Source organism: Mus caroli, unplaced genomic scaffold (assembly GCF_978045245.1).
Source record: "Mus caroli unplaced genomic scaffold, Mus_caroli_1 scaffold_5, whole genome shotgun sequence".
Classification (NCBI taxonomy): domain Eukaryota; kingdom Metazoa; phylum Chordata; class Mammalia; order Rodentia; family Muridae; genus Mus; species Mus caroli.
Genome location: NW_028227260.1, coordinates 112,845,201 through 112,916,936, shown reverse-complemented (window position 1 = coordinate 112,916,936; position 71,736 = coordinate 112,845,201). Strand labels below are relative to the sequence as shown.

At 39.5% G+C, this 71,736-nt stretch overlaps 4 protein-coding genes and 2 pseudogenes across 4 annotated transcripts; 2 read left to right on the top strand and 4 right to left on the bottom strand.

Moving 5' to 3' along the window:
* Positions 1-4,590: 4,590 nt before the first annotated feature.
* Positions 4,591-11,997, top strand: LOC147004745 (cancer/testis antigen 55-like). The gene is made up of 5 exons (XM_085837737.1): positions 4,591-4,672; positions 6,111-6,295; positions 10,637-10,781; positions 11,049-11,161; positions 11,803-11,997. The coding sequence occupies exons 1-5, from the start codon at positions 4,591-4,593 to the stop codon at positions 11,995-11,997; spliced, it is 720 nt and encodes a 239-aa protein (XP_085693863.1).
* A 3,096-nt stretch (positions 11,998-15,093) lies between these two features.
* On the bottom strand, positions 15,094-27,926 carry LOC147004744 (synaptonemal complex protein 3-like). The gene is made up of 7 exons (XM_085837736.1): positions 27,851-27,926; positions 27,184-27,253; positions 26,757-26,791; positions 22,758-22,875; positions 21,820-21,919; positions 18,894-18,992; positions 15,094-15,373 (listed from the first exon to the last, which is right to left on the bottom strand). Exons 1-7 carry the CDS (start codon positions 27,924-27,926, stop codon positions 15,269-15,271), a joined length of 603 nt encoding a protein of 200 aa, XP_085693862.1. The 3' UTR covers positions 15,094-15,268.
* A 6,798-nt stretch (positions 27,927-34,724) lies between these two features.
* LOC110287438 (large ribosomal subunit protein eL6 pseudogene) lies at positions 34,725-35,580 on the top strand (annotated as a pseudogene).
* Positions 35,581-42,907: 7,327 nt separating this feature from the next.
* Positions 42,908-51,053, bottom strand: LOC147004742 (cancer/testis antigen 55-like). Its single transcript, XM_085837735.1, has 5 exons — positions 50,972-51,053; positions 49,348-49,532; positions 44,138-44,282; positions 43,759-43,871; positions 42,908-43,102 (listed from the first exon to the last, which is right to left on the bottom strand). The coding sequence occupies exons 1-5, from the start codon at positions 51,051-51,053 to the stop codon at positions 42,908-42,910; spliced, it is 720 nt and encodes a 239-aa protein (XP_085693861.1).
* LOC147004743 (apoptosis regulatory protein Siva pseudogene) lies at positions 44,443-45,104 on the bottom strand (annotated as a pseudogene).
* A 16,289-nt stretch (positions 51,054-67,342) lies between the features above and the next one.
* Positions 67,343-71,451, bottom strand: LOC147004741 (synaptonemal complex protein 3-like). The gene is made up of 5 exons (XM_085837829.1): positions 71,360-71,451; positions 70,892-70,957; positions 69,003-69,025; positions 68,361-68,478; positions 67,343-67,481 (listed from the first exon to the last, which is right to left on the bottom strand). The coding sequence occupies exons 1-5, from the start codon at positions 71,449-71,451 to the stop codon at positions 67,343-67,345; spliced, it is 438 nt and encodes a 145-aa protein (XP_085693955.1).
* Between the last annotated feature and the right edge of the window lie 285 nt (positions 71,452-71,736).

The window sequence follows — 71,736 nt, the reverse complement described above, 5'->3', positions numbered from 1 at the left end:
ATGATTATAATGTAGAAATAGAGAAATAAAACTCTTCATCCAGAACATCTTCAAAAAGGCTAGCTAAGATGCTCCAGCCTCACAGACTGTTCCAGCCAAGATTCAGTTAAGATTTCATAGCACACAGAGACTGGACTGCAAATAATACAGCTAGCTTTCCTGGGTTTTGGCCATTATTCCAATTTTCATTGGATCCCCATAAGATGTCATTGCCCTCAGACATTACTAAGCATTTTTTCCTTTCCCAAGAGGTGTGCTGGGGTGGTTTTTGATTGTTTGGTGGGTGATAGATATTTGTTGTCATTTAAGGGAAATTTGTTCCAAATTTATTGGTCTTGATCACAGGGGAAACAATATAAAGGAAGTTGGATTAAGGGATCTCTTTCACATTCTTTTTGTTCCTCTATCACTATTTATCTCTTATCTAGTGTTAGGGGAAAGAGTGGGATGAAAGAAAATAGAAGGCATATAGGAATGATAGGATAAAGGGATAGCAACTGCTAGTCTCAAATGTTTTGCATTTGTATGGATTTTTGTTTTGATAGAAATTAAAGTTACTTTTGTTACAGAATATTTTAATATGATTAAACTACTGTTTAAATTATTGTACCTATATAACTCATTTGTAAATGTAATTTAAATTCTAGTCCTTTCATAAGCTACTACTAGGAATTGTTTAGGATAATTTAGAAATGTAAGTTAATAGTCAATCAGACTTATGGTCCTGTTAGGTACCAGTTTAGGTAATTACAGAAATAAGCTTTCTTAAGCCTCCTGTAGATGTTCTCAAAGTTAAATAGATAATCAATAGCTAGGAACAAGCAATGTTTGTCTATTCAGATATAATTTCACTAGATAGATGGTCGTCAAACACTTTAGAGATCTACAAATCATGACATTTAAGATGTATTAATACCACAAGGATTTTCATAACAGTGAGACACATTAGCTTCTGGCAGCACCCCCATACTACTTCAGACACATGAATTTTGCTTGTTTCTGGAAAAGCTGCCAGTGGGCAAAAAGCTGTCCTTGCCTCTACAGCTGACAGCATTTAGTCCAAACTATGAACAAGCAGGACACTGATGAACTTTCCAAAACCAAGATAGTCCAGTCCTTCAATAATTTCTTCTTCACAGATTTGCCAGATATTCTGGGCCCAGATGACACCACCTTTCTGTCTGTCTGTCTGCCTGCCTGTCCCAATACTGTAGAGAATTCCTGGGTGACTGTTCAGGTGTTCAGTAGACTCTACAATGTCTATAGTTTTGGAAGCTTCTTGCAACACACTTCATGCTTATTCAGGTAATATTTAACCTTCTCACGTCTGTGGTGGAGTTGAAGACTACATAGTTATAGTCACATTTAGCTTAAGCTCTTTAGTATTTAAGAAAAAGAATACATTTTAGGTTGACAAATGCAAGTTGCAATAGCAAGTGTTTTAGGTACAGAACTTGGAATTCAACAAGATAGGATAGATAATGGAGTCCGATCTCCAAGATTACCAAATATATATATGAACTGGGCATTGTGAATGTAATTCTTACCTGATGGTTTTCACATTTGTTCTTAATGTATATAATTTATTGTTGATAGCGAAAGTACAGTTTATTGGACTAAAATGGAGAGATGTTTGTAGCACATTTTTTTGCAAAATGTGTCAAGTTGTATCTCTGTCATTCCTCACCTGCCTTAGGCATTCTCTGACTGGCTTTAATAAAGAGCTGATAACCTATAAATAGGCAGGAAGGGAAAGGCAGGACTTCTGGGAAGAGATAGGAATTGGGGGAGATAGGCACAGGAGATTCACCAGATAGACATGGAGGAAGGAACAGATGTCAGGACTGAAGGAGAGATAATGGACCATGTGGCAAAAGTGGATTGGTATAAAAAGAGTTATTGAGTTCTACAGGCTAGTTGTGAAAAAGACCAAGCATTCATAAATAAATATGTCTATGTCATTGTTGGAAACCAGTTTGGGGAAACAGTCCAGCAATACCATCTTATTGCAGGGACATTAATGAGACAGACTTTTACATATGTCAATGGGAAAATGAGAAAAGGTTCCCAGATAAAATATCTCAATGTAACAAAGAGAAGGAATATTTCTGTTCTCTGTGTGTGTGTGTGTGTGTTGTGTGTTGTGTGTGTTTGTGTGTGTGTGTGTGTGTGTGTGTGTGTGTGTGTGTGTGTGTGTGTGTGTGTGTGTGTGAAGATATTCATTGGACTCAGATGACACCACCTTTCTGTCTATGCAAAGGATAATTATGGGGAATTACTTCAACCTGTAACAATAACCTATATTTTCTTTTGGTTGTTGGATCCATCTGGGAAATAAGATTATATGCAACATGGCATGATGCAAAGAGCAGACTCTATCAAACATATCTATAACCTATTGGCCTAATAGCCCAGGTGGATAACCTTGTGGTTGTTTTTATGAGTTCCTAAAGGGTTATACTTGAGTCAAAAAATACCTTAGTGTAGTCCTAGCTATCTGAAATAAAATCTTTCAATTGGCTATAAATAGTTTCTAATTGGTCATCTTTGGTGGATTCACAGGAATTGTTGGCCATATGGGCTTTTCCAGAAGTGTAATCCTTTCTCTGATCTCTGGCCTCTACTATGAGCCGGAAGAAACACAAATTGGAAAAAAAAAAAAAAAAAAAAAAAAAGCAGGATGACTTTAATACACAAGAGTAGGTATTTGGAAGTTCCAGGGGTAAAAGTATTTTGTTTCCCGTGCTTTACAGATATTTTTGGGGGGTGGGGTGGGTGTAATCAAACTTGGGGGTTACAATCTGAGCTTCAAGTCAGGTCCAGCTAACCATCCTCAAATAAGTCAATTAAAAGAACCAACTTAAATATAGAACACCAAAAAAAAAAAAAAAAAAAAGATTTATTTAGTGGAGCCACATGGAAAGTGGGAAAAAGATATCCAAAGATATCTCCCAGGTCCAGTATCAGGAAATGGAAATGAGATCCATGTTTAGATACAAGTATCAAGATATGTATATCTAAGCAGTCCCAGTCAAGATTTTTTCCTGCATACTACTGACCCATCACTGTCTGGCTTTCAGCTTTATCCTGTGAGGTGGGTTGCCAAACTGTTGGAACTGTGAAATCACTTACTTGCAGATAACATCACACTCTGGATGGGAGCATTTTCCTCTCTCAGAATGAGATTCCAGGTAAAATTACCATTATGGGGGTGTCCATTGTTTCAACAGTCTCATAGTCAGACCAAGAGACACAAGTATCCTTTTAGAATATCTACACTTCTGCCCGGTCAGTTATAGATGATATTTTGGTCTCAATACAATGGTAATCTAGATCTCTCCTTAAGCCACATAATAAATAATTTAAGCATATATCCCAAAATGATTTTTACCTCAACTAGGGAAAATACCCTAATTTAGATGTTGTACCTACTGTATATGAATTCTGGGATCTGTACTCAAGCACTGGGAAAAAAAAAACTCAACTGGAAATTATGAAGTGTATCTTAATTACAAAATAGAAATGTTATCTCTAAAATGTTTTATTCTCTCTCTCTCTCTCTCTCTCTCTCTCTCTCTCTCTCTCTCTCTCTCTCACACACACACACACACACACACACACACACACACACACACACACAAATGCTCACACACACACACACAAATTTATCTGAATGTAACAACAAGTAATTAGTGCTTTTTAAAATTACTTTATATGTATAGATAAGTTTTTCTTTGTGTTTTGTTTTGTTTTGCTGTGATAGGGTCTTACTATGAAGTTTTGTCTTCCCTAGAAGTTGCTATGAATACCAGATAGACACCACTTGCCCCTGTCTTCAGAGAGCCTGAATTAACAGCATTGATGGCATGAGGCACCATTTCCAGTTTGTATATGCATGTTTTGTTTGTAGATGTGTGCATCACTTGAATTCCTGGTGTGGGATTGGCCAGGAGAGGGCATTGGGACACCTATAAATGGAATTTTAGACAGTTGTGAGCTGCCTTGTGGGTGGTTAGAACTGAACATAGGTCCTCACTAAAGGCAGCAAGTACCTTAAGTAGCAAGCCTCGCGACTGTTGCTTATGACCTTCACCAAGCATGGCTTTTACTGACCTAGGCAGGTACTAGGGTTTCTTCCACATCTTCTAAAACAAACTCCCAACTATCTCATGAAAATGTACATTAAGTGGTAGCCCCTTAAAACTGAACCTCAAGAGTTCAATTGCAAGCAGCTTTTCCAGAGACTTTCCTGTGGGTGCCCTCATAGTGGGTGGGCAGGACTAAGTGTCTCTGCCAGTTGCCTCTCATTGGCTATAGCCAATGACATAAGCAGTGATGTATGCATACCATTGACTCTCATTGGCTGACCAGTGGAAGATGTGGGCTCTCCCTGGAGAGGGAGCTTTAAGAGGGGCTGGCAGTAGCCTGCCAGGTACCCTGTCTCTGGCTTTCCTGAGATCCTCTCTTTAGCCATTCACTGTCATCTCACAGAGGCTGGGGAACGGGGTCATATTTTATGAGTGAGACAAAGGATGCCTGCTAAGTCATATGGTAACCTTGGGCATTGTTCAGGCTGGTGGTGATACAACCATGATGAACCTTCTACGGTGGATATCTTCATTCTTTCATGGGACGAACACATCTGAAGAAACATCACAGGAACCCCCTCTAGGTAATCTCTGTTACACCTCAACACACACACCCGCACACACCAGAAGACTCCTCAAAAAGGCTTTCCTCCACTTTAAGGCCAAGTGGGGCACAAATAGCTGAGATGGACCTGCTGCTGTCTTGGGTGGCCATTGAGCAGGAGGATGCCCCTAGGTTTCCAAGTTAGGACAGTACTGAACAGTGTCCCAAGCTCCTCTGGTATGCCAAAGCTGAGTGTGTTTAGACCAACTCACAGGACATGTGACACAAGTCTCTGTGGCTGTACTGTACCTAAGCAGGGGGTTGGGGGGGTTAGACGAAGTCAAAGAACACATGACACAAGTCTCTGTGGGCTGTATCGTGTCAAATCAGGGGAGTGTGTAGACCAAGTCACAGAACATGTGACACAAGTCTCTGTGGGATGTGCTGTCTCTGCCTTCGCATCTTGTCCTTGAAAGGTGCCTTTGTCTATCCCCCAGAGAAGGGGAACACCGCACTTTGAGAGTGAACTTAGTCTTGTTTTCCATGCACAAGTGTATCTGAAGCCAGGAGGCAGGGTTGTAAGGAGGGCATCATAAAGGGTGATGACCAGTTGTCCCAGCAGGATACTGGAGCCAGACCCCAGACATTGCTTACACATTATGCTCATGAAAAACAAAAGAAAACTTGGCAATGTGTCCTTACATCTGCCCATGTCTTTTAGTGCTTTGTCAGAAGGGATGTTGGAGAATCTAGAGCTATGGCTATGCATGTGCTGCTGCTGATGAGTCAGGTGTATACTAGTAATAGTATATTAGTTTAAAGGGTCTTCCTGAGCAGGTAGATAAACACAGCCCTTACATTCTCATTGGGACAGGTCACTGACAGCTGAAATAGATTCCATACAGGTGCCATTCAGTAGTCACAACCTTGGGATACAGAGATGGCTGTTGTCTTATGGCCAGAGAAGTGATGCTATGTGCTCCTATCTACAATGGTGTGTTGGTATTATTATTGCTGTGATACAACACTCTGACCAAAGCAACCTGGGAAGGAAAGGGTTTATTTGGCTTGTGGTTCCACATCTCAGTCATACACTGAAGGAAGTCAGAGCTGGAACTCAAACAGGGCAGTAGCCTTGAGGCAAGAGCTGATGCAGAGGCCAGAGATCAGCTTTCCTGGTTGATCCCCATGCCTTGCTCAGCATGCTTTCTTACAGAAGCCAGGAACACCTCCCAGGGGAGATCAACCTACAGTGGTTTGTGTTCCACTCCATCAATCACTCATTAAGAAATGCACTACAGGCACCTACAACCTGATCTTATGCCACTTTCACCCCTGAGGTTCCCTCCATTCAATGACTCTAGATTGTTTTAAGCTACATAAAAAGAGCCAGTACAAATGGTCATAATAGAACCTTTGTGTAATGGCTGCTTGCATTTGACATGAACCGGTGTGACCTTTGTTTACCTGTGTTGTAGATAATTCCAGGCTTATGTTTATTCAGGGATTTGTGTCCTCTATGTGCAATGACTATGGTTGGATTAATGAATCCATATTCTTCAATAAGGATGTAATAAGTGACAACATGCCTCTGAACATTGGGACTAATGTCCTTGCACTTGTGGAAAAAGATAAAATAACTCATATCCGGAGAGCAATCAAGGTATGGCTGAGTTTATCCAAAGTCTCTAAACCTAGGGGGATTTTGATTTCTCTCTTGGATTAAGACAAACACTAATGTTGGTATGGGCGGAGTTTAATGGACTTCTTCTACTATGTGTCTGCATTATCATATTTTTTCTGTTCCTAAAGATTTGTTTTAGCTCTCTTTCTTATTTAAATATGTTTGAATGATGAAAATATTGGATCTCATATCCATATTACTTCCATTTATAGCATGAAGTTATTACTCTTTTATGAATTAAAGCAAATAAAATTAATATTATGAACATCATTTATTTTAATGTTTAATAAAATCTTAAAGGTCCATTTAATACACAACAAGGATTTGCTATGGACTTATGAAAGACTTAGTTCTATAAACATAATTAGCTAAGATATTTGCATATCAATGGCAATTCTACATTTTTGTCTATACTTCTCAAATTCATCACTTCAACCATAGGCTACAGAAAAGCCTTGTATCAGTATGAATAAGCACTGGAACATTAGTAGTTGTGGTGGTGTTGGGGTGGTGGTGGTTATGGTAGTAATAGTATTAGTGGTAGTAGTAGTGTTTGTTATTTGTTGTTCCCTTGTTCTGTGTGGTGGTGTTATAGAAAAAAGTATTATTATTATTATTATTATTATAAATTATTGAAAAACTATTGACAATTGGAGAACTGAAAAGCATATTCCAGTTTTTTTGTTTTTGAGTTTTTTTGTTTTTTGTTTGTTTGTTTGTTTTTGTTTTTGTTTTTTTGACTCCTGAAAACATGAACTACAAAATAAGCATATTAGCACATTTCATTCATTGAGCCCAACAGATCATTCTGTGTTAGGGAAAAAGATCTTTATTACAGAAAGAGTATAAGTAATCTAGTACTTTAACCAATACTGTCTTTTTCTTGTTTTTAAATACAATCTTCCTATACTATAAGCCCATCTTTCTATCTTTTGGGTGTAACCACAATTGTTAAGTCAAGTTATAATTAGCATTGTGGTATATGCATTTGGGAGGAAGCAGCATATAGAATCTTAGTGAGTTCAGGGCCAGACTGCTGTACATAATAAGTTCAGGTGAGCCAAGTCTACAATATGTGGCTTAGTTTTAAATAAAAAAAAACACTGATAAATTTTCTTTTTTAGATTTTTTTAATTTCATGTGATGAATTCTCACACTCTACATTACATAGCCATAAATAGACTGAACTCTTGGCTAGCCTCCAACTCGCAGCCATCGTCCTAGTTTCTGGGACCTAAGTGTTGGAATCGAAGACCTCATACACAGTGTCTAATTTTACTCATATTTCTTCCAGAAAGGTATATAGAGGCTGGGACAAAAAGTGTCAGCCTACATTTGATATATGGGTGCTAATATAAGGATATACATGTTACTTTCCAACTTGCTCCCAGTGATGCTATCCTGTGAATTGAATCACCCTCTCTACTTCATTTGGTTTGTGGAGACAGTGTCTTAGGGGCTTTCTTGGTCATTGAATCAATCTGTATGCTTGGCTCTGCTTGGTGATGGTCTTTCTGTGTTGAAAAAAATGAGAACTGGGAGGTGCCACACACTCTTTTCAAGTCAGCTTGACAGGCTGTGTAGCCTAAAAGCCACTCACGAGGCAGAGAGTTTCAAGGAAGTTCACCTCCTAGAGTTTATCCATATACTCATACTCTATTCCCACATTGGTCTGATGTATGCATCTAAGAGCTCTCATTTAATATTTTATTATAAATGACTCTTAAGATTAAATTCTGTTATAGTTAGTCTCCCCAGTGCTCCAAGATCCCAAAAGCTGCCAAGCTTAAAATCCTGTGAGAAGGCAGTAAGAAAGTTAACCTATTCAGTAACTGATTAAGCATTACAATAGACAGAGCCAGGCTCAACTGGTCTACAGAAAGAGCCAGGGAATCTCACTGAGATAGAAATCTTCAGAACAGGCTACATTACATATTAAAAGCAAGTTGGTATATTCTCCTGACAAATGGAGATTCTCCAGATACTTAAAATTTACACTCATATAAGAATTTAGCAAGGCCTATTTAATTAGGGGGGGTTGTGATATTGCATTATTCTTGAGGCCTTCCAAGAGCAGAACCCCCTGGTGCTAGCTTTCACAAGGTTCAAAGGTATAACAATGGAGTGTAAAATCCTTGCCTGTCACTAAGCTGATCCTAGGCAGGACTGCTTTATCTTTACTGTAAACATTTACCTGGTTCCTGTAAATCCTTTGAAAGTCATTCCTTTGTTTTGTACCTGGTAACTTCAATGTACCTTGCCTGCTGTGACTCCCAACCCCTTATATTCTCTGTACTATAAGAAGTTCAATGCTCGACCTGACAAATACATTCAGATCCTATACAACCTCTCCGGTGTGCATCTGGCTGTCATTTCATCCAACGCTTAGCCCACCTGTGACTAGAGACCCATTCCACACAGACAAAGGGACCCAGAAGGTCTGCAGCAGGGAGGATGCAAGTTTGCCACAAAAACTGAGACATTATTTAGGGTACAGTATGACTTTGGGTGAGTGTCGAGTCAAAATGCAGAATGGTGAGATTCTGTGATGCTCACCTGACAGCATGCTGACAGTAGTAGTCAGATGGGATCCAAGCTATTCACTACCAAGTGCAAGGGATACTAGGGAATCAGTACCATCCCATCTGCACTGATAAGAAGCCATACACTGAGTGACAGGTGGCAACAGCAATTGTTTAATGTTGAAAACACCCTTTGGTATCAATGACTTCAGATTCCATGATGATCTTAGAACATCAACTATCTTCAGTCTCTTCCCTCTATGCATAATGAGAGCATCCAAACTAAATAGCACAGGATGAGGAAGGCAGCTCCTAATTATCATGCATACAGCTATTGTGATTCCAGATGTTCCTTTTTGCTACCTTTTGTGAGTCTTCCTGTAATATTTTACTAGCATGCACAATACTCAGTTTTGATGTTTCAAATGGGTAGCTAGTCACTGTTTCTGGATAATAGAATCATCCAGCATGGTTTGTGGGAGATAGTTTTCTGCTTTGTGATTATGTGGCTATTCTGTTCTCCTGTAAAGAATATTCATCTTTTCTTTATGTAAGAAAGTTTCAAAGGAAAACTATTTCCAAAAAGGTTCACTATCTTTGAAAAATCAGAATAATACTATTCCCCCAGACCATGGAGCCAGATATGCATGACTTGTTTTTGACAAAACTTCTAATGGTTGTTACTTCTCCCACTTCATGATGAACTCCTGCACCCAGGTCCTGATAGAGGGAGAACATTTTCCTTCCTTCCTTCCTTCTACAAAACTGTGCTGCTCATTCTTGTCCAGTTGACTTAATTCTGCTCCAACCACATCTCCCAGGCAACCAAATTTTCTTCCATCAAGTGTACCACAAAACTATCCTCAGTTTACCCTACCCAGAGTGTTTCCCTCGGTGTGAATGCAACATTTTTCTCTAATTTGAATTAAAGCCATGATGGCAAATTGTGTAGAAGTGTACTTTTTACACTAATGAATTTTGAGTTTCTAGAAAGTAATAGCACTACATTTCTAAAGAAAGAAGCTAAGTTTGTGAGTACATAAAACATAGGTGTAGAACTCCCATTTGCATGACACTTAGCAATCCACAGAGCAAGGACAGACACAATTTATGCCATCATTCCAGGTTCATAATTTATATCTTTAATGGGAAATGTATTTTCTAGATTTGAGAACAGTTGTTTAAACAATTTCTGCATCAGGAGAACTGTTTTGACATGCATAATAAAATACATTGTCTCTGACATAGGACTGTGTCCTAAAAGTATACTTAAAACGTCTTAAATAAACTTCTCAAGACCAATGGGCCTCTCTTTCCAATGGTGGCCGACTAGGCCATCTTCTGCTACATATGCAGCTAGAGAAACGAGCTCTGGGGATACTGATTACTCATGTTGTTGTTCCACCTATATGGTTGTAGACCCCTTCAGCTATTGGGGTAATTTCTCTAACTCCTCCATTGGGGGCCTGAGTTCCATCCTATAGATGACTGTGAGCATCAACTTCTGTATTTGCCAGGCACTGGCATAGCCTCAGGAGAGACAACAAATGGGAGTGAGTGGGTAAGGGAGCAGAGCAGGGGGAGGGTATAAGGGATTTTGGAATAGCATTTGAAATGTAAATGAGAAAATATCTAATAATTTTTTAATTAATAAATAAATAAAAGTGAAAAAATAACTATTAAAAAATGTCTTAAATACTCTCTACAGTACTGTTGTTTTGATGTGAAATCCTTGGTAGGGGAACATGTTCCTGCATCTAATTTTTATTTCACCTGCAGTCACTGTCTTCCCTTATAGGTGAAAGCTATAAATGAGCTTCCTGCCGGTAGTGAGGCATCAAACTTTGGTAGAAGACTTTCTATTAGATGTGTCAGCTCAGTAACTGAAGAAGATGTCTATATAAACAAAGACACGTTTTTCCCATTATACATGTTTTCTGGAGGTAGGAGTTATAGCCTTAAAAACAGAGCAAGAAATGTAAGTATAGGGCTTGGGTTATAAGCTCTCCAGAGTGTGGGGGAGTGTCCTTGCTCACAGGGCTTTCGCCTTTCCTTCCTGGAGGAAGATATTTAAGTTGATTAAGTACTGGGAAAATTAATTTACATGCAGGAACAGTTGGTTGGCATGTGGCAGTGAGGAAGGACCTAGGAAATGTTGTGGGACCTGACTGCATTAATACTACAGAATTGTCACTTTATGGCTGTTTCAGCATTCAGGCCTTTCAAGGGGGACTTGCTGCTGGTTGAGTATTCCACGAACCCGGACACTTCAAACATCAATATCCACTCTGTGAGCCCGCTCAACTCTGAGGATATGGATGAGGTAATTGATAACCATGTTGTCTTGTCATGGGTAGGCAGCTGCCTCTCCTTTTTACTGATCCCTTTCTTGAATAGGATTTTCTATATTATGTTTGGCAGTATATGCCTTGCCAGAGTGGACAAATGTGTTCACTGATGAAAAGTTAGTAAGGAGAGAATAATGGACAGGAGAGAGAGAAAGAGAGAGAGAGAGAGAGAGAGAGAGAGAGAGAGAGAGAGAGAGAGAGAGAGAGAGAGAGAGAGAGAGAGAGAGAATGTGTGTGTGTGTGTGAGAGAGAGAGAGAGAGAGAGAGAGAGAGAGAGAGAGAGAGAGAGAGAGAGAGAGAGAGATTATTTCCTTAGTTGTGTTTTCCTTGATGTTATGCTGTGCTGTGGACAAAAGTTGGAAAATCATCTTGGCTGTGAGGAAATTGTGGAGAAAGTTTGAGTGCACTGGGTTTGAGGTATTCAGCCTGTTGATGAAGGCAGGACAGAACTTGGCTAGGACAGCCTGAGAATGAGTTGTAAATTCAGAGATGTAGAGTGTGAGGTCATGATGGGTGATGGTCCTGCTTATTGGAGCTGGGAGTCTGGGGGTGTGGAGGGTCATCTGTGGTGGGTAACATGCTTCCCCAAACTTTTTGTCATCATTTCTCATCATAGGTCTGTGTTACTGGCATTGATGGAAGAAATGGTGTGGTGGAAGCCAGCATCTTTTTCACCCTCGATTCTTTCCTTACTCTCCCTAGATATACACCTAGATTGTATGACATTATGAATGTTACTGTGGTAGACAGCATCCAGTCCCACTACTCTCGCAGAGTGGTGTCTATGACTCCAGTAGATATGCTGTATTAACCCACACTTTTCAATCTTTTTAAACATTACTTCTGGAGTCTAATGCCTGGTTAAATAACATAGTATGAGTAAACAACATAAATGTGTTTGAAGTCAAGAATTTATCATTTGAGCACTCTCTTTGTTTTGTTGTTGTTGGTGGTGATAGTAATATCTCTTTATTTTTGGAAGATGACCTGTCAATTCAAAAATGTGCCCAGTTGGGTCTTGACTATAGAGCAAACAAACACCCCATGCCCACGTCAAGTTCACCATTGTCCATATACAAGAATGTATTCTCCGCTGCCAGGAGAACCTCTTTTCTATGCTAACATGTCACTTCCATAGAAAGGAGTGTTGAGTTATGTGTTTCTCCATCAGCCAGCAGTTAGGTTATTTCTTGGTAAATATCAGGAGCATATTTCTAAAGACCTTAGTAAGTAAATTCATGGAGCAGTAGTATTGCTTTGCTATAATTTCAACATTAAGGATTAAATTGCTCAACATCCTACTAGGAACTCATTTACTCACTTAGATGAGAATGTTAGCATGTGTTAAAATATGTTCTGTGACTGAGTTTTTGGGATAAGCGTACCTTTTTTTGTAGACATGAATCTGTTGGAAACATTCCAGCTTGTTGCTTGAAATTCAGACAGGTTTTCCTATGGTAAAGGGCACTTGGATGTCTCACATTCGTACTCAATTCAATTTCTTGCTTCTCTTTGATGAAATATAAATGTGTCCCTGGATCAGTGGCATTTGAGGGCTTAAATAACACTGTCCATATTCATCCTTCTTCCTCCAATACCTGAACCCTCTGTTCCATCCCATCCCACTCTTACCCCCATTCTACATTATTCCACTTCCCCATATGTATCTATAACCCTTTTTCCAATCCCCCCTCCCTCCCATGATTATCAATATCCCTCCTGGAGATATGCAGTTTTACCCACCTTCTTCCATTTCTTCACTGCCCTTGGCTTCCTGCTTAAGAGCCCATTCGCTGGACCTGACTCAGGTTCAAGCCTGTGTTTTTCCACATTGGCACTACCCACTACTTCCTTGGAAGGGCAGTGACTTAGACTATGGTGTTGCCCTTTCCTGATCTATGGTCCTTTTTCTACTTGTGATCTGTCTAACTGTTATACCCCTTTTTCTGATAAGCCCTGAACCCCGAGCCTGCTCCTGTCATCTGCCCTCCGTCCTCACTCTTCCACCTGGGGTGGTTCCCAGAATCTACTTTTGATTAATTTACTTCAGAGGAAAGGGCCCACATTGAAGCAGAGGCAAGGAAGGCTTTTTCTAGCCTCATCAATTGGTATGGATGCTGAAAATCTACTTGCTTTTAAGGCAAATTTCCCATCTAAACACCCTGATTGTGACCCCAATATGTATGCTGGTTCCCAGGCCCTGGACATTTTCTACTGGTACATTATGAGTGGAATTCATGGTGCAGCTTAAAAACTCACAATTTTTCCTAAGACTACTATGGTTCTTCAGGGCCCATAAGAGTTTCCAGGAGCACATCTCAAGGAGTTACAGGAAGCTTTCCAAATTTACACACTTTCGACCCACTGAACCCAGAAAATGCAGGACATTCACTTTGGCTTTTATCCACAGTCTTTCCTGGATATATGTGGAAAAGCTCCAAAAGCTTGAAGATTTTGCAGGGATGAATAGCTCCCAGCTCATCAAATGTCCCAGAAGTTTGTGTCTGTTTTTTTTTTTTCCCCAGTAATGAAGTCACTAAAAACAAAAACAAACTGCCTCCCAGCAAGGTCTGCCTTACTTCATTGCCTGCATTCCTAGTGTTGTCTCCTGACCATCTTTTGATATTTTGTGTCCAATCATGGAGGCCTGGGCCTGTCACTCACACATCTAAAGCATCTAAACTTCCACTGTCCATCTTACTTTCTGCTCAGGGACAGAACAGGAGTGGTGCTTGCATTAAGTCAACTGAAATCCATTTTTGACATGGATTGTCTCTGAGTTTCTAGATGGAAGCTAGGACTGAGGCTAGTCTTATTAGACTTCAACCCTGTCAGCCAGATGTAGTTGTCAGGGGTGGGGTCAGGTTGAGTTATCAACACTCTACATGTACCCGTTTCCCTAATCCTATACACAACAAGAGCAGGGACTGTGCCAACACCCAAAGCCATATGCTTGGAGCCTGGACTTGTGAGCTTTGGGCTTCATCACGTGGAATAAACCATTGCATATGTTTGATTACAGTCTACACATTATTTCTGCTGTGTGCCCACAGAATTTTACTCCCAGAACAACATTCCAGAAAATTCTAGAGAAAGTAGAATGTTGTATGTCACTATCCTACAAACAGAACAATTGCCATTTTATTAAGGCCAGTTGTACCAACTTAAGAACAAAATATTGATGCTGGGTTTGTTGACTGTACATTCACTCCTTCATAGGAGAGGACAGGGAGATTTCTTGGGCCTTCACCACTCCTCTTAGCTACAGAGTGGTCTGAGTATATAGGTTGGGGTATACTATGTAAAAGGGACTCCATCTATGAATTTATAGGGAAGCCATTATCTTTACTGGGTGAAGACTTTCTAGTGCGACTTCTTTGGGGTCACCAACATTTCTCTCAGTAATGCCTCATTCATGTTCCATAAGTCTAAATGAGCTCAGTTTCCCCCAGGGGGAATTGGACTTTTGAACTGGGGTTAGACACTGCCTAGTCCACCACTGCCTTATCTTTTGTGACGTGTGATTGATAAATGTATTTATTCTAAAGCCAAAACCTACATTTTTTTTGAGACAAGGTTTCACTGTATAGCTTTATATGTCCTGGAACATACTAATATGAATTATGATGTCCTGGAACATACTAATATGAATTATGATGTAAACATCTGTGTTTCCCAATGGTCTCAGACGACTGCAGCTCCATAGACTAGGCTGGCCATGAACTCAGAGATCCACTGGCCTCTGCCTCCCAAGTGCTGGGATTAAAGGCACCTGCTACCATATCGTGCTTCTAAACCTATATATTTTCTCATAAAAGTTAATTAACATTATAAAAAATTCACTACCACAGATTAACAGCTGTTTATTTAGAACTCAACAGGAATAGAGGTGCCACAGTTTAAATGTTACTTATTACTGATAATAAACTACAGTGAAACTGGAAAGACGTGTGTCTGAGGTAACATGAATTACATCAGCTCGGCTTCACGATTTCCTCAAGACTCATCAGAATAATTTTTATAGTTAAAGAAAACAGAGCATTTTGGTGCCTCTTCTCTTCCATGTTGTTAGAAATCAGTATTTAACCATCTGTAAAGTTTCCTTCCAGGAAAGCCATTTGCTTTTTAAACTCACTGTGAATACTAGAAAGTACACTGCTATTGTCTTTGTCCAAGTTCTCCATACCCTAAATCACAAAAGAATGGTTTAATTACAAAACATTTTTACCACAGGTTGTAAAGTTTAAAATCAATTTTCACAATTAAGAATCTTTTCTTATTCAAATAATATATTTTATCTATTCCATCTTCATAAAATCATTGTAATATATAAACACCCAAAGTCATACCATAAAGAATGTATATGTATTATATATATCAACAAGTGAATGAAAGGTAATTACAGTATTGCTAAAATAGTATACTTGGTGTGAATTAATAGTTTAATGAGAGGTTAAGGTTAGACAGAGCAGAAAACGTGCAGCTCCCAGTCATCTCGAAGCTCAGTTGGGGATAAAGAACTGGACACTAACTTAGACAATATACTAAGACTCAGTCTGAAAATCAGGGTGGGGTCAGGGATTTACATTAGTTGGTACCATGCCTGCCTAGCATGAATGAATCCTAGATTTGATCCTTAGGGTAGCATAAACCAAGTAGTGGGACATGCTAGTATTCTTAGCACTCAAGAGGTGAAGGCAGTAGGATTAGGGCTTCATGGCTAATCTCAGGTATATAGGAAGACAGAGGCCAGTCTGAGCCACATTAAGACCATACCTTTAAACAGAAAGGAAGGACAAAATGTGTAGAATTAGAAATTCCAGAAAAGCTGGCTCCTGCTCTCACAGCCATTGCAGTACATTGTGCTCCATAGAGACAGGGCTGGGGCAAGCAAGAGCCAGATGGGCACTGGGCAACTCTGTGCCTCACGGAGGAAAATCAACTAAACATGGGCAAAAGAGATCTTAAGAAGCCAAGAGGCAAAATGTCCTCATAGGCATTCTTTGTGCAAACCTGCTGGGAGGAGCACAAGAACCCGGATGCTTCTGTCAACTTCTCAGAGTTCTCCAAGAAGTGCTCAGAGAGATGCTAGACCATGTCTGCTAAAGAAAAGAGGAAATTTGAAGATATGGCAAAGGCTGTCAAGGCTCGTTATGAAAGAGAAATGAAAACCTACAACCCCCAAAGGGGAGAACAAAAAGAAGTTCAAGGGCCCCAATGCACCCAAGAGGCCTCCTTCGGCCTTCTTCTTCTGAGTACTTCCCCAAAATCAAAGGCAAGCATCCTGGCTTATCCATTGGTGATGTTGCAAAGAAACTAGGAGAGATGTGGAACACTGCAACAGACGACAAGCAGCCCTATGAGAAGGCCGCCAAGCTGAAGGAGAAGTACGAGAAGGATATTGCTGCCTACACAGATAAAGGGAATCCTGATGCAGCAAAAAAAGGGGGTGGTCAAGGCTGAAAAAAGCAAGAAAAGGAAGAGGAAGATGATGAGGAAGATGAAGAAGATAAGGAAGATGAAGAAGAAGAAGATGAATAAGTTGATTCTAGCGCATTTTTTTCTTGTGTATAAAGCATTTAAGCCCCCAGTACAGAACTCACTCCTTTTAAAGAAAAAAAAAAAGAAATGTAAGGCTGTATAAGATTTGATTTTAAACTGTACAGTGTCTTTTTTTGTATAGTTAACACAGTACTGAATGTGTCTTTAGATAGCCCTGTCCTGGTGGTATTTTCAATGACCAGTAACCTTGCCTGGTACAGTCTGGGGGTTGTAAATTGGCATGGAAATTTAAAGCAGGTTCTAATTGGTGCACAGCTTAATTTAGTTTTATATGGGGACAGTAGTTTGGTTTTTGTTTTTGTCTTTTTCCTTTGGTTTTATTTTTGTTTTGTTTTTTTGTTTGTTTATTTGTTTTTTTCATCTTCAGTTGTCTCTGATGCAGCTTATATGAAGATAATTGTTGTTCTGTTAACTGAATGCCACTCTGTAATTGCAATAAAAAGTTGCAGCTGTTTTGTAGACACTCTGAATGCTTCTAAGTAAATAGATATTTTTATTAAAAAAAAAAAACTAGACAATTCAAAAGTCCAACCAGTAAATTTGATCATTTTGAAAATTTCTAATAAGGTTCTCAAATATCAGGTGATAGTTTATTTATTATGACTAACAGTGTGAATAAAAATAATCAAATTCTCTGTATTATGAGATTGTTTTCAATTTATATAAGACAAAACCCACATTTCATTCCTTTTTTATTACAGGATCATGCTGTGTAGCCCATCAAGTCTGCAACTTCCCATCTTTTACTCTCAAGGCTCCCCAGAACTGATAGTATTTGCCTATGCTACTGTATCCATTGAAAAATTAAGTAAATTTAACTAACACGTCATTTTTTGTCTAGTATTCAAGGTGTGCTCTTATGTGTGGAGAGACTTTTAAAAAATAGCACAGGAGAGCTCACCCATTTCAAAGGAAAAAATGTAAACAAAATAGTTCAAACACTCCATAACTGGAATGGAAATAAATCTAGTTTTAGTTATAGAGTAGAAAATGGAGTAATTCCAACTAGGTTGGCAAAATAATAATGTTTAAAAAATGGAGGAATTAAAAATCTTCTAGGGAACAAATATAACCAAAGAATGGATGGAAGGAAGTACATAGCCTGTGGTATAAAGCAACTATATACAGAGAGGATGTTAGTGAGCAGCTACAGTAAGTGGAAGGGATCTTGTAGAATAGGGAGTTATACATTATTTTTTTTTAACAAGTTACTCTTTTGTTCACTTTAGATATAGGACTGATAGGACCCAAGTTGGATCTGACCGAAAGGCTCCTCCCTAGGAACTAGCTTTCATGGTGGCAGGGATGTTGCCAAAAGAGGGAGGCAAACAATAGTCTTATTCAACTACTGTGAATATGAACCACAACAACTGCTAGCACGGCAAATAACCCTAAAGCTGCAGCAGTGGCATGAACACCTTGGCAGTAAACCAAAACTTCTCTAATTGGACTTCAGACCTGCTCTTTGATGTTTTTGGAAATAGTTTTTGAAAGTGTCTTATAGGTAGTCCTATAAATGTGTAACAGTTAAGAACGTTTTTATCATTTATTTATATGGGCATGTATATGTGCTCACACATGCATATGGGTGTTCATGAAGGCCAGCAGGTGTCCTATCTCCTGAAGCTGGAGTCATGAGCCAATTGAAATGTGTGCTAGGAAGCAAGTTCCAGTTCTCTGAAAGGGCAGCAAGCAATCTTAACTGCTGAGCCACCTCTGCAGCCCCTGCGTGAATCTACACATTTTAACCCTCACCTTTTGTGTTCTGGACTCACTTTTAAAATGATAAAATCATTTTGGCTGTGGTAGTTATTCTAAAATCTATCATGTCAGAAAACATTTCTATAATACGTTTGGAAACCAAAGTATTGGAGAATCTCAACAAAGCACTGCTTTATTTAATAAATTCTAGGCATACAAGTTCAAGTAAGTATGCTAAAATGTTAATATACTATACATTTGATGCATATGCACGTTTCTGACAGAAAGTCTCTTTTCCCATTTTGAATAATTCCTCACCAAAATTGCTAAGAGATCTGCCTATTTGCTTATTACTTCAGTCACAATCAATTAATGCAGAATAGAAAGTAGTTAAAATGTTGCAATGTATGAAGAGAATGCATTGCATTACAATATACTACATACCTTTAATAACGTGTCATTTGCCTGCTTAAGTGCTTTCAGGCTGTGGACCTGCCGTGATGTGGTTTGTTGAAAAGTCTTCTGTAGCTGACAAAAGGCACTCTGGAAATATAAACGGATAGCTCTGTAATAGCAAGTAAGTATGAAGTTTGTTGCTCTTGATGCTGTTCTGGGCCTCACTCATGCTGGGTAAAGTGTACAACTCTGCTGATAAGATGGACTGAAATACACAGTTCAGAAAAAAAACAATTATAAATTAATCTTAAAGAATTCCTTAAAATGATTTGCTTTCATAATGTGTCATCAATATTTTTATACATTTTTATCACTTAATTTAGGCAATTTTTGTTTTTGCCACTAAACAGGAAAAAGCAGCCTCACAGTCCTGGCACAGGAATTTTTAAAGACATATTCTGCACTATATAGAATTCATCATCTTCCTGCCTCAATATTTCCAGTAGGTGGTATTACATGCATGCAGCTTGTGCCAATGAGCAGGATTTCTTCATATTCAAGACATAACTTATTCTTGCAACCCCTACATAGATGATTTTTCAGTAACAACGCCCTTTCATCTTCTTAACCTATCCTCCACCAAGGTCTTTGCCCTCTAACCTACTTTATCTAATTATTCAAATCCTTGTCCACTAGATTTTGCCACTGGTGATAACACACCTCTCTATAGTACTGGTAATTGCCAATATGTATTATTAGTTCCATGGCAGATGTTGTTTTGAACCTTATTGTGTAGATTAATTCTGTACAAACTCATTTAATACTTTGAACAACTACAGGAAATAGATTCTCACCATTCAATCTCAAAGATGAGGAAAGTGAGCTGCAGTGGTACACTGTCTGCTGTTCAGAACTACCTATTACTACAATTAGTTCTAAATCATTATGCTCCAGAATCTACACTATACTCATTATAGAAAATCTCTCTCCACATATTATGGGCTTATATACACTTTCCACTGTAGCTTACTCTTCTTAGTATTTTAGCTGATCCATCATTCACGCCCAAAAATCCATTAACTCATCTTCTTGTCATTGTTGTCCCTATTCCTGGTATCTTCAGTTTTCTCGCTCTAGCCTTAAATTCCATAATCGGTTATTAAAACTACTCTTTGTATACAAACCTTCCCCAGTACTTACTCTTTCACACTTACTTGGTTAAATCCTAAATTTGGAAACCTCAGCTCTAGCTAATCTGTCTGATAGCAGCACTTTTAGAATCTGATGACCTTATTTCATGGAGTACACAGAGTGTACACATGTACACAGGTACCCAAGTGATGGTTCAGTCTCTCATCATCTCATCTCCCACCTACATATGGCTATATGCCATGTGCTTTCCTTTCCAGTTTTAAAGCTGTCTAAGCTTCCCTTTGACTAATTTTCAGTCTCTTCACATACCACATTATTGCAAACTCAGCAGCTGTCTTTGTTTTCCTCTTTTTAAATATATGCCTTTTTTCTTAAAACAAACCATAGAAACTATTATATTACTCCTTAGCCTATGGTAGGTTTTCCTATCATGTCTTATATTTATTTCTATGAAATTTCTGCTCACTTTTACAATCTAATCATGAGGATTCAGGATACCAAAGATGAACTCTATATTGTCAAATCTACCTTAATTCACCTGTAAATAGCATACTGCAAAAGTAACAGTCTTTTATTCTTTCAGAAGACTTCCTTTACTTTGAGGAATTTAATTTCTACCTTTGTTCTCAATCTGTTTTACTGGCTCACTCTCACCCTCAAGAATCAATACACTGAAAGACTCCAAGGATCCATCTGCCCTTACACTTCTCATTTACAGCTTCAGTCAGCTCTTGATGGTTTCATCTGATCTTCATGGTTTAAAAGTTACCTAAAATTAACAATTCTCATCTCTGTATCCTTGACAAATTGCTTTCTCCTCAACTCCATTCTCACATACTAGTGGCTTACTCAACTGCTCCACTGAATGTTACAACTGTTTCAAATGGAACATTCTGCAACTGGATTGACCATCCAACCCCAGAACTGTTTAGATATTATCAAGACCCCAAATGTAATATCAAAATGGTTTCCTAAATACAAGAAGGTGAAAAAATGAATGGAAAGTGCATTTAATGCCATAAAATATATGCATGGGATTACTTTCATAGGAATAGATAAGTAACACGGTTTTGACTGCTGAGGGTAAATAATGTTGTGAACTGGTACGGTAGCTTTACAAGAGTGTGCTTGCCTGACTTGCAAACCTGCCCTGGGTTAAGTCAAGAAGTCAGAAGGAGAAAGAGGATGAGAAAAAGGGAAGGAAAGGGGGTGTGAGGCAAGAGAGAGGGAAAGAAGGAGAGGAGCATGAAGACAAGAGGAAGAAACCATTGTAAAACATATTGTGACAACAGTGATGGGTTCAGGAATGGGAAGATGATCAAACCTAATTCAGTGATATTTCCTCACAGGAATATTATGCCAGGGCTATCAAAAAGACTTTCTCAGTTCACTACAGCTAATAAATTTGTTATTACATCTAAAAGTGGAAGATTAATCATATGGCATTTTGTAAGTTAAGTAAGACCTAGAAACAGCTCAGATAATACTACATAATACAACCTTCACACCATTCAACTATGTATGAAACAAACCTAACTACAATTTCTTTTATAGAAACTTGGAATCTTTAATTTATTCCTCCACAAGTTTTTGTTGCTTGAAATTGCAAGAATCCTAACTGATATCAAAAGTCAAATGGCTTTTATGAGCAGGGAAAGTGTCTATGTTACTGTGCTTTATGGTTCAGCAGGAACAGAACACAAAACTAATAACAGATAACAAAACCTGACTCATTTCCCTTTGCCTTATGCAAGCTTAGTTTCTATTTTTATTTGAGACTTAGTTATAATAGATTAAGTATAACGCCATTTGTGATACCAACAGTTAGGTTATCTTCAAGGTCGTCAACATTCTTCATATCAAAATCCCACTGCTGAAACAGAGTTATAATCTGCTCAGTATATTCAATTTTAAACTCCCGTCTGTAAAACATAATGATGAATATTGTATTACATATCAAAATGAAGGGAATGTACAAAGAAAAATTTATTTCCCATATTATGTACTATAAAAGGACATAGTAGCAATGTAAATATTCTTGTGGGAAAGTAAAAAATAAAATTAAATTTATATCGATTCCACAAGTATTGTTCCTAACTAAAAATCTGCCCTCCCATGACTGTCTTATTAAATAATAATAGTATTTGATCATCCATCTACCTGTACATGTTAATACATGTGTGTATATATATATATATATATATATATATATATATATATATGCAACATCATATACATAAGGATGTTTGAATTTTAGAAAAATCATTTCATCTTCAGTTTTGTTTCATTTTTTTCTACTGAAAACATGTTCTAATATCAACACTACATAAGTTCCAAATAGACATATTTCACTTAAGTTTTCTTTATCTATTTGACACAGCCAAGATCACAAGGGAATGATTAAATCTCATAAAATACATAAATTGCTTACAATTTGAAATTAACATTTTTCTACCTTGTCAAACATAGCTATAAAACTGAATAGCTTCTATGACATCTGCCTTTTACTGTACTTTCAGAATGAACAGAAATGTCTTTTTTAGAATGTCAATTCTCTTCAATTATTATTTAAAAGGAGAAAACAGTGATATTCACAGGCTTCCCAGAAACGTACTTCAGTCCAGGAAGCTATTACAACTATTATTAACATGGAGAAAAACAGAGCCAAAATTTTGCAGTAGACTCCATTTAGTGGAGTAATTAGCACCAACTGATACTATGAAACCATCGAAATATGACTACAGAGTAATGAAGTCTTACACTTCATCTTGATGAACTTTCCAATGTTGTTTGATATGCCTGTCACAGTCTTTGACAACATCTTTAATATATGACTTCATCCTCTTTTTCTTTTCAATAACAGCACTGCTAAGGTGAGCTACATAGAAAAAAAAATCATTAAAATTTAATGTTAGCTGGGTGTGGTGGTGCACGCCTTTAACCCCAGAACTCCGGAGGCAGAGGCAGGTGGATTTCTGAGTTCGAGGCCAGCATGGTCTACAAAGTGAGTTCCAGGAGCAGCCAGGGTTATACAGAGAAACCCTGTCTCGAAAAACAAAACAAAACAAAAAATTAATGTTGTAGAAAACAATATTGCTCCCACATATGCAAATAAACACAGATAAAGGTAAAACTCATTGAATAATACCAAAGATATACCAGCAGTCTCAACTAACCCTGACCCCTGAGATATCTCCAACACTGAGCCGCCACCAGGCAGCATACACGAGCTGGTTCTAGGCTCCTGACATACATACAGCAGGGGACTGCCTGGTCTGGCCTCAGTGGGAGACAAAGCACCTAACCCTCAAGAGACTAGAGGTCCCAAGGAGTGGGAATGGGATGAGGAACTGTGGGACGGCTGACAGGGGCAGAAGGCAACTGGACAGTAAAAAAGTAAAAGCAATAATAAAAACAATTAAACATTAAAATTTTCAATTAAAAATAACATCAAGAAAATGCTTATATCATATTATATTTTATAATACTTTTAATTTTTAGACTAGATATATTCAAGTAGTAATGTTTATAGGAATATTCCAAAGTCAAATAAAATTCTAAATATATGAAACATCTCTGTTCCTAAGCATTGTGAATGAGAGCTACCTAACATTACTATAATTCTGATGTTCCTACTGAAGATAATCTTTTAAATTCGGAGATCATAAAAAATCTAATAAACAAAATGCCAGAACAAAACAGTGTAACGGGAAATACTAACAAATGGCCCAGCAAGCTTCCTTAGCTAATGCTAGCAACTGGTAGTCCACATGGTTCCAGCCAGGTGATCTCAATTCGGCTGCCTCTGGCAGGGCTGGGCTATTCTTTCAGCTGGCCAATTCTCCTGCATGGCTGGAGCTACTGAGTTCCCTTCTGTACCACAGAAGCACCATGCAATGACCATCCACCCCATGGTTAGCTGCCATACCACACATCAACCAAGTAAATCAAAACTCTTGAAGCTTATAATTAACCAGATTTATCTATCAATAAGTTCTCAATTTACAAGATGCCAATACAATAATTTCGGAATAATGATAAAAGCTTTATCGCAATTATTCTAACCTCATGATATCATAACTACCTGTGGCTGATTAAAGGCATGCTGGTTCATGTCTGCCTCCATCTTGGCCTTCTCCTATCTCCCCAGATGCTCTCTCTCCACTGAAACTCTTACTGCTGCCTCCCTTTTCCCTGTCTCATCTCAGGCCTTCTGCTCCCTAATATTTTAGGGTGATTGTACAGGAAAAACTCTGTCACAAAAAGAAACTTAAATTTTTTCCCAAGGAAAAAAATCATAAGAAAGGACTTTGTAGTTTACAGAACACTCTCCAATTGTAAGGATGCTTGACTGCATTGCTGTAACTAATTATATGAAAAAATGAGCAACAACAACAACAACAAAATACTCTATCAAACAGCCAGAATCAAGGCTGAATGTGGTTGTCACACACCTTTTATACCCAAACTTGGGAGGCAGATGCAGGCAGATTTTTTGAGTTGATGGATAGCTACACAGTGAACTCCAGACAAATTAAGGTTCCATAGTGAGACCTTTTCTCAAAATATTTTTAAGTTAAGTTGAAATATTTTTAAAAATTGAAGGCAGGCTTTCAAAAGGGGTAACAATGAAGTGATAAAATTTATCCATAATACAGCAATGATAATTTGAAATGCACTTTTTACAAATGCATGCAAATCCAAAGATGGAAGAAATCTTAGTTTAGTAATTATTAAGAATATTTTAAATAATTTTGTGAAGTTTTTATAGGACATATTTACAAGTTGTAAAAATTTTAAGACTTCAAATAATGTTTGCCAAAGATACACATTTCTACCATAATCAACTGCCACTACCTATGATGAAACTTAACTATTATATAAATACTTATTATCCCTGAAAAGGAAGAAATGTTAGCTGTTTTTAAAAGAATATTGTCTCCTAAACTGGATGAGGTGTTTCATTAATTGTCAGAATTAATGAAAAACATACAAGACTTAAAAAGAAAAGAGACCATGGCTTTGAAATAAAACAAGGGTTGCATATATTGGAGGGTTTTAAAGGGAGAAGGGGAAATGGCATATTATAATCTCAAAAAAAAGGTTACTTAGCTCTGAGCCCCATTTTTTAATGGGGTTATTTGATTTTCTGGGAATGGGTGGGTAGGGGAGTGGGGGGGAAGGTATGAGGGACTTTTGGGATAGCAATGGAAAGGTAATTGAGGAAAATACGTAATGAAAAAATATTAAAAAAAGAAAAAAACAGCATATTATAACAGCAAAAAAAGGTTACTGCATAAGAAATCAAATAAATATGAGTATTGTCTCTTACAAAGTTCATAAAATGGATAATTGTGATTTTTTTACATCTGATTAAAGATCTCTCACTGACCTATAAAGCTGTCTTTTATTTTTGATACATAATTTATTGTTAAAATGATATGGGCAAGACTAATTGGTCTCAGTGTGCTAAATATATACATCATAAAAGAGTCTGGTACAGGCAGAGGCAGGTATATGCCTTTGAGTTGGAGGCCAGCCTGAGCCAGGTGATCCCACCAGAGACCATCACATAGATACACTTAAAGCTGAATAGATTCAGGCTAGGGGATGTATGGAGAATTTGTCCAGATCATGCAGCCCTGAGCCTTACAATTCTTAGCCTTTTGTTCGAAAAAAAAAAATTCATATCCTGGTTGGCATTTCAGGAAGTAATGGGACTACAGGAGCAAAAAAGCAGGGATAGTATCCATATAAAAGTTTCACTCAGAGACTTTCCCAATCACATCCTGGAATCATTGACTTTGCCATTGTTGCTGTTTTAGTTGTTTTTGTTTTGGTTTGCTTTTGTTTGTTTTTTTTTTAATTAATTTGACATAAACTCATCTGAGTGAAGATATCCCCAAATAAGGAAATACCTCTCTAATATGGGGCAAGCCTATACGGCATTTTCTTAATTAGTGATGGGAGAAGGTCCAGATCTCTTCATCTCTCTCAGTGTCTCTCTGTGTCACCCCACTCTCTTTCTGTCTTTGTGTGTGTGTGTGTGTGTGTGTGTGTGTGTGTGCATGCGTGTGTCTGTCTGTCTGTATATATGTCAATGTGTCATCCCTTGGTACATGTTCCTCTGTCTATATGATGAAGTTTGGTTTAGAAGAGTAAGCCAAATAAATGTAAGCCAAATAAATGTATTACTTCCCATGTTGCTTTGGTCATTTTTTTTTTTTCATCACAGCAATAGTAACTCTGACTAAGACAGGAAGATTTTCTTCCCACTTGTTGGAATTCAAGGCCTGAATGATGTTTCTATTATGGCATCAGTTGTGCTAAGATCTCAGGATCTATTAAATTTCTGGGAGTCTATAAAGTTCTGGGAGCCTGTTACAATAAAGACACCATGTTAAAAGATAAAGAAGTTGGGAGGGAGAAAGGAACCCAGGAGGATTCCTAGAGAATAGGCTAAATGAAGAATTGATATACACAAAGATGTGTATGTATAAATCTGTTAATCCAAAGAACTACTTTTTATAAAAGCTTTGCATCCATTTCCCTTTCTACAATTCCTTTTAAGTCACTCAAATATACCAGCTTTACTTTTCCTATCAAGGAAAAAGGTAACTAAGAAAATCTCCAATGGCAAGTCAAAAATATAAGAGTAAAACTCTGTCACTGAGAATAAAGCATAAATAATCCTCTAGCACATTAACCATCTATAGCTTTAAACAACTTTCTCCAGATACATATACATAAAAAATGTACCTCCAATGTTTTCCATCCTATTCTTTACTTCATTTCTGTAAAGAAATTACATTTAAAAAGTTAAAGCTGGGTGTTTAATTCAAGGGTCAAGCATCACTCCAATGTTCAAAGCACTAGATTTGATACCTATCACTAACAAAGCTAAACCTTTCAATTGAATGTTTATAATAAAAAAAATGCTTGATTTCAAGGAAATTTCACATGTAAACTAGCATATACAATACTTGTTAGATAAAACGGAATAAACTGTTCCTATTCTTATTTGTAATTGTTTTTCTTTTCAATGGGAACTCAGGCAAAGATTATCATGAGAAAGCTATGTAGGTGAGAATGTCACTGAACATCTTACCTTCCTGCCTCCACCTCCCCAATGCTGAGATTAACGTTATGAAAATAATTTTTAAGCAGGCAAAAATTAATATATTACCTTGTATCTCTACAACCCATTCTTGGAGGAACCAATGCCTTCTCAGTATTACTAAATACTAGGCTTCTTACTGCATTGAACAAGAAAAAATTTAAAAAATGAAATTAAATATGCTATTTTTGTTCATTTAAATAAAATATCATTTTATTTGTAGTTCTTTCAGACATTTTCCAACACTGTATTTTAAGCAAAAGCATAAATGCAATATTATTCTGAAGGTTAGAAGAAATAATATCTTAAATTATTTCTGTTTTATAGGAAGAGTTTTTAATAATGAGGTAATACCACTTTAAGTTATTTACAATTTATTGATGTGTGAAAACTGTAGAGGTGAAGTACCATATGTATTCCTAAGACTTTGATACAGGCTTGTGAAAAACAAATAAGAATAAACGAAGTGCATGGAAATATGTACCTTTTATTCTATTTCAAGTGACTATGTAAAAAAAAAAAAATCAAATGAACCATGCAGGTAAGATGACTTGGAAGGTAAGGTAGCACAGCTCACTTCCAAGCCTAAAATCCACATGACTCATATCTGACACACACATGGGGGAGGAGAGAACTAAATCCTATAAATTATCATCTCACCAGCCCCCTTCCCCAAGACACAAAAATAAATTGAATTATAGGATACCATCAATATTCAGAACTAGATAAATTGTACCTGTAAGAGTAGAGTGTGCTTCCTCTTCTTCACCATCATCAAAGTTAGAGGTTGAGAAGTGCTTCCTATTGTCCATTATTGGCTTCACAAATGCAGGCTGCTTTTTTTTTTTTCAGGGAAAAATATGTTTCCTCATTTAAAAGTGAAATAGGGAACAAATCTCTAATCTGTATCCAGAGCAATGAACTTAAACCAATATAATGTAAACTACCCAATAAGAACGACCTACATTGAATAAAAGGTTACCAATTTCCATATATTACTGAATCAGAAGTCAGCAATATGTAATTTCTGAATTTAAAAAAGAAGAGGGCTGGAGAAATGCCTCAGTCATTAAGAATGCATACTGTTCTTGTAGAGGACTTAAACTTAATTCCCAACAATCATGTCAGGTGGCTCAGAACTTCCTGTAACACCAGCTCTAGGAAGGTCTAGCAACTCTGGCCTCCACAAGAAACTGAACTCACATGCCTATTCTTACCTACATCCAAATATACTTGAAAATTAAAATCTTAAGGAAAAAAATGCAATGATAGTTTTAACCCTGACTCCTAATATGTTTGTACTTAAGCACCGAGACACCTAATTTTTGGTCCCATTGTTGTCAGATTCTTAGGAATTTAGAGCAAATATTTAAAGCAGTTTCTGGCCCAAATAAACCTGTGGATGCTATCATTATAGATCACACACATGCCTAAAGTCTGCTGATAGCAAAATAAATATAAACCAAAACGTGACAGGGCTGAATATTTAGTATGGTGGTACAGGGCATGTTTACCATGCAATGAGACATGGCTCAACTGTCAAAACTACCAGAAAAAAAAAATACGACAGACATGGTAACTCTGGTCACTCTTTAATTACAGCATTCCATTCTGGAGGCTGAAAATGGCTAGCTCAAGGCCATCCTGAGCCACTTATGGTGTCTGTCACAAAAAGAATCAAACAAACAAAACCCTAATTGATCAAACACAGAGATGGTTGTGCCTATCCATAGTTATAATCCCAATACTCAAAAGACTGAAGCAGGAATATTAAAGTCACGTCCAGATACAAAGCAGTATCATTTCTCACAAAAACAAAACAAATATAACAACAAAAATTAGTACTTAAAAATGGCTCAGTAGTTAGGCTCACTGAACTACTGGGGGGAGGGAGTTCAAGACAGGATCTCTCTGTGTAACCCTGGCTATCCTGGAACTCAGTTTGTAGACCAGGCTGGCCTCGAACTTAGAGATCCTCTGCCTCTAGCATGCTGGGGTTAAAAGTGTGTGGCACTGTAAGCCACACACACCTCCCCCTACCCTCCTCCCCGCAAAGTTAGATATTCAGTTCCCAGTACCAGCAGTTAGTGCTACCAAGCTCAAATATACCTGTAACATTATATCCAGTGGATATAATGTCCTCTCTGGCCTCCACAAAAAATGCCTGTGCACACAGGAGCACTCGAGTGCACACACACATATTTTTTTTTTCTTAAATCTGGTTTGGGTTCTTTAGAAAAGTGATGTCTACACCATTTATACCAAACATGCAACACCATTTAAAGACAGCACAGAAATAAATATGGTTCTGTCCCTCAATATACCAGTTGCAGACAACATGTCTCCTGCCACACCTCTGAGGCCACCAGTGGTTCCTCAATACACCTAACATGTGCTAGTCCCTCAATCCACCCTAAATCCCCATTTTCCAATCCCTCCCTTCCTCTTTAGCTCCTCTTAACCCTCATCTCCTCACCTCTCCTATAGGCTCCCTCTTTGATCGCAATTACCATCTCTGTAATAATAACAACTGAGACTTCCCAGGGTCCCCACTCCTCTGGACTTTGCTTCCTTCCAGGCTTCCTTCAGCCTGTTCAAGGTACAATACTCAGCAAGGTTCACTACCTCCATGTTCTTGTGAGAGGTTTTAACAAGATTCACCACCACCTCCAATTTCTTCTGGGGGGAAGGTGGTGGAACATCAGCAGGATACACCACCCCCTCCATTTTCCTCTCAGCAAGCTCAGCAAGGTTACCACTGCCTCCATTTTCCCCTCACTGACTTCAGCAAGGATTACCATTGTAATATCCAAAACAAATTCAAGACTACCCAGTACCTTCCCCATTCAAAAGGACTTTCGAAACTGTAATAGCCGGCCAAGTACAGAGCCAGATTAAAAAAAGCTGGCTGACTAAACAAATATAGAATCATAGTTTCAATGGTCAAAATTACTAAGCTTCCAGAACAAGATTAACAATTCCTCTGCTACACCTCACACTAAAGATCACAAGGACAGACAAAACGAGTGTCACCCTATACAAACCAACCAATGTCTAAAAAGGTTATTGGCTAGAGCAATTAAAAAAAGCCAAACTACCCTGGTGCCTATATCCAGCCTTTATAAAGGTATATAAAAAAATGTGTTCTTTCTTTGTTCTGGGTCTCTCCTCTGGCCTGCTTGCTGAGAGGGGGTTCCCCAACATGTTGGATAAGTAAAATCCTCATGCGTTTTGCAAAGATGATGGTCTCTGTGGGCTTTGTAAGCAATAGTATTTTGACAAGCTACAACATAATCACCTCCATTGTCCCTTCACCGACCTCCACCACCAGCAACATATTCCCCTCCGCAAGTTCTGCAAGGTCCACCACTGGCTGTATTTTCCCCTCAGCAAGCTCAGCAAGGCTCACCACTACCTCCATTTTCCCCTAGCCAACCTAGACCACACCCCCCATACACCACCGCCTCCATTTTCCCCTAGGCAAGCTCAGAAAGGTCCACCACTGGCTCTAATTTCCCCTCAGCAAGCTCAGCAAAGCTCACCACCACCTCCATTTTCCCATCGCAGACAGAGACCACTGCCTCCATTTTCCCCCTCGGCAAGCTCAGAAAGGTCCACCACTGGCTCTAATTACCCCTCAGCAAGCTCAGCAAAGCTCAGCACCACCTCCATTTTCCCCTAGCAGAGACCACCGCCTCCATTTTCCCCTCGGCAAGCTCAAAAAGGTCCACCACTGGCTCTAATTTCCCCTCAGCAAGCTCAGCAAAGCTCACCACCACCTCCATTTTCCCCTCGCAGACAGAGACCACTGCCTCCATTTTCCCCCTCGGCAAGCTCAGAAAGGTCCACCACTGGCTCTAATTACCCCTCAGCAAGCTCAGCAAAGCTCAGCACCACCTCCATTTTCCCCTAGCAGAGACCACCGCCTCCATTTTCCCCTCGGCAAGCTCAAAAAGGTCCACCACTGGCTCTAATTTCCCCTCAGCAAGCTCAGCAAAGCTCACCACCACCTCCATTTTCCCCTCGCAGACAGAGACCACCGCTTCCATTTCCCCCTCGGCAAGCTCAAAAAGGTCCACCACTGGCTCTAATTTCCCCTCAGCAAGCTCAGCAAAGTTCAACACCACCTCCATTTTCCCCTCGCAGACAGAGACCACCATTGGGTGAAACAGGCTTACAAGTCTCTAGAGAAGCGAAGACTCTCACGAAGCTGGCATCTTTCTCCTCAAAGCTTCTTAGGCAAAATGGCGTCTCAGACGACCGAGAGAAAAGCCAGGATCATCTAGGCTCCTTGCTGATTGGCTGAAAGATATGCACATGCGCACTTGATGGTGCGATGGGCCCAGGGAGTCATGGGACCTAGGGAAAGTGCATAGGGTCTGGTGGCAGAAAGTGGGCCCTAGAAGAGGCACATGGGCCCAAGGTGTGGCACGTGGGCCCTGCTGTGGCTGACAGTCCCTGGCCCTCTTCCTGAGGATGATGCCTTCTGAGGCCTCTTGCTTTTCTTTTTGTAAATATTATAGCAGAGCTGCCCTTGCAGAGGACCAGAATTTGGTCCCAGAGCATAGCAGATTGTTTGTTTCTTGTTTTATTCTGACCTCGGGTTCCTGAACAGAATCAAGCATGTTCATACACACAAATAATTTTAAAACTACAAAAAAATGAGTTAAATACAAAAAATGCAAACTCCTCACTTTTGAACCAGCATTTTGCCTATAATTCAGCACTTTCCTGGATCTCTATACTGCACTTGTGTCATCCATATGTATTTGTTATTTCTCATTCAGAAGTATAAAATGGGTCTTCAAAGGGCCTAGTCTCCTTAAAAATAAGGAGACTTCCCAAGAAGCCTGTCCCTTTTGTCCAGAAGAAGTCTCCTCAAGAGGCCTCTCCTCCAGAAAAGGGATTCCAAAATCCCCATCCTTCTCAATCCCAAGAGTATGCCTTAAGAGGCATGCATTTCTCAATCAGAACTGAATTCTGGAGACAGACTTGTCCATTAAGAATATTATAATGACTCCGTTTTGGTGTGTTGGAACACAAAGATCATTCTAAAACCTCTCCAGACTCAGTGGGAGATGTGGGGTTATGGAATTTCTTCAGTAGACACATACCCTGATTCCTTCCCACTGGCTGGGTATGTCAGAAGTGAGGCCGAGTCCTGTGTGAGAGAAGTTTGTTTCACTGGGACCTCAAAAAAATGTAATAAATCCAGGTACAAAAGATACAGACCATGATTCTAATCAGGTCAATTATGATTGTAAGAGTCTACAGCACTGGGGATATGGAACCTTAAGAGGTTCCTGTAGCCAGGCAGGCACCCAGTGGAAAGATAGAAGACATCAATCTAATGTTCAACCCAAAAATTATCCTCTCTGCAAGTAATACAGGGATGGGGGATGGAGCAGAGACTGGGGGAATGGCTAACCAATGTCCAGCCCAACTTGAGACCCATCCCATGGACAATCATCAGTCCCTGACACTACTAATGATACTCTGTTATATTTGTAAACAGGAGCATATTGTCCTCTGAGAAGCTCCATCCAGCAGCTGGCTCAGACCGATGCAGATACCTACAGCTAAACAGTGGATGGAGCTTGGGGACACTTATGGAAGAATAGGAGAAAGGGTTTCCAGCCCCGAAGGGGATAGGAACTCCACAGAAATCCCAACAGAGTCAACTAACCTGGACCCTTGGGGCGCTTAGAGATTGAACCACCAACCAAAAAGCATACAGGGAATAGATGTAAGCCTCCCACACGAGAATATGCAGCTTGGTCTTCATGTGGGATCCAAATAACTGGAGCAGGGGCTATCCAAAAAGCTGTTGCAGGTAAGAGGGGGTATTTTCTTCTAGCTGGGTTGCCTTGTCTGGTCTTAGTGGGAGAAGAAACACCTAGTCTCACAGACACTTGATGGGCCTGAGTTGGGTAATACCCAGAGAACCCCGACCCGCTCAGAGAAGAAGGGCAAGGGGTGAAGGTTTGTGGGAGGAAGTGACCAGGAGTCGAACAGTGAGCAGGATATAAAGTGAATAAGTAAAAACAAACAAACAAACAAATACAAAGATTATAAGAGTCTTGGTGCCAAAACTCAGTGGCACAACATTTCAAAAGGCAAAATGAAAAATTATACCAATAATAGATGTGGGTCTGAGTAACCTGCCAACATTTGTTTTGACAAAACCTAGTAGTTATTTCAGATACAGCATGCTACTAATTTAGAGGTATAATTTCTTCAGTTATTAAAGTTTAAGATTATATAAATGTTTGTCACTTTAGTTAATATATCTGGACCATGGTCAAGGAGATGGAAACTCAAAAAGGTGGATATGACTGTTGGTGGATTGAGATATAAGGCTGAGAAGTGTCTAAGAACACACAAAAAATGGAGTCAGGACAAGATGGAATTCTTTAATCATTTCAGAATAATTAAAGTGAAAGATATAAATCTAATTTCATTCTTCTGGAGGTAGAAATCTAACTTGAGGAATGAGTTTAATTTTGTCTCATTTTTAAATTGCTGTCTAAATATCCCAACATATTTTACTTTTTTTGTTTTTTGTTTTTTCAAGACAGGGTTTCTCTGTATAGCCCAACATATTTTACTATCTTGTACATTTCTTCCTATTAATTAAACATATCATCTTCTTAGACTGAACCAAATCAAAGTGTAAACTTCTCACTCTGCTCATTTACCTATTTATGTATTAGTACTACTTCCAGATTCTAAAATACTTATCTATATTTTACGCCAGTTCTCCTGATAGGTAGTTGGATTCAACAGTTTTCTTTCTCTCTCTCTCTCTCTCTCTCTCTCTCTCTCTCTCTCTCTCTCTCTCTCTCTCTCTCTCTCTCTCTCTCTCTTTCTTTTGGCGTACCTATTTTTTAAAGCAAAAATTCTTCTCATATATAATACATCCTAACCAACGTTTCCCCTTACTCCCTCCTCCCAGGCTCTCTCCTACCTCTCCCTCTCCCTCAGATTCATGCTCGCTCCTCCTCCCATCAGAGAATAGCATGCTTCCTAGAGATATCAACTAAACACAGTGTAACAAGCTATAATATGACCAGACTTGTACCATCATATCAAGTCTAGACTAGGCACCCCAGTAGGAGGTTAAGTGTCACACAAGTAGGCAAAAGAATTACAGAAAGCCTCCACTCTCACTGTTAGGATTTCCATAAAAACACCAAGCTACTCAGCAATAATATATGTAGAACACTTAGGTCAGATCCATGCAGGCTTCCTGCACTCTCTGAACCCTTTTGAGTCCTTGTTAGTTGGTTCTGTGGGCCATATTCTCCTGGTGTGTTCTTGACCCCTCCGTTTCCTCTGATCCTTCCTTCTTTTCCTCTGCAGTACTCTCTGAACTCTTCCTAATGTTTGACTATGGGAATCTGCATCTCTCCATGTGTTGCGAATGAAGTCTCTGTGTTTGGTTTGATTACAATTCTGCTAAGCTCTGAACCCAGTAATTTTTTTTTCATTTTAAAAAATAGGACACAGTATTATATGGTCTCTTTCGAGAAAAAAAGTCATAGTTCTACTGAAATTGATTACTGGTGTTATGACTGTATTAAAACATCCTGCTCTTTCCCATCTTGCAAGATGGTGGGTGAAAAGGCGCCTGATACAAAGGAGAAGAAACCTGCGGCCAAGAAGGTGGGCGGTGATGCTGTTGCCTCCAGTCCCCCGGCCGCCAAAGCAACCAAAAAGGTTCGCCCTAAGGTTAAAAAGCCCAAGAAGGCAAAGCCCCATTGCAGCCGAAACCCTGTCCTGGTGAGAGGAATTGGCAGGTACAAAAGAAAATACTCGGCTGCCAAGACCAAGGTTGAGAAGAAGAAGAAAAAGGAGAAGGTCCTTGCTACTGTCACCCAAACAGTTGGTGGGGACAAGAACGGTGGCACCCGTCTGGTGAAGCTTCGAAAACTGCCTAGGTATTATCCCACGGAAGACGTGCCTCGGAAGCTGCTGAGCCATGGCAAGAAGCCCTTCAGCCAGCACATGAGAAGGCTATGCTCCAGTCTCACTCCCGGAACTGTCTTGATCATCCTCACTGGGCGCCACAGGGGCAAGAGGGTGGTTTTCCTGAAGCAGCTGGACAGTGGCTTGCTTCTTGTGACTGGACCTCTTGTCATCAACAGAGTTCCTCTGCGCAGAACACACCAGAAGTTTGTCATTGCCACCTCTACAAAAGTTGTTATCAGCAATGTTAAAATCCCCAAACACTTGACTGACGCTTACTTCAAGAAGAAGCAGCTGTGTAAGCCCAGGCATCAGGAAGGTGACATCTTCAACACGGAGAAGGAGAAATACGAGGTTACAGAGCAGTGAGAGGCTGATCAGAAAGCTGTGGAGTCGCAGATTCTGCCAAAGACTAAAGCTGTTCCTCAGCTCCAGGGCTAACTGCGATCTCAGTTTTCCCTGACAAATGGGATGTATCCTCACAAACTGGTCTTCTAAATTGTTAACCTAATTAAACAGCTTCATATGTTCAAAAAAAACCAAAACAAACAAAAAAAAAAAAACCCAAACATCCTAACAATGAATAATGTTGTTTTCCCATAAGTAAAAGTGCTTGTCTGCCTATATATTTGTGTGGGTACATACATGTTGTATGTATGTATGTATGTATGTATGTATGTATGTATGTATAGACAAAGGATACCATGGGTGTCATCATTCCTCAAGTGTGTCTACATTATTCTTGGAACTTAGTGGTTAGGTTATTTAAGCTGACTAATGAGCTCCAGGAATTTGCCTATTTTCATCTTCACCCTTGAGTTATATGCAGCACTACACTGGGCTATTTCTCATGGATCCTGATGATTCAGTTCAGGTCTCATACCCCAGGACCTACTTTTGTAAAATTTTAACTTTGCTTTTTCTGTATGTGAGTGTTCTACTATCTATGCTGCTGCTGTCTGCGCACTGAGCACTAGATCTGATTTGCTGTAGGTGCGTAAATTCTCAGAGAAACATAAATGGGTAACAACAGAGGAAGGGATGGGAATGGAGGGGATCAGCAATTTTGCACAGGAAGCTTGAGGAGATGTTGCTTACTGTAGACTGCCTGAAGTAGGGACAAAATTGAAAAAGCAAGTAGTTTGGCCCTTTGAAGAGCATGAAGGCTGCCAGTGAACTCTCCTCTCCTCTGTCAGGAGAGGTAACCAAAGTCAATGTAGCACTTGCCGAAAACCCAGGGTTTGTCAACAAATCCTGTTAAGATGGTTGGCTGATCAGGATGACACTGGACCTGGATAAATTGATGACCCTTCAGAGCTGGATGAATTGATGAGTGAAGAAGCATATGAGAAATACGTGAAGTCCACTGAGGAGTGACCATGGATAGCATCCCTCCACTTCCAGATAAAACTGGATGTGACCTGCTCCAGCATGCTTGTCTTAAACCAGTGGAGACTAGAGGACTTGAAAGAACTTTTAGCAGTACTGATGGAAAGAAACTGTTCTTGACAGTGCTACTTAAGACTCACCCCCAACTTCCTAATGGATACGGATAAACACAGTGTACAGATTTTTGATACTCTGCAAACTAATTATTTAGACTAGGGTTTAAGCCCTGGTGTTTAGAATTCTTAAGATCATCTACAGTGAAAAGTGGTTATGAGACTTGGTTTGGTGATGGACCACTATTTAATCCCAACACTCAACAGGCAGATGTTAGTTCGAGGTCAGTCTACATAACAAGTTTTAGACCAGCCACAGCTATATGGTGAGACCCTACCTACAGGTTATAAGAATTTCATAACTCAAGATAACAGTGGTGTGTTTTACATAATTTTATAACTTGCCCATATCCACCACTGGGTTTTGGTCAGAGACTTAGTGTCTTCTCATTGGAAATGACTGGGAATGCAGGGAAGTGTTATACAGTGTCAGAGGCAGGAGAGTATTTGTTTCGCCATGTGCTGTGTTGGCTGTTGTTTTCCCATCGTGAAACACGGGGTTTGCAACATTGTGGGAAACAAATTAAATATTCATTCTCTTTGAAAAAAAAAGAACTGCCAAAACATAATACTTTCATAGTCATTATCCGTGAGAAAAGTAATTTGGATGATATATAGGTAACCTAAAATATTACAGTTCCTTTTTCTATGATCATCACATTTTCTCTGCCTGATTTGTTTTTGTGTTGGGTAGTTTCTTTGCAGTTTGTTTAGGTGCTGTTTGTTTATTCATGTTACTTTGTCCATGTTGGTTCTTACTACATAGGTGCATTTCGTTTGTTTCATGGAAAATAATTTCAAACTGAAGATTGACAGCAATTATTCCTATTTAGTACTTCAATCGGATTGAGTTACCGTTGTCTGTACTAAACTTTTACATGTTCCATATTGCTATATTGTAAACCTCACTAAAAGTTACTGGCTTAAAGCAAATATTATCTCATTTATTCAAAATACTGTAAGAAAACATTTTAGGGTGATCCATATACTTGTCAGCACATGGATGACTCAAAGGGACTGGTGTGGTGGTATTCTAGCTCTCCAGGATGCTACCTTGGACTCTTTCTCATCCTCATTATCTTTGTCCCCAAAGAAGCTAAAACAAGACAAAGCCTGAATAATCTTCAAGCCTCTATTTACACAGTTGCTCAAACAAAACTGCCCAAGACCAGCTTCAAAAAGCAGAGAAATATTTCTACATATTAATGAGGGAGGCATAAAAGTAGTAGTTTTTAAAAATAGTATCTTGGAGTTATTAAAGTAACAAGTGGGAAAGCAGGAAATTATTTGGCTATCCAAAGAAATTATTGAGAAGTCAAGACCATGAAAATGCCATTTAGAAGATTCTTCCTTGGACACCTGTAATGGTAAATCAAAGGCAGGGATATATATCGGAAACTCTGTTTACTTAAGGACATGAACTTCTGGTCAATTCATGAAAAATACGTACCATGGCTTTTTAGTGATGATGAATCTGTGAGTTGTCACTAGCCCTAAGATGCATTTGTATAGAGATTTCTCAGATTTCTCCTTTTGGGTCAGCAATGTGAGTATCAAAGAACTCTGGGCTTTCACCTGATCCATGTCTGCAAATAAACTCCACCTATCCCATTAATAAGGGTCATAATTGATATTACAAACATATGACAATGTTTTCTTTAAAATGAATCTTTGTTTTATTTCTTTTTGAGACAGGCTTTTTTTGTGTAGTCCTGGCTGTTCTAGAACCACAGACTGTAAACCAGACTGTCCTGGGATTTATAGAGATCTGCCTGCCTCTGCCTTCTAATTGCTGGCATTAAAGGCATGGGACCACCATTGCCCAGCTTAAAATGAGTTCTTGATGGGATGTCAAACAATTTAAGTCCTAATAATTTAAACTATATAACACAGTACTAATACAGCCCAGAGAATTTATTCTCTAGTATGTAAACTACTACTTTGAGAGAGAAAATGACTCACCTAATGTCCTATTTTTATGGGGATGAAATGCAAGCATAGGAAGAGGATTCATAATAAACAAAATATTTAATAAATGAAGTGCTCTTGGAAATGAAAACTATCATAGAGAAATAAACTTTGGAAAGGCTCAAAGACACTCAAAGTGTCTTTGCTCACTGTCTTAGTTAGGGTTTTACTGCTGTGAACAGACACCATGACCAAGGCAAGTCCTATAAAACACAACATTTAATTGGGGCTGGCTTACAGGTTCAGAGGTTCAGTCCATTATCATCAAAGAGGGAGCGTGGCAGTATCCAGGCAGGCATGGCACAGGAGGAGCTGAGAGTTCTATGTCTTCATCCAAAGGCTGCTAGTGGAAGACTGACTTCTAGGCAACCAGGGCGAGGATCTTATGCCCACACCCACAGTGACACACCCATTCTAACCAGGTTACACCTATTCCAACAAGGCCACACCTCCAGATGGTGCCACTCCCTGGTCCAAGGATATACAAACCATCACATTCCACTCCCTGGTCCCCATAGACTTGTTCAAAAACATGAGTCTATGGGGGCCATAATTAAACATAGCATAATGCAAGATGTATTTAGTCCAACTTTCAAAGTCCTCAGAGTCTATAGCATTCGCACCAATGTTAAAAGTCCAAAGTTCAAGGTCTCTTCTGAGATTCATCCAACTTAATTAACTATAATCCCCAAAACAAGGCAGGAAACCAGCTGGGCAAACTCCAAACTCTGAATCTCCATGGCTGATGTCAAAGCAGTCCAGATCTCCACTCCTTTTCATACTTGTTGACTGCAGCAAACTGTTTCTCCTGGTCTAGTTCCACTCCCTTTTAGCAGCTTTCATCAGCATGTATCCCATGGCTCTGGCATTTTCAACATCTTTGAGTATACAAGGCAATTTCAATGTTACAGCTTCTTGTTTCAGTGTCTGGGATTCCACTTGATCTTTTGGACTCTTCCTAAGGGCTGGCATCACTTCTCCAACTCTGCCCTCTGTAGCACTCTAAGCTCAGGTTGATCCACTCCACTATGGCTGCTATTCTTGGTGATCATCCCATGGTACTGACATCTCCAATACACTGGGGTGTTTCCCTCCAACTAGGCTTCACCAATAGCCTCTCATAGGCTCTCTTCATGATGCCCAGCATCAAATCCTTTGCCTGACCCCTTCAGTCCTGGGCCATCAACTACAGCTGAGGCTATACCTTCTCCAATGGCCTTCCATGACCTCTCACAGTGCCAAGCCTCAGCTGTTCTTCATTACACCTTCATGCCTTCAAAACCAGTACACCTGGGTGACTCTTACATATTACCAAGTCCAGCTGCAACAAGAGGTACAACCTTGGCTATCTCTGGAACACAGCTTCTTTGTGCTTCCAGAAAACACTTCCCAGAAGATTTCACCTCAGTGATGCTGGTCTCTTCTTAATCACTGATAATTTCTTAGCTCCAACTAGCCAGCATATATTGTCCCAGTAGTTCCTTCCATTCTTAACTCTAGAGCCAGAGCCATGTGGTTGAAGCTGCAAAGTTCTGCTGCTTGCACGAACTACAACATGACCCGCTTGTACTATTACATTGTCACTGGCTTTCTGTTTTCCAAATCCTTCACTGCCTAAGCTTGGCTATCCTGGATCTTGCTCTGTAGATTGACCTTGAATGCAGAGATCAGCACGCCTGTCTCCTGGGATTAAAGGTGTGTATCACCACCTGGATCTAAGTTTATCTGGGTAGGATCTTGCCCCAAGGTATCACTCCCTTAATCTGTTATCTCCTAGAACACAAGTATTTGCTCCATTTCACTTCCTAGTACCCCTTTAATACTCGAGCCTTATATTTTATATTTTTCTTTCTAAGCTTACTATGCTTGTTCAAACTTTTCTTCAAAAGACTTAACCAGAGAACAAAGTTTCTGTTGGGCTTTTTTGAAACTTCCTTTGTCAATGCAATTAATCTGAGCCTCTTCACCTTAGCCTCAGGCAGACATTTTGGACAAGGGCAAAAAGTAGCCATAGTCTTCACCAAAATACCACAAAAACAGTCTTTATGCCACATTCTGAAATTCTTCTCCTTTGAAATCTCTTGGGCCAGGTCAACACAGTTCAAATTACTCCCAGCAACAAAGTTTTCCATATCCCTACTAGGATGACCAATTAAGCCCCATTTAAAGCATTCTACTGCTTTCCAAATCCAAAGTCCCAAAATCCACATTCTTTCTAATAAAAGCATGGTCAGGCCTATCACAGCAATACCCCACTTCTGGTACCAACTTCTGTCTTAGTTAGGGTTTTACTGCCGTGAACAGACACCATGACCAAGGCAAGTCCTATAAAAAACAACATTTAATTGGGGCTGGCTTACAGGTTCAGAGGTTCAGTCCATTATCATCAAAGAGGGAGTGTGACAGTATCCAGGCAGGCATGGCACAGGAGGAGCTGAGAGTTCTATGTCTTCATCCAAAGGCTGCTAGTGGAAGACTGACTTCTAGGCAACCAGGGCAAGGATCTTATGCCCACACCCACAGTGACACACCCATTCCAACCAGGTCACACCTAGTCCAACAAGGCCACACCTCCAGATGGTGCCACTCCCTGGTCCAAGGATATACAAACCATCACACTCACTCCTGGGATCTTGAGCTAAATGCTTTGTGTCTGCATGAAGCTTAGAGGACAACAAGGCCCCTGGCAGCAAAGAATCTGCTCCAGTTTATGCAGAATGGTGCATTTATCTGAGGATGGGGCTGTTTCTTTGCTAAATCATGATGTAATAGGGTATGTTTTTGAATTGACAAGCGACCTTCCTAAAGTGAGTCATGTTGCCAATGAAATTATCAGGGTGTTAAAAAAAAAGATTCAGAGCACACAGATCTCTGGATTGCATGTGCACATCATTTCATTAAGCCAAAATCTTAGAAATAATATTGAAAATGAAGTATAAGGCATGGTTAATACACCTTTTCCACTGGGGTCATCGACACTGCTCTTCAAGAACAATATGGTTGGATGCTATCTACAACAACCACATTCACAATGCCATATAGCCTAGGTGTATAACCAGGAGGTATATGGAGAGAGACGAGTTCTGATGTTGGAGGAAGGAGGATGAATATGGAAGAAATGCAGGAAGACAAGGATGAGAGAGATGAATGTGGGTTATAGGAAGGAGGAAGGGAAACTAGCAGAGGCTTCTTGGCCTCTGAAGGGGGCAAGACAGGCAGTGGGAGGCTGGTGATAAAGATTTTGCAGGATAATCTCTAGAAGCACAAAACTTAAGCCAAAAAAGTGAGATTTGAACAAGTGTCAACCATTGCTCAATATAAGGGAACTTATCAGGGTGGCCCGAATCTCTATGAACTTGAGACAAACTGCCTTTGCAATAGCTGAGGTCCAGGGAACTGGTAATGGCCATCCCACTTCAGAGGAGGGTCAGCCAGTCTCACAGTAAGTGCACAGCCTTCATTTTGAAAATGTATCCTATATTCTTCCCCAACCCCTTCGGGAGAATTTCTTTAGCTTACATCACAGGGGTTGATGAGACAGGCTGACTCCTTGATTTGACAGGCTTCAAATTGGCAGTTCATGAGATTAGGCCTAAAAACCCAGACTTCAGGAAGATAGTCAGAAATTGCCCTGCCATTAGAAACTGCACCACCACCTGTCCTAAAGCAAGGACAATGGGTTGGCAGTTTCCAGCCTGCCCCCACAACTTAGAGACAGATTAAAACAAAGTCCACCCACCACAGGATTCCTCAGTAACAGTTTCCAGCCACCACACCCCAGTAATGGATCTGGAATGCCTAGAGACAGAGTAAGACAATTCCTGGATTCCCTTAAAGTACTTTGAATTGGGCAAGAGAGCTCAATTCTGGGTCTATCTTGATAATGGGAGACCCCAGCATGTTGGACTTCTGCAGAATAAAACACTCTGTGTTTATGTACTATTTGAGTCCTGGTGTCATTCTTCAGAGAATCATGGACCCTTATGTTGTAAGAATTTAAAGTTGCTGGACACCATGTTAGGAGGACTCTATGTGACTTAAAGAAGTTAAAGATTAATATGAGCAAACCCAGAAGCACCAACAATGAAGATATGACCTCATGTAAGACCTGCCCTGGCTTCCCTGTTGTTAGAGCAAGTATGTGTATATATGTGCCAACAGGGCACATTTTTGAATTGACAGGTCATCTTCCAAAAGTAAACAGATACTACCATTAACAACAACAACAAAACAAAGAGAGTGCTCAAATGATAAATTCTTGACTTCAAACACATTTATGTTGTTTACTCATACTATGTTATTTAACCAGGCATTAGAATCCAGAAGTAATGTTTAAAAAGATTCAAATGTGTGGGTTAATACAGCATATCCACAGGAGTCATAGACACCACTCTGCAAGAGTAGTGGGACTGGATGCTGTCTACCACGGTAACGTTCACAATGTCATAAAATCTAGGTGTATATCTAGGGAGAGTAAGGAGAGAATCGAGGGTGAAAAAGATGTTGGCTTCCACCACACCATTTCTTCCATCAATGCCAGTAACACAGACCTATGATGAGAAATGATGACAAAAAGTTTGGGGAAGCATGTTACCCACCACAGATGGCCCTCCACACCCCCAGACTCCCAGCTCTAATCAGCAGGACCATCACCCATCATGACCTCACACTCTACATCTCTGAATTTACAACTCATTCTCAGGCCGTCCTAGCCAAGTTCTGACCTACCTTCATCAACAGGCTGAATACCTCAAACCCAGTGCACTCAAACTTTCTCCACAATTTCCTCGCACCAAGATGATTTTCCAACTTTTGTCCACGGCACAGCATAACATCAAGGAAAACACAACTAAGGAAATAATCTCTCTCTTTTTCTCTCTCTCTCTCTCTCACACACACACACATTCTCTCTCTCTCTCTCTCTCTCTCTCTCTCTCTCTCTCTCTCTCTCTCTCTCTCTCTCTCTCTCTCACACACACACACACACACACACACATTCTCTCTCTCTCTCTCTCTCTCTCTCTCTCTCTCTCTCTCTCTCTCTCTCTCTCTGTCCTGTCCACTATTCTCTCCTTACTAACTTTTCATCAGTGAACACATTTTGTATACTGCCAAACATAATATAGAAAATCCTATTCAAGAAAGGGATCAGTAAAAAGGAAAGGCAGCTGCCTACCCATGACAAGACAACATGGTGATCAATTACCTGATCCATATCCTCAGAGTTGAGGGGGCTCACAGAGTGGATATTGATGTTTGAAGTGTCCGGGTTCGTGGAATACTCAACCAGCAGCAAGTCCCCCTTGAAAGGCCTGAATGCTGAAACAGCCATAAAGTGACAATTCTTTAGTATTAATGCAGTCAGGTCCCACCACATTCCCTAGGACCTTCCTCACTGCCGCATGCTGACCAACTGTTCCTGCATGTAAAGTAATTTTCCCAGTACTTAGTCAACTTAAATATCTTCCTCCAGGAAGGAAAGGCGAAGGCTCTGTGAAAAAGGACGCTCCCCACACTCTGGAGAGCTTATAACCCAAGCCCAATACTTACATTTCTTGCTCTGTTTTTAAGGCTATAACTCCTACCTCCAGAAAACATGTATAATGGGAAAAACGTGTCTTTGTTGATATAGACATCTTCTTCAGTTACTGAGCTGACACATCTAATAGAAAGTCTTCTACCAAGGTTTGATGCCTCACTACCGGCAGGAAGCTCATTTATAGCTTTCACCTATAAGGGAAGACAGTGACTGCAGGTGAAATAAAAATTACATGCAGGAATATGTACCCTTACCAAGGATTTCCCATCAAAATAACAGTACTATAGAGAGTATTTAAGACTTTTTTTTCTATGCTTATTTTTCACTTTTATTTTTATTTTTATTTTTTTTTTGCAAATATAAAGAGGTTTATTCACTTGTTACTAGGTATAAAACATAACATATAAAAAGCCACCTTCTCTCTCTTTAGTGTGAACATCTTGTACTGTCTGTGGCCACCTCAGGCTTCAAACATAGCACAGCTGGTGCACAGTGTCTTCTCACCATCATCGGCATAGTCTGCAAGGCCACACAACACACAGGCCAAAGCGCCGCAGCCCCAGCAGGTGTATACACACTGCCCACACAGGGCCCGCTCGTACTGGCTGCAGACTGCTTTCCCATCCACAGATCTCATGCACAATGAACAAGCGATGGGCGCTGTCCTAGGAAGGCCACCTTCTGAGGTCTGAGCTTGGTACCGTGTCAGTCGGCCATCAGGTCCAATCAACATCTGTCCCCTCTCAGGTTGAGGGGCTCCCACCACACCAGACTTCAGTGACTCCCGCAGGTGGTTCACGGAACAATCTTCGCTCGATATGTGATCTCTATAGGCCCAAGCCCCTTGGAAAAGGAGCTTCTTGGTTCTTTCGAAGAACTCGCGTGAGTAAAGCTCGGCGAACACACCATGGCTCAGCTCTTTCAGGCCCACGTGAACTTTGAGTTGGAGCGGGGCTGCGTCTGCGAACGGGCAGCTCCGCTTGGGCATGGTAGCGGGTACCAGACACAGCCCTCAGCGGTGCGCAGCGCGCCAAACACACGTCACTGCGCCCACGGAGCACGGCGGAGGCCCGAGCCGACCTCACTTTCATTTTTTAATTTAAAAACTCTTTATTAGATATTTTCTTCATTTACATTTCAAATGCTATTCCAAAATCCCTTATACCCTCCCACTGCCCTGCTCCCCTACCCACTCACTCCGACTTCTTGTTTCTCCTGAGGCTATGCCAGTGCCTGGCAAGCACAGAAGTGGATGCTCACAGTCATCTATAGGATGGAACACAGGCCCCCAATGGAGGAGCTAGGGAAAGTACCCAAGGAGCTGAAGGGGTCTACAACCATATAGGTAGAACAACAACGTAAATAATCAGTATCCCCAGAGCTCGTTTCTCTAGCTGCATATGTAGCAGAAGATGGCCTAGTCCGCCATCTTTGGAAAGAGAGGCCCCATGGTCTTGAAAACTTTATTTAAGACATTTTAAGTATACTTTAAGGACATAGTCCTATGTCAGAGACAATGGATTTTATTATGCACTCCAAAACAGTTCTTCTGCGGCAGATATTGTTTAAACAACTGTTCTCAAATCTAGAAAATACATTTCCCATTAAAGATATATTATGAAGCTGAGATGGTGGCATATTGTGTCTGTGCTTGCTCTGTGGATTGCTAAGTGTCGTGCAAATGTGAGTTCCACACCTATGTTTAATGCACCCACAAACTTAGCTTCTGACTTTAGAAATGCAGTGCTATTACTTTCTAGGAACTCAAAATTCATTAGTGTAAAAAGTACACTTCTACACAATTTGCAATCATGGCTTTAATTCAAATTAGAGAAAAATGTTGCATTCACACCGAGGGAAACACTCTGGGTAGGGTAAACTGAGGATAGTTTTGTGGTGCACTTGATGGAAGAAAATTTGGTTGCCTGGGAGATGTGGTTGGAGCAGAATAAAGTCAACTGATACAAGAATGAGCAGCACAGTTTGTAGAAGGAAGGAAGGAAGGAAAATGTTCTCCCTCTATCAGGACCTGGGTGCAGGAGTTCATCATGAAGTGGGAGAAGTAACAACCATTAGAAGTTTTGTCAAAAACAAGTCATGCATGTCTGGCTCCATGGTCTGGGGGAATAGTATTATTCTGAATTTTCAAAGATAGTGAACCTTTGTGGAAATAGTTTTCCTTTGAAACTTTCTTACATAAAGAAAAGATGAATATTATTTACAGGAGAACAGAATACCCACATAATCACAAAGCAGAAAACTGTCTCCCACAAACCATACTGGATGATTCTATTATCCAGAAACAGTGACTAGCTACCCATTTGAAACATCAAAACTGAGTATTGTGCATGCTAGTAAAATATTACAGGAAGACTCACAAAAGGTAGCAAAAAGGAACATCTGGAATCACAATAGCTGTATGCATGATAATTAGGAGCTGCCTTCCTCATCCTGTGCTATTTAGTTTGGATGCACTCATTATGCATAGTGGGAAGAGACTGAAGATAGTTGATGTTCTAAGATCATCATGGAATCTGAAGTCACTGATACCAAAGGGTGTTTTCAACATTAAACAATTGCTGTTGCCACCTGTCACTCAGTGTATGGCTTCTTATCATTGCAGATGGGATGGTACTGATTCCCTAGTATCCCTTGCACTTGGTAGGGAAGAGCTTGGATCCCATCTGACTACTACTGTCAGCATGCTGTCAGGTGAGCATCACAGACTCTGATCTTTCTGCATTTTGACTCGACACTCACCCAAAGTCATACTGTACCCTAAATAACGTCTCAGGTTTTGTGGCAAACTTGCATCCTCCCTGCTGCAGACCTTCTGGGTCCCTTTGTCTGTGTGGAATGGGTCTCTAGTCGCAGGTGGGAAAAGCGTTAGATGAAATGACAGACAGATGCACACAGGAGGGGTTGTATAGAATCTGAATGTATTTGTCAGGTCGAGCATCAAACTTCTTATAGTACAGAGAATATAAGGGGTTGGGAGTCACAGCAGGCAAGGTACATTGAAGTTACCAGGTACAAAACAAAGGAATGACTTTCAAAGGATTTACAGGAACCAGGTAAATGTTTACAGTAAAGATAAAGCAGTCCTGCCTAGGATCAGCTTAGTGACAGGCAAGGATTTTACACTCCATTGTTATACCTTTGAACCTTGTGAAGGCTAGCACCAAGGGGTTCTGCTCTTGGCAGGCCTCAAGAATAATGCAATATCACAACCCCCCTAATTAAATAGGCCTTGCTAAATTCTTATATGAGTGTAAATTTTAAGTATCTGTAGAATCTCCATTTGTCAGGAGAATATACCAACTTGCTTTTAATATGCAATGTAGCCTTACTGAAGATTTCTATCTCAGTGACATTCCCTGGCTCTTTCTGTAGACCAGTTGAGCCTGGCTCTGTCTATTGTAATGTTTAATCAGTTACTGAATAGGTTAACTTTCTGATTGCCTTCTCACAGGATTCTAAGCTTGGCAGCTTTTGGGATCTTGGAACACTGGGGAGGCTAACTATAACAGAATTTAATCTTAAGAGTCATTTATAATAAAATATTAAATGAGAGCTCTTAGAGGCATACACCAGACTAATGTGGGAATAGAGTCTGAGTATATGGATAAACTCTAGGAGGTGAACTTCCTTGAAACTCTCTGCCTCGTGAGTGGCTTTTAGGCTACACAGCCTGTCATGCTGACTTGAACAGAGTGTGTGGCACCTCCAAGTTCTCATTTTTTTCAACACAGAAAGAACATCACCAAGCAGAGCCAAGCATACAGATTGATTCTATGACCCAGAAAGCCCCTAAGACACTCTTTGTCTCCATAAACCAAATGAAGTAGAGAGGGTGATTCAATTCACAGGATAGCATCACTGGGAGCAAGTTGGAAAGTAACATGTATATCCTTCTCTTAGCACCCATATATCAAATGCAGGCTGACTGTTTTTGTCCCAGCCTGTATATACCTTTCTGGAAGAAATATGAGTGAAATTAGACACTGTGTATGAGGCCTTCAATTCTAGCACTTAGGTCTCAGAAACTAGGACGATGGCTGCAAGTTGGAGGCTACCCAAGGATTCAGTCTATTTATGGCCATGTAATATAGAGTGTGAGAATTCATCACATAAAATTTAAAAATCTAAAAAAGAAAATTTATCAGGGTTTTTTTTTATTTAAAACTAAGCCATATATTGTAGACTTGGCTCACCTGAACTTATTATGTACAGCAGACTGGCCCTGAACTCACAAAGATTCTATATGCCGCTTCCTCCCAAATGCATGTACCACAATGCTAATTATAACTTGACTTAACAATTGTGGTTACACCCAAAAGATAGAAAGATGGGCTTATAGTATAGGAAGATTGTATTTAAAAACAAGAAAAAGGCAGTATTGGTTAAAATACTAGATTACCTATACTCTTTCCATAATAAAGTTCTTTTTCCCTAACACAGAATGATCTGTTGGGCTCAATGAATGAAATGTGCAAATTTGCTTTTTTATGTAGTTCATGTTATCCGGAATCAAAAAAAAAAACCAAAAAACAAAAAACAACTGGAATATGCTTTTCAGTTCTCCAATTGTCAATACTTTTTAAATAATTTATAATAATAATAATAAAAATATTAATAATTTTTCTATAACACCACCACACAGAGCAAGGCAACAACAAATAACAAATACTACTACTACCACTAATACTATTACTACCACCACCACCACACCTAACACCACCACAACTACTAATGTTCCAGTGCTTATTAATACTGATAAAAGGCTTTTCTGCAGCCTATGAGTGAAGTGATGAATTTGAGCAGTATAGCCAAAAATTGAGAATTGCCATGATATGCAAATATCTTAGCAAATTATGTTTATAGAACTAAGTCTTTCGTAAGTCCATAGCAAAACCTCGTTGTGTATTAAATGGACCTTTAAGATTTTATAATACATTAAAGTAAATGACGTTTATCATATTCATTATATTTGTTTTAATTCATAAAAGAGAAATAACTTCTTGCTATGAATGGAAGTAATATGGATATGAAATCCAATAATTTTCATCATTCAAACATATTTAAATAAGAAAGAGAGCTAAAACAAATCTTTAGGAACAGAAAAAAATATGATAATGCAGACACATAGTAGAAGCCTATTAAACTCAGCCCATACCAACATTAGTGCTTGTCTTAATCCAAGAGAGAAATCAAAATCCCCCTAGGTTTAGAGACTTTGGATAAACTCAGCCATACCTTGATTGCTCTCAGGATATGAATTATTTCATCTTTTTCCACAAGTGCAAGGACATTTGTCCCAATGTTCAGAGGCATGTTGTCACTTATTACACCTGTATTGAAGAATATGGATTCATTAATCCAACCATAGTCATTGCACAGAGAGGACACAAATCCCTGAATAGATGTAAGCCTGGAGTTATCTACAACACAGGTAAACAAAGGTCACACCGGTTCATGTCAAATGTAAGCACCCATTACACACAGGTTCTATTCTGACCATTTGTACTGGCTCTTTTTATGTAGCTTAAAACAATCTAGAGTCATTGAATGGAGGGAACCTCAGGGGTGAAAGTGGCATAAGATCAGGTTGTAGGCGCCTGTAGTGCATTTCTTAATGAGTGATTGATGGAGTGGAGCACAAACCACTGTAGGTAGATCTCCCCAGTGAGGTGTTCCTGGCTTCTGTAAGAAAGCATGCTGAGCAAGGCATGGGGATCAACAAGGAAAGCTGATCTCTGGCCTCTGCATCAGCTCTTGCCTCCAAGCTCCTGCCCTGTTTGAGTTCCAGCTCTGACTTCCTTCAGTGATTGACTGAGATGTGGAACCACAAGCCAAATAACACCTTTCCTTCGCAGGTTGCTTTGTTCAGAGTGTTGTATCACAGCAATAATAATACCAACACAACATTGTAGATAGGAGAACATAGCATCACTTCTCTGACCATAAGACAACAGCCATCTCTGTATCCCAAGGTTGTGACTACTGAATGGCACCTGTATGACATCTATTTCAGCTGTGGGTGACCTATCCCAGTGAGAATGTAAGGGCTGTGTTTATCTACCTGCTCAGGAAGACCCTTTAAACTAATATACTATTACTAGTATACACCTGACTCAGCAGCAGCAGCACATGCATAGCCATAGCTCTAGATTCTCCAACATCCCTTCTGACAAAGCACTAAAAGACATGGGCAGATGTAAGGACACATTGCCAAGTTTTCTTTTGTTTTTCATGAGCATAATGTGTAAGCAATGTCTGGGGATCTGGCTCCAGTATCCTGCTGGGACAAAGGGTCATCACCCTTTATGATGCCCTCCTTACAACCCTGCCTCCTGGCTTCAGATACACTTGTGCATGGAAAACAAGACTAAGTTCACTCTCAAAGTGCGGTGTTCCCCTTCTCTGGGGGATAGACAAAGGCATCTTTCAAGGACAAGATGCGAAGGAAGAGACAGCACATCCCACAGAGACTTGTGTCACATGTTCTGTGACTTGGTCTACACACTCCCCTGCTTTGACACGATACAGCCCACAGAGACTTGTGTCATGTGTTCTTTGACTTCGTCTAACCCCCCCAACCCCCTGCTTAGGTACAGTACAGCCACAGAGACTTGTGTCACATGTCATGTGAGTTGGTCTAAACACACTCAGCTTTGGCATACCAGAGGAGCTTGGGACACTGTTCAGTACTGTCCTAACTTGGAAACCTAGGGGCATCCTCCTGCTCAATGGCCACCCAAGACAGCAGCAGGTCCATCTCAGCTATTTGTGCCCCACTTGGCCTTAAAGTGGAGGAAAGCCTTTTTGAGGAGTCTTCTGGTGTGTGCGGGTGTGTGTGTTGAGGTGTAACAGAGATTACCTAGAGGAGGTTCCTGTGATGTTTCTTCAGATGTGTTCGTCCCATGAAAGAATGAAGATATCCACCGTAGAAGGTTCATCATGGTTGTATCACCACCAGCCTGGACAATGCCCAAGGTTACCAGATGACTTAGCAGGCATCCTTTGTCTAACTCATAAAGTATGACCCTGTTCCCCAGCCTCTGTGAGATGACAGTGAATGGCTAAAGAGAGGATCTCAGGAAAGCCAGAGACAGGGTACCTGGCAGGCTACTGCCAGCCCCTCTTAAAGCTCCCTCTCCAGGGAGAGCCCACATCTTCCACTGGTCAGCCAATAAGAGTCAGTGGTATGCATACATCACTGCTTATGTCCTTGGCTATAGCCAATGAGAGGCAACTGGCAGAGACACTTAGTCCTGCCCACCCATTATGAGGGCATCCACAGGAAAGTCTCTGGAAAAGCTGCTTGCAATTGTACTGTTGGGGTTCAGTTTTAAGGGGCTACCTCTTATGTACATTTTCATGAGATAGTAGGGAGTTTGTTTTAAAAGGTGTGGGAGAAACCCTAGTACCTGCCTAGGTCAGTAAAACCCATGCTTGGTGAAAGTCATAAGCAACAGCCTGGAGGCTGGCTACTTAAGGCACTTGCTGCCTTTAGTGAGGACCCATATTTGGTTCTGGAGCACCCACAAGGCAGCTCACAACTGTTTGAATTTCCATTCATATGTGTTCCAATGCCCTCTCCTGCCAATCCCACACCAGGAATTCAGGTGATGCACACATCTACAAACAAAACACGCATATACAAACTGGAAATGGTGCCTCATGCCATCCATGCTGTTAATGCCAGCTCTCTGGAGACAGGGGCAAGTGGTTTGTATGCGGTTAAGGCTCACCTTGTCTACATAGCAACTTCTAGGCAAGACAAAACTTCATCGTAAGATCCAATCACAGAAAAAAAGAAAAACAAAACAATACAAAACACAAAGACTTATCTATACATATAAAGTAATTTTAACAAGAACTAAATACTTGATGTTACATTCAGATATAATTTGTGTGTGTGTGAGAGCATTTGTATGTGTGTGTGTGTGTGTGGAGAGAGAGAGAGAGAGAGAGAGAGAGAGAGAGAATAAAACATTTTAGAGATAACATTTCTATTTTGTAATTAAGATACACTTTATAATTTCCAGTTGAGTTTTTTTTTCCCCAGTGCTTGACTACAGATCCCAGAATTCAAATACAGTAGGTACAACATCTAAATTAGGTTATTTTCCCTAGTTGAAGTAAAAATCGTGTAGGGATATATTCTTAAATTATTTATTATGTGGCTTAAGGAGAGATCCAGACCACCAGAGCTGCATTGAGGCCAAAATATAGTCTATAAATGACAGGGCAGAAGTGAAGATATTCTAAAAGGGTACTTGTGTCTCTTAGTCTGGCTATCAGACTGTTGAAACAATGGACTTCCCCATAATGGCAATTTTCCCAGAAATCTCATTCTGAGAGAGGAAAATGGTCCCATCTAGAGCATGATGTTATCTGCAAGTAAGGGATTTCACAGTTCCAAAAATTTGGCAACCCACCTCACAGGATAAGACTGAAAGCCAGACAGTGATGGGTCAGTAGTATGCAGGAACAAATCTTGACTGGGACTGCTTAGATATACATATCTTGAGACTTATATCTAAACTTGGATCTCATTTCCATTTCCTGATAATGGACCTGCAGTATATCTTTGGATATTTTTCCCCACTTCCCAAGTGGCTCCACTAAATAAATCTTTTTTATATATACATTTAAGTTGGTTCTTTTAATTGACTTATTTGAGGATGGTTAGCTGGACCTTACTTGAAGCTCAGGTTGTTACCCCAAAGTTTGATTACAATCCCCCCCACAAAAAAAATCTGTATAGCACAGGATACAAAATACTTTGACCCCTGGAAATTCCAAATACCTACACTTGTATATTAAAGGTATCCTGCTTTTTTCAATTTGTGGTTCTCCAAGCTCATAGTAGAGGTCAGAAATCAGAGAAAGGATTACGCTTCTAGAAAAGCCCATATGGCCAACAATTATTGTGAATCCACCAAAGATGACCAAATAGAAACTATTTATAGCCAAATGAAAGTTTTTATTCTGGATGGCTGGTAGTACCCTAAGGTAATTGTGGACTCAAGTATAACCCTGAGGAACTCATAAAAACAACCAGAAGTTTATCCACTTTGGCTATTAGACCAATAGGTTATAGATATGTTTGATATAGTTTGCTCTTCACATCATGCCCTGTTGCATATAATCTTATTTCCCAGATGGATCCAACAACCAAAATAAAATGTAGGTTATTGTTACAGGTTGAAGTAATCCCCCATAATTATCCTATGCATATACAGAAAGGTGGTGCAATCTGAGTCCAATGAATATCTTCACACACACACACACAAATACACACACACAAACACAAACTGAACGTAAATATTCCTTCTCTTTGTTACATTGATAAATTTTATCTGGGGGCTTTTTCTCATTTTCCCATTTACATATGTAAAAATGTATCTCATTAATGTCCCTGCAATAAGATGGTATTGCTGGACTGTTTCCCCAAACTGGTTTCCAACAATGACATAGACATATTTATTTATGAATGCTTGGTCTTATTCACAACTAGCCTGTAGAACTCAATAACTCTTTTTATACCAATCCACTATTGCCACATGGTCCATTATCTCTCCTTCAGTCCTGACATCTGTTCCTTCCTCCACGTCTATCTGGTGAATCTAATGTGCCTATCTCCCCCAATTCCTATCTCTTCCCAGAAGTCCTGCCTTTCCCTTCCTGCCTATTTATAGGTTATCAGCTCTTTATTAAAGCCAGTCAGAGAATTCCTAAGGCAGGTGAGGAATGACAGCGATACAACTTAACACATTTTGCCAAAAAAATGTGCTACAAACATCTCTCCGTTTTAGTCCAATAAACTGTACTTTCACTATCATCACTAAATTTATATACATTAAGAACAATTGTGAAAACCATCAGGTAAGAGTTATATTCACAATGCCCAGTTTATATATATTTGGCAATTTTGGAGAACAGACTCCATTATCTATCCTATCTTGTCGAGTTCCAAGTTCTGTACCTAAAACACTTGCTATTGTAATTTGCATTTATCAACCTAAACTGTATTCTTTTTCTTAAATACTAAACAGCTTAAGCTAAATGTGACTATAACTATGTAGTCTTCAATTCCACCACAGACCTGAGAAGGTTAAATATTACCTGAATAAACATGAAATGTTTTGCAAGAAGCTTCCAAGACTATAGACATTGTAGAGTCTACTGAACACCTGAACAGTCACCCAGGAATTCTCTACAGTATTGAGACAGGCAGGCAGACAGACAGACAGACAGACAGACAGAAAGGTGGTGTCATCTGGGCCCAGAATATATGGCAAATCTGTGAAGCAGAAGTTATTGAAGGAATGGACTACCTTGGTTTTGGAAAGTACATCATTGTCCTGCTTGTTCACAGATTGGACTACATGCTGTCAGTTGTAGATGCAAGGACAGTTTTTTGCCCACTGGCTGCTTTGCGACAAACAAGCAAACTTCATGTGTCTGAGTAGTATGGGGGTGATGCCAGAAGCTAAAGTGTCTCACTGTTATGAAAAGCCATGTGGTATTAATACACCATAATTTTTTGTATTTACATATTTTTAATTAGGTATTTTCTTCATTTAACTCAAATGCTATACCAAAAGTCCCCCAGAACCTCCCCGCAAACTCCCCTACCCACACACTCCCACTTCTTGGCCCAGGTGTTCCCCCTTACTGAGCCATATAAGGTTTGCAAGACCAAGGGGCCTCTCTTCCCAATAATGGCCGACTAGGCCATCTTCTGATACATATGCAGCTAGAGACATGAGCTCTGGTGGTACTGATTAATTCAAATTTTTGTTCCACCTATAGGGTTTTAGACCCCTTTAGCTCATTGGGTACTTTCTCTAGCTCCTCCATGGGGGGCCCTGTGTTCCATTCAATAGCTGACTATGAGCATCCACTTCTGTGTTTGCCAGGCCCAGGCATAGCCTCACAAGAGACAGCTATATCAGGGTTCTTTCAGCAAAATCTTGCTGGTGTATGCAATGGTGTCAGAGTTTGGAGGCTGATTATGGGATGGATCCCCAGTATGGTAGTCTCTAGATGGTCCATCCTTCCACCACAGCTGCAAACTTTGTCTCTATAACTCCTAATATGGGTGTTTTGTTTCCAGTTCTAAGAAGGAGCAAAGTGTCTACACTTTCCTCTTCATTCTTGAATTTCATGTGTTTTGCAAATTGTATCTTGTACCTTGGGTATTCTAAGTTTCTGGGCTAATATCCACTTATCAGTGAGTACATATCATGTGAGTTCTTTTGTGATAGGGTTACCTCACTCAGGATGATGCCCTCCAGGTCCATCCATTTGCCTAGGAATTTCATAAATTCACTCTTTTTAATAGCTGAGTAGTACTCCATTGTGTAAATGTACCAAATATTCTGTATCCATTCCTCTGTTGAGGGACATCTGGGTTTTTTCCAGCTTCTGGCTATTATAAATAAGGCTGCTATGAACATAGTAGAGGATATGTACTTCTTACCATTTGAAACATATCTTGGATGTATGCCCAGGAGAGGTATTGTGGGATCCTCCAGTAGTACTATGTCCAATTTTCTGAGGAACCGCCAGACTGATTTCCAGGGTAGTTGTACAAGCTTGCAATCCCACCAACAATGGAGGAGTGTTCCTCTTTCTCCATATCCTCGCCAGCATCTGCTGTCACCTGAATTTTTGATCTTAGCCATTCTGACTGGTATGAGATGGAATGTCAGGGTTGTTTTGATTTGCATTTCCCTGATGATTAAGGATGCTGAACATTTTTTCAGGTGCTTCTCAGCCATTAGGTATTCCTCAGGTGAGAATTCTTTGTTTAGCTCTGAGTCCCATTTTTTAATGGGGTTATTTGATTTTCTGGAGTCCACGTTCTTGTGTTCTTTATATATATTGGATATTAATCCCCTATCTGATTTAGGATAGGTAAAGATCCTTTCCCAATCTGTTGGTGACCTTTTTGTCTTATTGACGGTGTCTTTTGACTTGCAGAAGCTTTGCAATTTTATGAGGTCCCATTTGTCGATTCTCAATCTTACAGCACAAGTAATTGCTGTTCTATTCAGGAATTTTCCCCCTGTACCATGTCTTTGAGACATTTCCCCACTTTCTCCTCTATAAGTTTTACTATCTCCGGTTTTATGTGGAGTTCCTTGATCCACATAGATTTGACCTTAGTACAATGAGATAGGAATGGATCAATTCGCATTCTTCTACATGATAACTGCCAGTTGTGCCAGCACCATTTGTTGAAAATGCTGTCTTTTTTCCACTGGACGATTTTAGCTCCCTTGTCAAAGATCAAGTGGCCATAGGTGTGTGGGTTCATTTCTGGATATTCAATTCTATTCCATTGGTCTACTTGTCTGTCGCTATACCAGTACCATGCTGTTTTTATCACAATTGCTCTGAAGTACAGCTTTAGGTCAGGTATGGTGATTCCACCAGAGGTTCTTTTATCCTTGAGAAGAGTTTTTGCTATCCTAGGTTTTTTGTTACTCCAGATGAATTTGCAAATTGCCCTGTCTAATTTATTGAAGAATTGTGTTGGAATTTTGATAGGGATTACATTGAATCTATAGATTGCTTTTGGCAAGATAGCCATTTTTACTATATTGATCCTGCCAATCCATGAGCATAGGAGATCTTTCCATCTTCTCAGACCTTCTGTAATTTCTTTCTTCAGAGACTTGAACTTCTTATCATATCAATTGTTTTCCAACCTTTTACTCTGAGGTAGTGTCTGTCTTTTTCATGTAAGCAACAAACTGTTGGGTCCTATTTGTGTAGCCAGTGTTAGTCTACGGCTTTTTATTGGGGAATTGTGTCCATTGATATTAAGAGATATTAAGGAAAAGTAATTGTTGCTTCCTATTATTTTTATTGTTAGAGTTGGTATTCTGTTCTTGTTGTCTTCTTTTAAGTTTGTTGAAGGATTACTTTCTTGCTTTTTCTAGGGTGTGGTTTCTGTCCTTATATTGTGTTTTTTTTTTTCCTGTTATTATGCTTTGAAGGGCTCGATTCGTGGAAAGATCTATGGTAATTGAAAGTTTGTCTGGGTATAGTAGCCTGGGCTGGCATTTGTGTTCTCTTAGTGTCTGTATAACATCTCTCCAGGATCTTCTGGCTTTCATATCCTCTAGTGAAAAATCTGGTATAATTCTGATAGGCTTGCATTTATATGTTACTTGAACATTTTCCCTTACTGCTTTTGATATTCTATCTCTATTTAGTGCCTTTGTTGTTCTGATTATTATGTGTCAGGAGAAATTTCTTTTCTGATCCAGTCTATTTGGAGTTCTGTAGACTTCCTGTATGTTCATGGGCATCTCTTTCTTTAGGTTTGGGAAGTTTTCTTCTATAATTTTGTTGAAGATATTTGCTGTCCCTTTAAGTTGAAAATCTTCATTCTCATCCACTCCTATTATCCATAGGTTGGTCTTCTGATTGTGTCCTGGATTTCCTGGATGCTTTGAGTTAGGATCTTTTTGCATTTTTCATTTTCTTTGATTGTTGTGCCCATGTTCTCTATGGAATCTTCTGCACCTGAGATTCTCTCTTCCATCTCTTGTTTTCTGTTGCTGATGCTCGAATCTATGGTTCCTGATTTCTTTCCTAGGGTTTATATCTCCAGAGTTGTCTCATTTTGGGTTTTCTTTATTGTTTCTACTTCCCTTTTTAGGTCTTGAATGGTTTTGTTCAATTCCATCACCAGTTTGGTTGTGTTTTCCCGTTTTTCTTTAAGGACTTCTACATGTTTGGTTGTATTTTCCTGTTTTTCTTTAAGGACTTGTACCTCCTTAGCAGTGTTCCCCTGTGTTACTTTAAGTGAATTATTAAAGTCCTACTCGATGTCCTCTACCATCATCATGAAATATGCTTTTAAATCCGGGTCTAGCTTTTTGGGTGTGTTGGGGTACCCATGACTGGCTGAGTTTGGAGTGCTGGGTTCTAATGATGGTGATTGATCTTGGTTTCTGTTAGTAAGATTCTTATGTTTGCCTTTAGCCATCTGGTAATCTCTAGAGTTAGTTATTATAGTTGACTCTGGTTAGAGCTTGTTCCTCCTGTGATTCTGTTAGCCTCTATCATCAGACCTGGAAGACTAGATCTCTCCTTAGTTTCAGTGGTCAGAGTACTCTCTGCAGGCAAGCTCTCCACTTGCAGGGAAGGTGCACTTATATCTGGCCTTAGGACTTGCCTCCTGGCAGAAGATGAAGGCCCAAAACAGGTCCTGTCCCAGAAGCTCTTCTGCTTCCGCCTGTCCCAGAAGCTGTGCAGCTTCTGTAGTCAGCACTCTCACCTGAACAGTCTAGTCTCTGAGAGATCCTGGAACAGAGATAACTCCCCTAAGTGCTCTGGCACAGCCCTCACGAAAGGAGAGGACACCTCTCCTCTGGCAGGGAAGGTGCCCAGATGTCTGGAACCCAAAAGGGTGTCTGCCCCAAAAGCCATGCAGCCTCCACCCATCCCAGAAGCTGTCTGCTTATGTAGTCCACACTCTAACCTGCGCAGACCAGTCTCTGAGGGATCCAGGAACCAAGATGGCTCCCCCAGGTGCTCTGGCAAAGCCCTACCAGACGGGCAGACACCTCTCCTCTGGCAGGGAAGGTGCCTGGATGTCTGGAGCCAGAAATGAGGACTGCCCCAGAAGCTGTGTGGCCTCCGCAGGTCCCGGAAGCTGTCAGCCTCTGCAGTCCACACAATCACCTGAGCAGAACAGTCTCTGAGGATCAAGGAACCAAGATGGCTACCCTTTATTAATACATCTTAAATGTATGATTTATAGATCTCTGAAGTGTTTGATGACCATCTATCTCGTGAAAGAATATCTGAATAGACAAACATGACTTAGCTATTGACTATCTATTTAACTTTGAGAACATCTACAGGAGGCTTAATAAAGCTTATTCTTATAATTACCTAAACTGGTACCTAACAGGACCATAAGTCTGATTGACTGACTATTAACTTACATTTCTATATTATCCTAAACAATTTCTAGTAGTAGCTTATGAAAGGACTAGAATTTATATTACATTTACAAAGGAGTTCCATAGGTACAATAACTTAAACAGTAGTTTAATCATATTAAAATGTGCTGAAACAAAAATAACTTTAATTTCTATCAATACAAAAATCCATACAAATGCAAAACCTTTGAGACTAGCAGTTGCTACCCCTTTAACCTATCATTCCTATATCCCTTCTACTTTCTTTCATCCCACTCTTTCCACTAACACTAGATAAGAGATAAGAGGAACAAAAAGAACGTGAAAGAGATTCCTTAATCCAACTTCCTTTATATGGTTTCCCCTGTGATCAAGACCAATAAATTTGGAACAAAGTTCACTTAAATGACAAAAAATATCTATCACCCACCAAACAACCAAAAACCACCCCACCACACCTCTTGGGAAAGAAAAAAATGCTTCGTAATGTCTGAAGGCAATGACATATTATGGGGGCCTATGAAAATTGAAATATTGGCTAAAGCCCAGGAAATCTAGCTGTATCATTTGCAGTCCAGACATTCGACAAGATCCAACACCCATTCATGATAAAAGACTTGGAAAGATCAGGAATTCAAGGCCCATACCTAAACATGATAAAAACAATCTACAGCAAACAGGTAGCCAACATCAAAGTAAATGGTGAGAAGCTGGAAGCAATCCCACTAAAATCAGGGACTAGACAAGGCTGCCAACTTTCTCCATCCCTATTCAATATTGTACTTGAAGTCCTAGCCAGAGCAATTCAACAACAAAAGGAGATCAAGGGGATACAAATTGGAAAGGAAGAGGTCAAAATATCACTTTTTGCAGATGATATGATAGTATATATAAGTGACCCTAAAAATTCCACCAGAGAACTCCTAAAACTGATAAACAGCTTCTGTGAAGTAGTTTCGGTGAAGTAGTTAAAATTAACTCAAACAAGACAATGGCCTTTCTCTACACAAAGAATAAACAGGCTGAGAAAGAAATTAGAGAAACAACACCCTTCACAATAGTCACAAATAAGATAAAATATCTGGGCGTGACTCTAACTAAGGAAGTGAAAGATCTATATGATAAGAACTTCAAGTCTCTGAAGAAAGAAATTACAGAAGATCTCAGAAGATGGAAAGATCTCCCATGCTCATAGATTGGCAGGAACAACATTGTAAAAATGTCTATCTTGCCAAAAGCAATCTACAGATTCAATGCAATCCCCATCGAAATTCCAACTCAAATCTTCAACGAATTAGAAAGAGCAATCTGCAAATTCATCTGGAGTAACAAAAAACCTAGGATAGCAAAAACTCTTCTCAAGGATAAAAGAACCTCTAGTGGAACTACCATGCCTGACCAAAAGCTTTACTACACAGCAATTGTGATTAAAAACAGCATGGTACTGGTATAGTTACAGACAAGTAGACCAATGGAATAGAATTGAAGACCCAGAAATGAACCAACACACCTATGGTCACTTGATCTTCCACAAGGGGGCTAAAACCATCCAGTGGAAGATAGACAGCATTTTCAACAAATGGTGCTGGCACAACTGGTGGTTATCATGGAGAAGAATGCGAATTGATCCATTCCTATCTCCTTGTACTAAGGTCAAATCTAAGTGGATCAAGGAACTCCACATAAAACCAGAGACAGTGAAACATTTAGAGGAGAAAGTGGGGAAAAGCCTCTAAGATATGGGCACAGGGGGAAACTTCCTGAATAGAACAGCAATGGCTTGTGCTGTAAGATCGAGAATTGACAAATGGGACCTCATGAAACTGCAAAGCTTCTGCAAGGCAAAAGAGACCGTCAATAAGACAAAAAGGTCACCAACAGATTGGGAAAGGATCTTTAACTATCCTAAATCAGATAGGGGACTAATATCCAACATATATAAAGAACTCAAGAAGGTGGACTTCAGAAAATCAAATAACCCCATTAAAAACACGGGCTCAGAGCTAAACAAAGAATTCTAACCTGAGGAATACCAAATGGCTGAGAAGCACCTGAAAAAATGTTCAGCATCCTTTTTTTTTTTATTACATATTTTCCTCAATTACATTTCCAATGCTATCCCAAAAGTCCCCCATAGCGCCCCCACTTCCCTAACCACCCATTCCCATTCTTTTGGCCCTGGCATTCCCCTATATTGGGGCATATAAAGTTTGCAAGTCCAATGGGCCTCTCTTTCCAGTGATGGCCGACTAGACCATCTTTCGATACATATGCAGCTAGAGACAAGAGCTCCGGGGTTCTGGTTAGTACATCATGTTGTTCCAACAATAGGGTTGCAGATCCCTTTAGCTCCTTGGGTACTTTCTCTAGCTTCTCCATAGGGAGCCCTGTGATACATCCAATAGCTGACTGTGAACATCCACTCCTGTGTTTGCTAGGCCCCGGCATCGTCTCACAAGAGACAGCTATATTTGGGTCCTTTCACCAAAATCTTGCTAGTGTATGCAATGGTGTCAGCGTTTAGAAGCTGCTTATGGGATGGATCCCTGGATACGACAGTCTCTAAATGGTCCATCCTTTCATCACAGCTACGAACTTTGTCTCTGTATCTCCTTCCCTGGGTGTTTTGTTCCCAATTCTAAGAAGGGGCACAGTGTCCACACTTTGGTCTTCATTCTTCTTGAGTTTCATGCGTTTAGCAAATTGTATCTCATATCTTGGGTATCCTAAGTTTTGGGCTAATATCCACTTATCAGTGAATACATATTGTGTGAGTTCTTTTGTGATTGTGTTACTTCACTCAAGATGATGCCCTCCAGGTCCATCCATTTGGCTAGGAATTTCATAAATTCATTCTTTTTAATAGCTGAGTAGTACTCCATTGTGTAAATGTACCATAATTTCTGTATCCATTCCTCTGTTGAGGGACATCTGGGTTCTTTCCAGCTTCTGGCTATTATAAATAGGGCTGCTATGAACATAGTGGAGCATGTGTCCTTTTTACCGGTTGGGACATCTTCTGGATATATGCCCAGGAGAGGTATTGCTGGATCCTCCGGTAGTACTATGTCCAATTTTCTGAGGAACCGCCAGACTGATTTCCAGAGTGGTTGTACAAGCTTGCAATCCCACCAACAATGGAGGAGTGTTCCTCTTTCTCCACATCCTCGCCAGCATCTGCTGTCACCTGAATTTTTGATCTTAGCCATTCTGACTGGTGTGAGGTGGAATCTCAGGGTTGTTTTGATTTGCATTTCCCTGATGATTAAGGATGTTGAACATTTTTTCAGGTGCTTCTCTGCCATTCGGTATTCCTCAGGTGAGAATTCTTTGTTCAGTTCTGAGCCCCATTTTTTAATGGGGTTATTTGACTTTCTGGAGTCCACCTTCTTGAGTTCTTTATATATATTGGATATTAGTCCCTTATCTGATTTAGAATAGGTGAAGATCCTTTCCCAATCTGTTGGTGGTTTTTTTGTCTTATTGATGGTGTCTTTAGCCTTGCAGAAGCTTTGTAGTTTCATGAGGTCCCACTTGTCAATTCTCGATCTTACAGCACAAGCCATTACTGTTCTATTCAGGAATTTTTCCCCTGTGCACATATCTTCAAGGCTTTTCCCCACTTTCTCCTCTATAAGTTTCAGTGTCTCTGGTTTTATGTGAAGTTCCTTGATCCACTTAGACTTGACCTTAGTACAAGGAGATAGGAATGGATCGATTCGCATTCTTCTACATGTTAACAACCAGTTTTGCCAGCACCATTTGTTGAAAATGCTGTCTTTCTTCCACTGGATGTTTTTAGCTCCCTTGTCGAAGATCAAGTGACCGTAGGTGTGTGGGTTCATTTCTGGGTCTTCAATTCTATTCCATTGGTCTATTTGTCTGTCACTATACCAGTACCATGCAGTTTTTATCACAATTGCTCTGTAGTAGAACTTTAGGTCAGGCATGGTGATTCCACCAGAGGTTCTTTTATCCTTGAGAAGAGTTTTTGCTATCCTAGGTTTTTTGTTATTACAGATGAATTTGCAGATTGCACTTTCTAATTCGTTGAAGAATTGATTTGGAATTTTGATGGGGATTGCATTGAATCTGTAGACTGCTTTTGGCAAGATAGCCATTTTTACAATGTTGATCCTGCCAATCCATGAGCATGGGAGATCTTTCCATCTTCTGAGATCTTCTATAATTTCTTTCTTCAGAAACTTGAAGTTTTTATTATACAGATCTTTCACTTCCTTAGTTAGAGTCACGCCAAGATATTTTATATTATTTGTGACTATTGAGAAGGGTGTTGTTTCCTTAATTTCTTTTTCAGCCTGTTTATTCTTTGTGTAGAGAAAGGCCATTGATTTGTTTGAGTTAATTTTATATCCAGCTACTTCACCGAAGCTGTTTATCAGGCTTAGGAGTTCTCTGGTGGAATTTTTAGGGTCACTTAGATATACTATCATATCATCTGCAAAAAGTGATATTTTGACTTCATCTTTTCCAATTTGTATCCCTTTGATCTCCTTTTTTTGTCGAATTTCTCTGGCTAGGACTTCAAGTACAATGTTGAATAGGTATGGAGAAAGTGGACAGCCTTGTCTAGTCCCTGATTTTAGAGGGATTGCTTCCAGCTTCTCACCATTTACTTTGATGTTGGCTACTGGTTTGCTGTAGATTGCTTTTATCATGTTTAGGTATGGGCCTTGAATTCCTGATCTTTCCAAGACTTTTATTATGAATGGGTGTTGGATCATGTCAAATGCTTTTTCCGCATCTAACGAGATGACCATGTGGTTTTTGTCTTTGAGTTTGTTTATATACTGGATTACGTTGATGGATTTCCGTATATTGAACCATCCCTGCATCCCTGGGATGAAACCTACTTGGTCAGGATGGATGATTGTTTTGATGTGTTCTTGGATTCGGTTAGCAAGAACTTTATTGAGGATTTTTGCATCAATATTCATAAGGGATATTGGTCTGAAGTTTTCTATCTTTGTTGGGTCTTTTTGTGGTTTAGGTATCAGAGTAATTGTGGCTTCATAGAATGAGTTGGGTAGAGTACCTTCTGTTTCTATTTTGTGGAATAGTTTGTGAAGAACTGGGATTAGATCTTCTTTGAAGGTCTGATAGAACTCTGCACTAAACCCATCTGGTCCTGGGCTTTTTTTAGTTGGGAGACTATTAATGACTGCTTCTATTTCTTTGGGGGATATAGGGCTGTTTAGATCATTAACCTGATCTTGATTCAACTTTGGTACCTGGTATCTGTCTAGGAACTTCTCCATTTCATCCAGGTTCTCCAGTTTTGTTGATTATAGCCTTTGGTAGAAGGATCTGATGGTGTTTTGGATGTCTTCAGGATCTGTTGTTATGTCTCCTTTTTCATTTCTGATTTTGTTAATTAGGATGCTTTCCCTGTGCCCTCTAGTGAGTCTGGCTAAGGGTTTATCTATCTTGTTGATTTTCTCAAAGAACCAGCTCCTTGATTGGTTGATTCTTTGAATAGTTTTTCTTGTTTCCACTTGGTTGATTTCGCCCCTGAGTTTGATTATTTCCTGACGTCTACTCCTCTTGGGTGAATTTGCTTCCTTTTGTTCTAGTGCTTTTAGGTGTGTTGTCAAGCTGCTAATGTGTGCTCTCTCTAGTTTCCTTTTGGAGGCACTCAGAGCTATGAGTTTTCCTCTTAGAAATGCTTTCATTGCGTCCCATAAGTTTGGGTATGTTGTGGCTTCATTTTCATTGAACTCTAAAAAGTCCTTAATTTCTTTCTTTATTCCTTCCTTGACCAAGGTATCATTGAGAAGAGTGTTGTTCAGTTTCCACGTGAAGGTTGGCTTTCTATTATTTATTTTGTTATTGAAGATCAGCCTTAGTCCATGGTGATCTAATAGGATGCATGGGACAATTTCAATATTTTTCTATCTGTTGAGGCCTGTTTTGTGACCAATTATGTGGTCAATTTTGGAGAAGGTACCATGAGGTGCTGAGAAGAAGGTATATCCTTTTGTTTTAGGATAGAATGTTCTGTAGATATCTGCCAGATCCATTTGATTCATAATTTCTCTTAGTTTCTCTGTGTCCCTGTTTAGTTTCTGTTTCCATGATCTGTCCATTGGTGAAAGTGGTGTGTTGAAGTCTCCCACTATTATTGTATGAGGTGCAATATGTGCTTTGAGATTTACTAAACTTTCTTTAATGAATGTGGCTGCCTTTGTATTTGGAGCGTAGATATTCAGGATTGATAGTTCCTCTTGGAGAATTGTACCTTTGATGAGTATGAAGTGTCCCTCCCTGTCTTTTTTAATGACTTTGGGTTGGAAGTCAATCTTATCAGATATTAGAATGGCTACTCCAGCTTGTTTCTTCATGCCATTTGCTTGGAAAATTGTTTTCCAGCCTTTCATTCTGAGGTAGTGTCTATCCTTTTCTCTGAGATGAGTTTCCTGTAAGCAGAAAAATGTTGGGTCTTGTTTGTGTAGCCAGTTTGTTAGTCTATGTCTTTTTATCGGGGAGTTGAGTCCATTGATATTAAGAGATATTAAGGAAAAGTAATTGTTGTTTCCTGTAATTTTGTTGTTAAAGTTGGCATTTTGTTCTTGTAGCTGTCTTCTTTTAGGTTTGTTGAGGGATTACCTTCTTGTTGTTTCTAGTGCGTGGTTCCTGTCCTTGTATTGGTTTTTTTCTGTTATTATCCTTTGAAGGGCTGGATTCGTGGAGAGATAATGTGTGAATTTGTTTTTGTCGTGGAATACTTTGGTTTCTCCATCTATGTTAATTGAGAGTTTGGCTGGGTATAGTAGCCTGGGCTGGAATTTGTGTTCTTTTAGTGTCTGTATAATATCCGTCCAGGATCTTCTGGCTTTCATAGTCTCTGGTGAAAAATGTTCAGCATCCTTAATCATCAGAGAAATGCAAATCAAAACAACCCTGAGATTCCATCTCACACCAGTGAGAATGGCTAAGATCAAAAATTCAGGTGACAGCAGATGCTGGCGAGGATGTGGAGAAAGAGGAACACTCCTCCATTGTTGGTGGGATTGCAAGCTTGTACAACCACTCTGGAAATCAGTCTGGCGGTTCCTCAAAAAATTGGACATAGTACTATCGTAGGATCCTGCAATACCTCTCCTGGGCATATATCCAGAAGATGTCCCAACCTTAGTAAGAAGGACACATGCTCCCCTATGTTCATCGCAGCCTTATTTATAATAGCCAGAAGCTGGAAAGAACCCAGATGCCCCTCAACAGAGGAATGGATACAAAAAATGAGGTACATTTACACAATGGAGTACTACTCAGCTATTAAACAGAATGAATTTATGAAATACCTGGGCAAATGGTTGGACCTGCAGGGAATCATCCTGGTGAGGTAACACAATCATAAAAGAACTTAAATGATATGTACTCACTGATAAGTGGATATTAGCCCAGAAACTTAGTATAACTTAGATATAAGATACAATTGGCAAAACACATGAAACTGAAGAAGAACGAAGACCAAAGTGTGGACACTTTGCCCCTTCTTAGAATTGGGAACAATCACCCATGCAAGTAGTTACAGAGACAAAGTTTGCAGCTGAGACAAAAGGAGGGACCATCTAGAGACTGCCATATCCAGGGATCCATCCCATAATTAGCCTCCAAACGATGACACCATTGCATACACTAGCAAGTGTTTGCTGCAAGGACCCTGATATAGCTGTCTCTTGTGAGACTAGGCCGGGGACTAGCAAACACAGAAGTGGATGCTCACAGTCAGCTATTGCATCGATCACAGGGCCCCAATGGAGGAGCTAGAGAAAGTATCCAAGGAGCTAAAGAGATCTGCAACCCTGTAGGTGCAACAACATTATGAACTAACCAGTACCCCGGAGCTCTTGACTCTAGCTGCATATGTATCAAAAGATGGCCTAGTCGGCCATCACTGGAAAGAAAGGCCCCTTGGACTTGCAAACTTTATATGCCCCAGTACAGGGGAATGCCAGGGCCAAAAAGTGGGAGTGGGTGGGTAGGGGAGTGGGAGGGAGGGTATGGGGAACTTTTGGGATAGCACTGGAAATGTAATTGAGGAAAATACGTAATAAAAAAAATTTTAAAAAAGAGTTGCTTGGAAAAAAAAAAAAAGAACTCCACGAGTATAAAAAGCCCAATAGATTTTTTAGTATGATATGTGCCCATACTTCTATGGTTTATGTATGGTTCTGCAGGAGAAGAACAAAACCAACAATGGGCAGTAAACCTTCGTTAAGTTCCACAGATCTATTATAAGGTGAGCATCTTGATTCCTACTTGAGATTTTGTTATAAGAGATTATTTATAAAAGTAATTTTGATATCAACAATTAGGTTTTCTTGCTGTTTCTCATATCTCTGCTTATCGAAATCCCACTGTTTAAACAGGTCCATAAACTGCTGGTAATACTTATTGTTAACATCTATCCTGTAAAAAAAATAAGAATAAATGCTTACATTTTATATCACTACGAAATATTGAATCAACATATTTATACTCTTTAAAAGAAGGAAATCATAACCGTTCAGATATTCTGATAAGAACCTAAGAGATAAAATTAGGTTTTTTAAAAGTCTTTTTTATTTCTTTTTTCCCACAGCTGAAGACCCAATCTTCTTCAGCCTTGTATTGTTAGGCAAGCACTCTACTACTGAGCTAAATCCCCAACTCCCAAATTCACATTGATGTAGATTCTGGAAGTACATCTTATCCTAAGAGAAATGTCTTCCCATATTGTTTGCCTCATAAAAAAACAGGAAAATCAGTGTGTGTGTGTGTGTGTGTGTGTGTGTGTGTATGCATCTTAGGTAAATCAAATTCACCTCCAAGCAACATTTCATTTTTTCTACTGGTTCTAATAAAGAAGTAAATTATTTCACTAAGCACTTTGGCATAGCCAACTTGTAGTACAAGGAATAGTTAAGTCAGTTGAAATATACAAATAATTTAAGTATTAATATTAACTCTTCTCTACATCGTCCATACTGTTAACTAAAAGATATTTCATACTTTATAAGACAGATACCCATTTCTCAATTAATATATTTCTAGTTTGAACATAAATTACTTTTAAAATAATAGCCCTCTCAATAGTTATTTGTAAGGAAGAAAATGTAATCTTCTTCACTGACATCCAAGAAATACTTGCCAGTTTTATGATGGACTGGGGCTATAACACTACTTGCCTACAGAGCAGTCAAGTAAAGCATTTTTTCTGGAGATTCCAATAGACAGGTGATAATATTTCCTAAGTAATTTATAGTAAGAAATGATATAAACATGACTCTAAATTACCAGCAAACTTGCAATTGCTTTTGTTTGGTTTTACAAACTTGTTTCATTTTGTAGCTACTCTCTTTGGAAATCGTTTGAGAGTACATTTCGATACTTGTTCCATTCTTAAGAAGAGAATTGTTAACATTATCTGTTTTGAAAATAAAGGGTAATAATAAAAGCTTATATTGTTCCTAAACATTCAAGCATACATCAATATAATTGAAGATTAAACAATATCAATGATACATAAAAATTAAATTGAAATATAGCACCAACATGGTACACAATAAATATATGATTACTACATGGTGGTGGTGCACACCTTTAAACCTAGCACTTGAGAAGCAGAAGCAAGTAGATCTCTGAGAGTTTGAGTCCACCTTAGTCTACAGACTGAATTCCAGTACAGCCAGGACTAAACAGAAATCCTATTTTGAAAACCCGAAAACCACAGAAAGGTCCATATTTTAGAGTACTTAGAAGTTTGCATATTCAGACTAGGGATGTACAACCAGTGAAGTCAATGGAAATAAGATAAAGTACACACACACACACACATACACACACACACATGATTGACAAAGGTGCTGCTGACCCTCTGGATCCCTTTGTCTGCATGGAACGGGTCTCTGGGGCAGGTGGGCAAAGCGTCAGAGGGAATGACAGACAGACCAACACCAGAGATTATGTAGAATCTGAATGTAATTTGTCAAATCGAGCATCAACCGTTTTATACAGAAGAAAATAGGGAAGTTGAGTGACACACCAGCAAGGTACAAAGAGGTTACTGGATTCTTACACAAAACAGAAGAATACAAACACAGAAGTTCTAACAGAAACCACCTGGGATAGAATTCATTGTTAACAACTGGGATCAAAAAGAGCTCCACCTAAGGTCCACTTAATCTTAGAAGCCAGGGTCAAGGGCTTCGTGCCCTTGCCATAGTTCCTATTTTAGTCTATTGTATAGTCCACCTTCCCCCTAGGCCATTGTAAATAAGTGTGTATGGGTGTAACTCAGCTATCTATAGTTCCAAGTATCTACTCTGGTTCCTCCTAAGCTCTCAAACTTCCTTCTTCCTAGATGATGGTAAATTCCTGTGTAGGGCAGTGACTTAGTTTTTATTCAAAGTGATAGTGTAATACCAGAGGCAATTCTGAATGTCACTGAATAGGCAACATTCTTACTGAATTCCAATCCCATGGTCAGCTCAAGGACTTTCTAGGACATTGGAACACTGGTGAAGGCTTAGCTATGTCAGAATTCAATCTTAAAAGGCACTTATAATAAGATAATACTAAAAGAGAGCACGTGGATCCATACACCAGACTAACTCAGGAATAGGATTTGAGTATATGGGTTAATGAGAAGGCCAAAACTCCAGGAGGTGAGTTTCTGTGAAACTCTGCCTAGTGAGTGGTTTTAAGGCCTCATGCCTGTCAAGCTGACTCGACCGGTGTGCATAGAACAAAGGCATTCCAATATCAGCCTCTGACTGCCACATGATCCCAAATAATTGCTCATATAGGTGCACACACATGTATAACACACACACACACACACACACAAGAATGAAAACTTAACTCATGTAAGCACGAAGATAACTTAGAAATAGTTTAAGATTTAATTTCATGGTGCTCTTCATAGGGGATTCTTAGTAGTAAGCAGAGCAGTGCATAAAAATTGAATACTTCAAATAATGTTTACTAAGCATGTTTTTCTACCATAAATAGGAACCCTTCGGTAACTAGAATGAATCTGTACTATTAGATACAATTTTATACTTTTAGTATCTATTATCACACACTTATGAAACAGATTAGAAAACAACTTCTTTGTCACCACCAAATAGAAAAATATGACTCTGGAAAAGCTTCCTGAGATCAGTAATTCCTATAAAAGAACCAATTGTTATTAACTCTTTTGAAAAAAATACTGATTCCCAAACCATGTGTCGTGTCTCATGTCTGTAATTCTAGCACCCAGGAAGCTGACAGGAGATCTATAGATTAAGCCTAGAATTGGCCTCCTAACAACTTCCAGGGAAGTTTGAACTCACAATTTGCAGTAAGAACCTGTCTCAAACCAAGCAAAAATACAAAATATTGACAAAGGACTCAACAAAAGGAACTATTAAAATGAGTTCATTCAATTGATAAACATAATGTTTAAAATTCAGGACTTTCTCTCCCACACAATTTATTTTGATTTTTTTTCTTTTATACATATGGATGTTTTCCACGAATGCCCGTGTATCTGACACATGTGTGTCCACAGAGATCAGAAGAGGGGTGAGATCTGGAGTGCTATATGGTCATGGAATTGTAGATACTTATGACCTACCTACCATTTGGATGTAGGGAAGATCTCATGCAGGTGGTTCTATTGTCCTAGTTGCTATGTATTTGTGATCAAGGAACCTAGACTGGGCTTGAACTCGATATATAGCTGAGTCTGACCTTGGATTGTTGGTCATCCTGAATCTACCTCTATAGTGAAGGGATCACAAACACTACTTTTGAAGTATTCTATTGACCTGGCAAAAAAATGAAAATATTACCCTATATCTTCATCTGCTTCTACATGAGGCAATAAATTCTCATCCTTGTCAAATGCTGGGATCTTTACTGTATTGACAATAGAAAATGGAAACATTTGAAAGTATGCTCTATTAATTAATAAAGTACTATCAATTTGCATTTCCCTGGAAAAAATGCCCATGTGAGTTTTTGAAGAAGCTTTTAGAAATGAATTAATTTATTTGCAGGTTTTATGAAATAAATTCATGTCAAGTCTTTTCCTGGGGTTAAATCATAGCAAGTTATTGTTTCTCAACCTACTGTGACAACATTGCCAAGAGTAGGTATATGTGCTACTCAAACTCTGGTATAGGAATATATAGATATAGGTAAAATTAGAAATGAAGTATATGAAAACTCTTAGCAAAGAGTTCTTCCATTTCAGGTGACTAGGGAAAAGTCTAATGAACTACAAGGCACAATCAATGCCCAACATTGGATATTCTATATCCTCAGAAAGAGCCTCCCACAAAACATTTATGTCATCTTCTTCATCATCGAAGTCAAAAAGTAATAAGCGCTCCTCCTTTGGCACCACCATGACATTCTTAAGAGCCATTCTTAGTAAGCACTCAGATGTCTTCTTAGTTAAAAAAAAAAATAGCAAAAAGGAAAACAGAAACAAAATACTCATGGTTATCACCTAAATAGTTAAAAATGTCAAAAAATCAAATAATTATCTAATCTCAATGAAAAATCATTTCTTTTGTTTTTAACATTTAATTTTTACTAATTTCTCCTTAACAGAGAATTTTGTATACATATTCAATATGGTGACAAATACATATGTGTGTGTGGGGGGTGTGTGTGTGTGTGAACGTCCCCT

Bases quoted from the DNA above. Each gene is read 5' to 3' on its own strand.
- LOC147004745 (XM_085837737.1), top strand. From the start codon at position 4,591: ATGATGAACCTTCTACGGTGGATATCTTCATTCTTTCATGGGACGAAC. The intron at 6,296-10,636 runs GTATGGCTGAGT...CTTCCCTTATAG, and splicing joins ATATCCGGAGAGCAATCAAG to GTGAAAGCTATAAATGAGCT. The intron at 10,782-11,048 runs GTAGGAGTTATA...TGGCTGTTTCAG, and splicing joins ATTATACATGTTTTCTGGAG to CATTCAGGCCTTTCAAGGGG.
- LOC147004744 (XM_085837736.1), bottom strand. From the start codon at position 27,926: ATGGACAATAGGAAGCACTTCTCAACCTCTAACTTTGATGATGGTGAA. The intron at 22,876-26,756 runs GTACATTTTTTA...TTTTCTATGTAG, and splicing joins TAGGATGGAAAACATTGGAG to CTCACCTTAGCAGTGCTGTT. The intron at 18,993-21,819 runs GTTGGTATCACA...TTATATTTCCAG, and splicing joins ACCTTGAAGATAACCTAACT to AGTGCCTTTTGTCAGCTACA.
- LOC147004742 (XM_085837735.1), bottom strand. From the start codon at position 51,053: ATGATGAACCTTCTACGGTGGATATCTTCATTCTTTCATGGGACGAAC. The intron at 49,533-50,971 runs GTAATCTCTGTT...CCTGTGTTGTAG, and splicing joins ATCACAGGAACCTCCTCTAG to ATAACTCCAGGCTTACATCT. The intron at 44,283-49,347 runs GTATGGCTGAGT...CTTCCCTTATAG, and splicing joins ATATCCTGAGAGCAATCAAG to GTGAAAGCTATAAATGAGCT.
- LOC147004741 (XM_085837829.1), bottom strand. From the start codon at position 71,451: ATGGTGGTGCCAAAGGAGGAGCGCTTATTACTTTTTGACTTCGATGAT. The intron at 70,958-71,359 runs TATAGAATATCC...TGTCAATACAGT, and splicing joins TGGGAGGCTCTTTCTGAGGA to AAAGATCCCAGCATTTGACA. The intron at 69,026-70,891 runs GTAATATTTTCA...AATTACATTCAG, and splicing joins GAAGCAGATGAAGATATAGG to ATTCTACATAATCTCTGGTG.